Genomic DNA, 72089 nt, shown 5'->3' on the forward strand with positions numbered 1-72089 from the left:
CAATGAGGCCCTGAAATAAAATCTCTATCGTTAGATCTTGTTAGATCAACGATCATCATTTTCTCACTTTCTAAATATGCACAAAGAATAACTAAAGTGAGAAAGCAATAGAATGACACGTGTCCTAGGAACCATGCAGTCAATTTTTTAACCATCGCATGATCACAGGTGGTCAGATAAGCTCTGAGTTTCAAGTTGAGAGTGTGTGAAAGGGTAATCATAGACAGTTAAGGTCAGATGGTTGTTGCCTCATCGCAAGGAGTTAGGAGTGATCCAGGGTTAAGGTATGAGGCATCAATATTTGGTCTTCAAACCATCACAGGGTTAAATGTTGAGTTAAAATCTTAAGTTGTGAGGGTGTGAAAAGCAATCAGGCTAGTTGGGTTAAGTCATGGTAGCTTCACAGAGTTTCAGTGACAGTTAAGATTTGAGTTTGCGAGACTGCGAGTAAGGAGAATGTTACTGTTAAAGGTGGTGACCGCAATGTCACATTATTCAGACAAGTTTTGTGTTTAAGGGTTGCAAAGGGGCGACAAAGGTAAAGATAAAGGGCATTGCAACATTGTAGGAAAAGGAAATGCTAGGTTTTAAACTGATGCGAAGATGCGAGCAGTCAGCTCAATGGTCATCATTGGGTCATAGTGGTTAGTGAATTGAAATGATAGATAGTTTCAAAGCAACAATAAAGTATAAAATGAAGAAGTCACCATTTTGCATGGCCATGCAGTCAATGAAGAAAAGGAGTTGCGAAGTAGTAAACAAGAGCATTGCGAGTCAACATGTCAGTTTGGAAAAGTAGGTGAGATGGCAAAACATCTTAAAGAATTATGAGGTCATGTGGCAAGGTTGACTGTTGAATGATGACACAACTAACTTGGCGCTATTATGAACACAAAATCAAGCAGCTCATTGATGGAAAATAGGTCCTTTGATCGCTTGCAACCACCCTTTTTGGTGTTCTCCATGCCTGATAAATGCAAATTTCATTCCTCCACTACCATGGTAATCCATCTACCAACCAGAGTAGTTATGGCCACTATTTTTGTGTCTTTGAGGCCCAAGTTTCATACAAAGATCATATTTTTTTGCATATGGATGTGCACCTGATCAAATCTTCCTGGGATCAATAATAATTATTCTTTGCAACTTGAAGACAGTAGTTGAGACTTAGATTTTCAGTTGAAGTCTTCTCAGTTATGCTTAAGCTATAAAGGCAAATTTTGTTACTCTTCTGAGGAGTCATTTGGTCTCTCTCTAATTCTATAGCACTTGTATTCTATACTTTGCTACTATAATTTCCTTTGCCTCTGAGTGAATGTATTTCTCTATTGTACCTCTTTCTTCCATTAATACATGTGAAAAACCTTCTTGCCTTTTGTTAATGTATTACTTCCATTCTTCAACTTGTATGTTGTATCTATCTTGCTTTTGAATGATATAGAGTGAAGTTCCTTCCTTATAACATTCTATGGTTTCTGATCTACATGTGATTGTTGAGTTAAAGCAAAGATTGAATCTATGTACTTTGGGATTATATTGATGAATTGTGTAGTTTCTAGGTAGAGATAAGACTGAACATACTATTTGGTGTATCACCCTTCTAGATTAGATTAGGTAGTTCAATTTTCATGCATTTCTTTCTCTCTTTCCTCTCAAGGAGTAGTTAGATGCGTCCTAATAGTGAGGAAGTTGGCCTTCTTTAGAGACTCAAACTCATTATTCAAGTCCCACAACTTGGAGATTGTTTCCATGTTTCACAAGGTTGCCTTTAGGCCAAAATTCATGCAAGGGTGCAAAATTTTGTGACAATAGATTCTTCTTCAACATCAATAGGCTTCTCATGATTATATTTTGTATGACCTTTCATTTTGTCATCCCTCTTTTAATTATATTTCCTTTCTCTAGTCCTTTTATTTCCTATTGCTTTATGTATTCAAATGGAGAGGTGAACGATTCAATACAACAAAATATCAATTTACTACTCCTTGATAAAACGATTGCTTTCCCACTCATTTGAAAAAAAAATCATATTCCTTCGCAAAAAAAGTCAATTTCATAATCAAATACTTACTTCACATATGATTAATTGATTTTGATTTTGAAAAAAAAAAATTAGTATCATTTATTTGAGGCTCTAGCAACATGTCACTCACTTGACCACTCACACGAGAGCCTAACTTGTACGTTGACTTGTCTGAGTCCTACTTAGACAAGTCATTTGATGTGGCAACCAAGTCCCCAAGTTTTGCAAAATTGCAGAACTTTCAACTTCTGCAGTTATTTTTTCTATTTAATTTTTTTTGTTAAATAATAAATACTCTTTTATAGAACTCAGAACCACAAATCTGGACATATAATTTTTGTAGTATTTCGACTAGAAAAAGTTTGTTAAATTTACTAAATATTGGAAAAAGGTAGATTGAGTTTTTTAGAAGATGTTGATTCAAAAAAAAAGTAAATCATATTAAAAAAAATCTAAAACTTATATGGAACACTAGAGGAGGCACTCCTCTTCAAGAGTGTATAATCATTTTTTTGTTTGGTATAGTTTTAACAGGGGAAAGAATGTGAGAGATAAAATTTGTTGATTTTAGGTAAGTTCAACTTTAAATAGTTATAACAAACTAAATATATATCAGAAATAATTATTTATTTCACTAGCTATACATATCATCCAAAATATATTTTGAACTTAGAGAAAAAAAAACATTTTTTACATATAGTTTTTAGGTAGGAGCTAAACTCTCTCATTTGCGAAAAAAATTAGCAAACAAAAATAGACTTTGGAAAAAAAATGTCAATTCTTGGCTAATTTTTTAAAAATAAATTATACACATAAACTTTCAAGTTTCTACACATTTCATCAATTTAAAACATCTTCAAAAACCCAACAAAAGTATCACTTTTATGTCATCGAAGTTGAACAATTTTGGTGTTGTTTGTTACAATAAAGCAATAACTTAATTATTAAGTCATCTTGACTTGAATACTAAGTTACCTTATTGAACTCTCTTAAGGTATCACTTTATCCGTTAATGACATTTAATAATTTATTGTTATTATTAAATGATTGGTTTTTAAGGTTACCAAATCGCCTATATTATGATTGATCATTGTATATTTTATTAATTTGTTTGATATGATAATATGATCTTTCATATTTTTAGAGCTCAAACCCTTGCTTTGTTATTTCATTCTTTTTGATGACACATTATCTTTGCATGCAGGTGATCTTGGCTTATGAAGTTGGATTGACAACTTCTACATAATATCAAAGTGTTGACCTGCTACAACTTTTTCTAGTTTTCCAATATTTTACGTAACAAGGTTTTGCTAAATTGGATCACAAAATTTTATTGATTTTTATTGAAATAGGAAGTCACCTTTTTTTTGCTCACTTTAAGCCCAAGCAAACCTCACCATTCAGTTGACAACAACTAAAAACCCTTATTTTCACATAAAATTTGTCCAATTTGGATAAAGTTGACCCTTATGCAATTTATTTTACCTGAAAGTCATATGACCTTACACATATCCCAAGACAAAAATTTAAATAAAAAATAAAAATATTGGTGACTAGCTTTTTTCGATGACTTTTTTCAGCAACTGATTTTTTCTAGTGACTTTTTCCAACAATTGGATACATTTTATAGAAGCCAAATTTTTTTTCCTACCAACTAGCAATTTTTTCTGGCGACATTTTTTGGCAAACTATTTTTTTAAAAATATTGATGACCATATGACCATCAAATTTAAACCTGCAAACTATTGACATTACTAGTGCATCAATGCTACATCAACAACCCTTCAAGTCCCTTTTGGGCCCTTTTAGAGCACCCTTTGGTTCTTTGGCCATAACTTGGGCATATAGAGGCAGTTTTTGACAAATATTATATAGTCAAAAAACTATTCCAAGCTCTATCCATTTTTGGAGGTTTGAGTATCTGATTTTGCCTTTTTGATTGGTTTTTTCACTATCACAGTTAGAACTTCTATTTTGCACTCTAGGAGACACAACTTGAGCATTTAGACTCTATTTTTTGAAAACTTTACATCATTGGAAAGTTTATTCTATACTTTTTCCACTAACATGGGTCTTTGTTCCAGATCATTATCCAAATATGCTATATTTAGTTTTTAATATTTTTTTCACTCTAGTGAATATCTTGGATGTTTTAGGTCTGGGGATCATTTTCGTTGTGTGGGATGATTCTCTTTGGTTGTTCTTTCTGTTTACAAAACTTTTATCTTTTCTGATCTATGTAGACATATTTTGTAAGTATTTTTATACAAATATATTGAGATGAAATGTCACTATGCCTTGTATATTTGGGATCTACCACATCTTATGCCTTATTATACATACACTACTTATAAAGTGCCATGAGGGATTGGTGTTGACCTTTGTTTGTCATCTACCTTTGTCAATTGAGCGTTTCCATGATATTAGCCTCATGATATATGTCAAGAGAGTGATCATCTCGTGACACTATTATGTACTTTGTCTACATCTTGATGTTTCTAGTTCTTTGACATGTAATTCTTGTTGGCCATCCTTTTCAGTTGCATGTCACCTCTCCCTTGTCTGCATTATGGGGCGGGGGGTGTTACTATTGGTTCTAATACTTCCTTGGTTCATTGTAGTGATCTGTGTATACAATATTTATTCCTATGTACTAAGAAGATGTAGTGATTCAACACCTATACATTTTGGGGAGATGGATCATTTACCATATGGACACTCTTTCATTTCTATTTTGGAGGTAACTTTCCATCTTTAATTGATCAACACTTTAGACTTTGGTGGTTTATGCATTTATGTCTTTAAATTTAGATATGTTCCTTTATTTGCCTTCTGCTTCAAGTACTTTCATTTGTGGGTACTTGTGTAGATTATAGTCTTCCCATCCTGGTCATGTTCTAGTTCAACGGAGGTTCTTCATATTAGTAGTTACTTTTCAAAAACATTTTGCAACATCTTCATGCTTCAGCAGTATTCTTCATGATCATTTTTTATTCCTATTTTCTAGGACATTCTCTACTTTGGGGGTTTCTTCAATCCTTTACTAGTTTTCCAACATTAGTTTTTCCTATGTGATTTTCTCTAGTTCTCCACTTTACATAGATTTGGTTGTGATTGGCTACAACAAGCCATGTTGTTAGGACCCAAGTTTGTTTTCAACATTGTAGTTTCCTTGCTTTTCTTGCATTATTTGTAGCTAAATTGTAACTCATCTTAAGGGGGGTGTTAGAATAAAGCAATAACTTAATTATTAAGTCATCTTGACTTGAACATTAAGTTACCTTTACTTCTATCTTAAGATATAACTTTATTCATTATTGCCATATAATAATTATCTTAATTATTAAATGATTGCTATTTAGATTTTCTTATTTTAGGTTACCATATTTCTTATATTAGGATTGATCATTGTATCTGTTTAATTCATTTGGTTTGATATATAGTGTTTCATATTTTCAGGGCCCAAATCCTTGCTTTGTTATTCCATTCTTCTCGGTGACACGTTATCTTTGCATTCAGGTGATCTTGACTTTATGAAGTTAGTTTGACAACTTCTACACTAATGACCTTTTCCTTTATATAAGTGTGACAACTGATTTTGCTTTTGCTGTATATATATATATATATATATATATATATATATATATATATATATATATATATATATATGTATGTATGTATGTATGTATGTATGTATGTATGTATGTATGTATGTATGTATGTATGTATGTATGTATGTATGTATGTATGTATGTATGTATGTATGTATGTATGTATGTATGTATGTATGTATTCACTGTAAATACATTTATAATCCACAAAAAAACATTAGAGATAAGAAATTTCTTTATGAATTATCTTCCTTTACTCAATTATGTATAGTGTTTCATAGACATGAGTTTTGAGTGAGCCAATTTGAGATCATCACTCAAATGGCTATGGTTGATAAGAGCAATATCACATCCCAACTTTTCTAAAAGTTTTGAAAACCTAAAATCCTCAGTAGGATCAACAATTCATCAAACAAAATTGATGCACAAGTGACAACAACATCCAAAGGTGTGGTTCCTTTGTCGTTAGTTTTAAGCCTTCACATAATTTTACACCTCTACCTAAATATTTTCATAATGTAATTTTGAATTTGATTCATGCTAATATTTTAACACTTCCTCCCATTAAGCCAATTGATCTTTCAAAATAATCCAACAAAAACTTTGATCCCAAAGCTTTTTTCGAATATCATGATCAACATAGTCATGACTGAGAAGTGTTTCCATCTAAAATCTATTATGCAAGACCTAATTAATTCTAATTTTGTATTTGTTAAGGATGTTGATGATAAGGAAATAAATAAATCTACCCTCCCAACCAGAACTTGCATATCTGTATAAACCTCTCACCCTCTCATTCTATCAATACCATTGAGTCTACCTATTTCTTACCTTCTACCACCAATGTTATTGATCCTCCTACTATTGTGAGCTATGAAGGTGACTATAAAAAGGTCAAAAATGGTGTAAAATTTATTAATCAATATGAACCTAAACTGAAACTAGCAACCAAGCTTGCATTATATTTGATCATAAGGAGATTATTAGAACTCTTTTCGGTCTTCTTTACATTATTGTGAAGATTAATAGTCATCCCTCTCATAGAGTCCTTATATATTATCCTTGTATCAGTGAGTAATATAATTTAAGAACATATTTAGACTAGACACCTCTAGCAAGATTGTTGTGACAAATCAGATGTGGTGATTAAAAGTTTCAATGATTTCACTTGTCTTACCCATGGCTCTATTACCTTCCCTGCATAACTTGGTAAGAAATATTTAGGTGTCACCTTTATTGTCATCCCAACTTCTAATCATTTTCAATTTAGATTTGGCCTGACTTGGATTACTTCCATGAAAAATCTAGTCTCTCTTATCCATAAGTGTTTAAAATTCCCTCGTGATGGATAAATCATCACAATTAACCATAAGCTCTATCAACCTTTAACTACTTGTGGCAACTTTGACCTTGATTTCATTTGGTCTAGTACAACTTAACTAATTAATCTTCACAAAGATAATTTATTTTTTATCTTATCAATAATTTAAAGGAAAAAAGATCTGCAAACTTAGCATTCTTAAGGTTATTCTGTCTCCTCACCCTAGACCTAGACTCATTCCTTACCTCCTATTTATGCTTTAGCTTCACCTCCTCCATCTTGAAAATGCCCTATAACCTCTATCTCATAACCTAGTATGGTTCCTTCCATTCCTAAAGAAGAAAAGGACCCTATGTTGATTGATCCTAAACCAATTCAAATTTAAAAAAATCAAATATATATTTTTAGCTCATGATTGTCACTATAGAAATCATGCTAGGAACCATAAGATTTCTTCCTAAAATATCTCCCCCCCCCCCCCTCCCAAGAGACAAAGTGATGCCTTGATTGCCTTTCATCAACCTATGTGAGTCCTAGTAGAGAAAATTAATGTTAAAAATATGAAATTACATAAACATGACAATTCTATTTCCATCCAATATTCTCTTGTGATTAATTTAGATAAAGAAGATACCCTTGATGATGATTTAAATGTTTAATACAAATGATGTTCATGCTATTCTTATTAATATTAACCATGATTTGATTTCTATATTCGAAAAACAAATATCTCTTTCTCCTAGTGAAAAACAAAGTGACTTGACATTAGATCATGATCCTCATTTAGAACTTGATAGCTCCATTTATCATCCTCAAAATTTCTCCTCTCGTGTGTTTCCTACCTTCCCTAAATAATATAAAATGAGATGGGGTCTAATCAATATGACTGACTCATTTTTTACGATGCATTTTTTTTTGTGTGTGTATTGTTTACCATGTGGTATTTCCCTAATTATGCATTGATTTTTATATGATTTATTTATATTTCTTTAAATAAACCTTATTTCTTTGTTACACAAGGCGATGGAGGAATTGATTTATTGTGATGTTCCTCTATTTGTATCTCACTTCTTCTATATGTCCTACATGAGTTATTGTTTATAAATGTGCATTTCTGTTATTTGATTGGGGATGAAACAAAGTGATAGCTACTGTTCTTGTTGATTTGTGGAAAGTTGGCCCAAAAATAATTATTTGTATCTCTTATATATTCTTCTTTTATTGTGTTTGTAGTTTTTCTACCTTTGGGAAAGGATGCCAAATCTTTTTAATATAATTCTTGACATGTATGAGTTATCATATGATCATATTGACCTTATAGTAAGTAGATCTCTTTTGTGATCTCTTTGTCACGTATTTAATTTCCCTTCATTTGTATTTTTTCAGGGGCATCTCATAGTGGAAATGTCTCTTGTGAGTGCATGTATGCTCTGTTAAATCCATTACACCTGCTAAGGTATTTGAGATAATTTAAATATGGGGGCATACACTATGCTCCTTATTTTACATTTTCCACACACAAACAAATTATTCAATGCAATCTCTTAAATAGATGGCTAAGAAGATAATGCTTTCCTTAGGCTTATCCTCTTGTTTTATTATCAAACCTTGTGAATTACTTAGTGGGTCCTTAGACTAATCCTTCTTTTTAAGATCCTTTTAGAGACTATTCTTTCCCTGGGACTAATCTTTTTCATTAAATCCCTAAACCTTGATAATACTTTGCTTAAGGATTGATTCTCTTTTGATAGATTTCCTATTGGACTATTCTTTGTTCGGTTATCCTTTTTTTATGGGTTGATTGGCATCTCATAATTTGTTAGACTATTAATTCAATGTTTTGCATTAATACTTTTTCTTTGCATGACCCATAATATAATAAAACTTAGTAGGTTAGTTGATCATCTCTCTCAAGCTTTGCCTCTTCTATCTTGGTTTTGGATTTGACGAGGACATATTTCACGTTGGGGCTTGGGGTCTCCTTGTCTCCTTGACCTTGATATGATTTTAATAGTGCTTTAATCTTTATCATGAGCATAAGGAATTCTAATGCTCTTGCTAAAGTGAGGGCTAAATATATCATCCTGAAACATTAACACCCATAAATAGATGCTCAATTAGGTCCCATTTTAGTGTTCTCGATATTTCATGCTTGTTGTGCTTGATCCAACACCTCATCTCCACCAAATTTGACATATTTTCCTCCTTCTTGACTCTCCATTAAAATTTTAGCTTGTTCTCTTAAGTATAACATGCCTTGGGTGATGTATACATGGGAACAAAACATCATGGGTGATCTATACCCCAAGATTTTGATCCAAATTCAAATGGGTGGCATGTTTCAATGTTTTAATGTAAAATTAGATCATATATCGACCTCATCCATTTTTTGAATCCTAAAATTTTGTGAGAGGTATATACGTGACCTATCTCTCCTCATTTGGACATACATTATCATCAACAAGAAGGAATTCAATAATCAAGACCAAAATTTTATACACGCTCTCAAGATTTGTAACCATTTCAAGCATCCAATGCATCTTTAAATGTAATCATCTCCATTATAGCAAGCTTGTCTCCCATTACAACCAAGTGGAAGAGTTCTTAATTAGGAAAGCAGATCCTTAACCATCTAGATGCATTCTTTCTTCCAAACAAGTGTTCATTAAGCATAACAACATTGAAGATCTATGATGAGTATTAATAGATCTATACATTTGTAAAGACACCCTTGATTCATTTCTATATGCTAAGTTTCAATAACTAAAATTTAAGCAATAAACAAGCATCTTCATAAATATGTGTGAACTCAATATCCATTTATGAATGTATATACATTTGCAAGATATATTTTACATTTACCTTTACATTTACATACTTTGCTTTCATACAATTTCAAGGTTGATTCCGCAATAGGGCTTTGACCAAGGAAAACCCCTTTCCCCATATTTTCCTCATTTTCATGTGCAAGAACATATGAGAAATCTTTTGGGACTTAATTTAGAAAGTATAGGATTTGATAGACTATAGGTGAAAGTTTTAGACAAAAGTACTAGGTATACAATGAGATGGGTGATATGTTCTTGGATGCAAAATTCCCAGGGCGATCTATACTATGTAACAAGGTTTAGATTGAAACCACATGACAAAATTGGGATCTAGTTACTATCTAAGTCACTGCATGTTCTTGCCTATTTTCTAACAGTTTGTGTTTTCTATAACTTTTCATATTTGCTCATTAGCCTTCTATCTTGCACCATCCTACCATATCCCCTCAAATCCAATTATCACAATACATTATCACGAAGGATCATTGCACTAAATTAGTGCTTTAGTCCAACTTGAGACTATTTACCTTCGGTCGCGCATTAGGAAAAGTTGGACTACCCCTACCCCCTATCTATTTCACTTTCTGCTTTTCCTTTTTGTACACATATCAATATTGATGTTGCATTGATTGGAAGAGGTTAGGAAGTCTCTGCTAAAGACCATCATAATTATTTCCATACTCAAGATGGTGGGTGAATGATGTATATCATGTAGCCTTTGGTCTAAGCTATATCTTAAGAAGTACATTTGTCTCTTAGCCAAGAAGTGCTTGTCGAAGACCATCCTAATTATTTCTATAGTCAATATGGTAGGTGAATGACATATAAAATGTAGACTTTGGTCTAAGATATATCATAGGAACAACAATTGTCTCTTAGTGCCTTTGAGCCTAATAGGAGTAACCATGCTTGTAGAATATGCTAAACACCTATCTTGAGTTCTATTTATAGCCAAATCATCACTAAGTCGGGCTAGCTTGTAGAGATCATTCATTGAATGAACCATCAATGGGCCAATATTTTCTATGGATTTGTGTTGATTAGACATATACTTATTTTAACCTCATCTCACATCTTTAAAAAATCCACCATCTATTCTATAAATGATAGAATCGATGCTATATCTATTAACACTACTACATTTTGATAGGAATTGATGTCATTTGTCCTTATAAGTAATTTTAGGATTTGATCTCTATGTTGTTTGATTAAATGTTAAAGTAACATGTCAGAGGTTTTCCATCATTATTCCATAACACCATTTTCCCGATGCCAAGAGAGGTCACACTCATCATAGTTACAAAGATCTACCCTTAATTGATTTAAGACACTATCACCACATTATTGCCTCATTAAGGTGACATTCTACTAGAGTTTTCTCAATTGATGTTAACAACTTTAAATTCTCTCTTGTTGACAACTTCAATGCCCAGATCCTATTTTCCCATAAACATTAGCATTTGCTGCCACATTGGCCATGTGGTTAGCATTTCAGTTGCTTCCTTATATATATGGATGATAGCAAACTTCTCAAAAAAATCTAGTAGTTCCATGACTCCTTCAAGTAGTGCATCGACTCTTGAATTGGGGTTAAACCAAATCTTATCACATTTACCATAATTGAAGAATCCCCATCTATTTCTAACTTAGTTATTTCAAGTTCCTCACATAACAACAATCCTTTTATAAGTGCTTTGGATTGAACGATATTATTAGTTATCTTTTTTTAATGGAGTAGCCATCCTAACCCCCACCAGGCCATCTCAAAAGTGGACAATGCACCTTACTCTTAAGGATCCTAGATTGCCATGAGAGGCCCCCTCAATTTTAACTATGTTGTGGAGGTTTCTATAAAAACTATTGTCTCTCATCTTGACTCACCACTCCACCAATACCAATGAATAATAACCTTAAGACCAAAGCATCTAGTATCCCCATTCATAAATTGTGTCCACTTTGACTATCCCATTTTCCCTTCATTTTAGTGTCACAATAGGTGAATTTTGTCCTCTTTGACTATTTTTGAACACGTTACTATAAATACATATTTACAGATATATTATAGACGACATACTCAAAATTATTTAAAAAATACTTTGACCAAAGTATACTTTGTACAATTTGTAATTAAATCGAAAGATAGATTGATTTATTATGTACACCACATCAAAAGGTGCAATTCATACATGTCAATCAACCAAGCTGGAAACGATTGATTCATTACTGTCGTGTGTCGAGTCTAATCTGAAGCCCCCACACGAAGAAAATGATTCATTTCCTTATAGTGGGTAAAAGCTACTCTGAATACATTGCAAGTGCCCTGCAAGTGCTCCTCGAAAAGCATCTAAAGTTTGCTTTGCCTTTGCTTTGACCTTTTTAAGCTAAAGCGGAGGAACTCGGCAGGTTATTCAGAACACCAAGACACAGATATCTATGGCAGAAAATCATGGGACTCTGACTTAGATCTCTGCGCTGCTCTTATCTTTCTTAGCTCGAGGAAACAAAAATGGCGAGAGCTCTGGGAGGGGTTGGAGCGTGGGCCGAGGAAGCCGAGCGTGAAGAAGCAGAACAGAAAAAACAGCAGGCAGAAGCAGAAGCCTTGCGGGAAAAACAAAAAGCGGAAGCAGAAGCTGCTGCAGCAGCCGGTAAATCGAGGAGAAAAAATAACCCAACATTGAGCAATTCTGAGTTACCAACAAGGCAGTATGTTGGGCCTGGGGCCGGGGTTCGATACCGGGCCCTCCCAGATGCCAGGGTTTTTCCGTCTGCTGACAGAAACAGGGTCACTAATCAGGCTTTTAGTGGAAGGGCTGTGGCAGGGTTCGATCCCAAGTCTCAGGACTTTGACAGAAAGCGGGAGCCGGTGCTTGCTCTGGCATCCCGTGCCGATCAGGTGGACGACTGGGGTTCTGTGAAAAGAGCCACAGCTGTCGCTTCAAGCAGCGAGCGCCGCGGTATTCCGCCACAAGACGGAAAGCGGAGCGTGGAATGTGCTACCCTTCCTGCGCCCGAGGAGACTAGAGTGGCGGAGTTAGTGCAGAAACCCGGGTTGGATAGGGCTAGAAGTGACCCGTTTGCAGGCGCCCGGCCGCGGGAGCAAGTTCTTGCAGAGAAGGAGAAAGAGGGGTTGCTTTCCAAAGATAAGGTAATCGAGAACGAGAAAATGGACGCTGGAGGTAGCGGTGCAGCAAAGACTAGTAATGTCGTCGAGGAAGATGTTCTGGGGGAAGAAAAAAGTAGGAGCTCAACGTCAAGCAGGCCCCCAACTCCTAGAGGTCCAGAGCTCGAGCCCCAGGGCGCTGTGCGGAAGAAGAAAGCGAATCCATTTGGTGAAGCAACGTTGCCCAGAGAAGTTCTGCTGGAGCAGAGAGGTGTAGACTATCGTAAAAAAGACTTGGAGTTGGAGCGCCGGCCTGTTGTCAGGTACAACCCGTCCTTGCGTTGCTAGATTATTTACTTATATACCCATAATTGCAAATCAAATGGATGTTTGCTTCCTGTAGTGAAACTCAAAAGAATTTTTCATTCTTTCTTGGAGCGAAACTCTAATGAATTTTTCATTCATTCTTGGAGCGAACTCAAATGACTTTTTTTTCCTGGAATTAAACTCAAATGAAATTAGCTTTCTTGAAATGAAACTCAAATGGAAAGTTCTTCCGTTTTTGGAATGAAACTCAAATGATCAGTATTTTCTTTCTGAAAGGTCTCAATTTTCTGCCAAGTTCGTTGAAATTGGGTTTTCTGGGTTTAGGAAAATTGGCAAGGTTTGGTTTTCCTTGAGCCTGGTCATGAGATCAAATCACGTCTGCAAATGTTGAGTGGTGTTTAAGTTAAATGGAATGAAATCTCCTCGTGTGGTTAACTCAGAATTGTCAAAGCTGAGCGAGGTTCAATTTAAATGAAACGAGACCTTCTTGTGGCTTCTCACAAGGGAGATCTCATACATCAGATTGGCATCTGACTTGATCGTGACCTAAAAGGCAGCCTCTAACTTTTTGTATTATGAAAAAGGTAGGGCCGAAGCGGGGTTCACTCCAGCTCTTGCTAAGTCCATGGCAGTTGGCCTCTATGCTTGGTTGGCATGGCTGACACATTGATTGTTATTGTGCTTATTTCATGAATTGTATAAATGAACATTGACTTGTCACCTTTGTTTCAAGCATTAGATTTTAATCGATGATTAAAGCTCTAAGTGAATTTGTCACCTCTTTAGGTGTAGAATTTGTAAATGAGACGTGGTCTGCTATTAGTGTTCCGTATATATAATATTTGGATGCCATTGAATGACTGCAATGGTGCACTGGGTCATGAAGATGGAAGGTTCAATGACATGTTGATCATATATCGATGAGATGATCTTAGGTTCCATTTAAGTGGGGAAATTAACCCATTTGAGACACTTCTGGTGGACATGGTGTCTGATTTGGTTCAAAGCAATTTTTATGACCATAGACATTGATAATAATCTTTATATCTTCCAGTAGAATATAGAGGTTGGCCTATTCTATTCATGAATGTTTGATTCAACAGGTCTCAATGTACTTCCCACAAAGCCACTGATGTCTTTTTCTTTTGCGACACTCAGGCCAGCCTTTTAAACACTTAATTTATTCACATGAAATCAGAGAAATTGCTTATTGCCTCTCATTTTGTCATAGTTTGTCAACTAGTTATTACGCCTTTATACTGTGTGGAGAATAAATCATTTCCGTATTGAAACATCAATATTTAAAAAAATGCATTCTACATAATTAGAACTATGAGAAGCCTTTTTGATTTTCAAAGATGATCATTACTCATGTCTAATTTAATTTATTGATTAATAACCCATAGCAATTGCCAATAGTTTGTGTAAAGTTTCCGCAAATTCTATGTGATCAAACTGAAACAATACCTTCTCCAATGCTTGCTGAAGATTATCTTTGTACAGACTTGTATAAGAGATGTCAATAATTAAATTATTATTCTGAAATCTTTTATATTTCTAGAAGTGTTCGAATAGGGAAGACTTTCTTAAAGGAGCAGACTTGATATTATTTGTGTGTCCTTTAACTACAACCACACCCTTCATAAATACCTTACCCAAAGGGCATGTCCTTTGAAGGGACATGACCCTATCTAGGTCAACCCATAAACTCCTCCTCATAATCAGCGCCTAAAGGATGTAATGACTTGTAAACAATATTAACTAGGATTAGTTAAGGTTTAACACTTGAACAATTAAAACCTAAAGGAGACGCCGATCATGCCAACTAAAGGAGTAATATAAATCTAGGCTTTCATAAGGCATCAAGAGAATGCTAAGGTCTGTGTGATTTGCACAGTTGGATCAGTATGTTGATCAGAGTTACGGATTTAACACTCCCTCTTAACTTGATAACATACTAAGAGATAACATATTTAGCAACATCAATTAAGATGAATAAGCATAGATTGATACCCTATATCTATCTGAATCTTTCTTAGCATGTGGTATCATTGAACACATGATACTATGTCATATTACTAAACCTGTGATATGACATATCACTAATACTAGTGATAACAGTATTGCAAGGAATGCAATATACAGGATAAATACGGAGAATAATTAAATTCTTCATTTATCCAAGTTGTGACTCATAGGTACTGGTATATTCCTATATTACAACATGATCCTGAGTTAAGATCTACCGGAACACAGGATAAACTCCGAAGAATAATAAAATTCTTCCTTTATCCAAATTGTGACTTATAGGCATAACAATGTCTAAATCACAATGTGATCTTGAACTCATCTAGATCTTACAGTAGATCTCTACTGTTTAGCACATTATCTAAGAGATCGTCATCTCTCATAATGTTTTTTATACGAGTGTTCATTATCTTAGAGATTGTCACCTCTAAAATAATGAATACAAATGGTGGAGCCCATAACAGTCAATAGCCTAACAATAAAATTATTTTATTAATAATTTAAAGAATACAAATGAATTACAATACAACCATACCAAGTCTTTTCTTGAAGTGATCTACTTCACTTGAGAGAGAGGTTTGGTGAGAATATCTGTTGTTTGATCTGTAGTGCAAATGTATTCTAATTTTACAATATTCTTGTCTACCATATATCTTACATAATGGTAAGGAATTTCGATATGTTTAGACCTGTCGTGAAAAACTGGATTCACAGAAAGCTTGATTGAACTCTGATTATCACAATGAATAATCGTAGGATTCATGGCTTAACCAAATAATCCCACGAGTAACTTTCTAAGCCAAACTGCTTTCCGAGAGGCCATCACTGCTGCAATGTATTCGGCTTCTGTGGAACTTTGTGCTACTGAAGACTGCTTTCTGCATATCCATGATATCATCGCTGAGCCTAAACTGAAACAACATCCCATCCTGAAGTGCTTTTCCTGTCAGTAACACTTCAAGCCCCATCTGAGTCTGGTATCCATGTAGATCCAATTCAACCTTCTCATACTTTGAGCCCAAGGTTAAGAGTGCCTTGTAAGTATCTCATGATGTGTTTGACTGCAACTAGGTGAATCTCCTTTGGCTCACACATAAACTGACTTAATGCATTAACAACATAGCAAATGTTAGGTCTTGTATTTACCGAGTACATAAGGGATCCAATCATCTGTTCGTAAAGAGTAGAATCTATGGAAGGTGATTTTGTTGCCGCTTTCTTAAGTTTATGTAAATTAGTCTCCATGGGAGAAGACATAGGCCTACAGTTCCACATTCCAAATCTCTTCAAGATGTCTAATGTATACTTTCCTTGATTGAGTATGATGTTGTTAGAATTCTGCCATACTTCCAATCCTAGGAAGTAATGAAGGAGTCCTAAATCTTTCATCTCAAATTCTTTGATTAGATCTTTCTTGCATTGATCTATGAGATGATCATCACCTGTTATTAGTAAATCATCAACATACAGTATCAAAATTACCATATCATCTTTATCCCTTTTATAATATAGATTTGGATTAGCTTCATTCTTGGAGAGTCCTAAGCCGGTGAGATACTTATCAATTCTTTCATACTATGCCCTTGGAGCTTGTTTAAGCCCATAGAGGGCTTTCTTGAGCTTGCAAACAAAAAATTTAGGGTTATGAGATTCAAATCCTTTAGGTTGCTCCAAATATACCTCTTCTGTAATCTTTCCATTCAGAAATGCTGTTTTTATATCCATCTGATGTACTTTCCATCCCTTCAATGCTATAATAGCTAGAATTGCTCTTACGGAGGTGTATCTGGCAACAAGAGCAAAGGTTTCTTCATAATCAATCTTTTCTTTTTGAGAGAATTTTCTGGCTACGAATCTGACTTTATATTTTTCAATGCTACCGTTAGCAGCATGCTTGATTTTAAATATCCACTTGGAAGAAACAATAGATTTTCCTTCAGGTCTTGGAACAATTTCCCAAACATCATTCTTCTTAATAGATTGGTATTCTTTTGTCATGGCATCCTTCCAAGCTGTATGTTTAATATCTAAAACATTGGTTGGTTTTGATTTAGATAAATTATTCATGTTGTTGCATAACTAGAAAATCTTTTGGTTCTTTTGCTTTCTTTGAATGTTTTAGATAGTGCAGCAAAGTCTTGTGCTTCCTCTACTATCTTAATGGCCCAAAGTGGTCTTTTCTTAGAATTTTTGGTTTCTTCAAGATTTAGGTTTTGAATTTCATCTTCAATTTCTTCAGTGTTCTCCCTCTGAGGCTCAGATTCAATATTTCCTTCAGAACTAGGTAAGGGAGAGGGTTGAGCTCTTTTGAATGCTAAATTTTCTTCAAAAATTACATCCCTACTAAGTTCAATATTTTATCTGACCAGGTATGAAAATCCTATATGCCTTAGATGTTTCACTATACTTAACAAAAATACCTTGCCTCCCAGAGAGTTCTAACTTAGTTCTCTTTTCTTTTGGAACATGTATATATACTGGACACCCAAAAATCCTAAGATGACTTATATTAGGTTTAACCTTAGTAAAAACTTCTTTAGGAGTTTTATCTCTAAGGTAGGAGTGAGGACTTCTGTTTTGAATATAGACAGCAGTACAAGAGGCTTCTGCCCAAAGATAATATTCTAGAGTTTGTTCAAATATCATAGCTCTTGCAGCTTCTATAATTTTCCCATTCTTCATTTCTGCTACCCCGTTTTGTTGTGAGTTATAAGGAACGGTATGCTCTCTCTTAATTCCTTTTTTCCTTTACAAAGCTCTTTAAACAAATCTGAGATATATTCCCCTCCATTATCAATCCGAAGAGTTTTAATTTTATTCCCTATTAGTTTTCAGTTAAGGTTTTAAATTCTTTAAATCTTTTAAGGAGTTCTTTTGATTCTTTACATTTTAAGAAGTAAATCCAAGTTTTTCTAGAGAAGTCATCTATAAACAGTGTATAGTACCAGAATCCTCCAAGAGAAGGAACAAACCTAGGTCCACATAAATCTGAGTGGATTAATTCCAAAACATTGTCAGTTTTTCTATTGCTATCATGAAATGGACTTTTGGTGTTCTTAGCTAGAGTGCATCCTTTGCATATGCTTGAGTGATCTTTATTCAGTTTAGGTAAACCAATAACCATCTTTTCCATAGTTGATAAGGTTCTGAAATTTAGATATCCTAAGCTTCTGTGCCATATTTCGTTTATATTAGCAGCTTCATGAATTAAGGATTGAATAGGTCGACTAGGTTCTAAATTTAATTCTCAATTTTGCTTTCTTAAATGAGGAGTTCTTAGCCTAGGTCATTACTTTACCGTCTATGAATACGACATTATGTCCATCATCTTCAAGTGCTGTAACCGAGATTAGATTCCTTTTTATTCCTGGTACATAGAGTACTCCTTTGAGAAGAAGAGAACTATCCAACTTTAGTTTCAAGGTGCAATTTCCAATTCCTTTGATGGAATGTGCTGAATTATCACCGACGGTGACTTCGCCATTAACTTATTTTGATATAGAGTCTAGTGCTTTTTTGTATCCTGTAATATGTCGGGATGATCCACTATCGATCACCCATGCCTTGCTTGATACTTCATTTGATAGTGCCAAATACAATACATGATTCTCAGGATCATAGTTATCTTCTTTAGTAATGTTTGTATAATTTACTTGCTATTTAGAATTCTCAGGGCAATTAGATCCGTAGTGTACAAATTTTTCGCATTTTTCACATTTTACTTTGGATAGATCTTCCTTAGGTTTGTCATTCCTTTGATTACCCTTTTCTTCTTGAAATGTTTTTTCTTACCTTTATAGGAATTTGTGTTGAGAACATGAAGTTCTTCGTCTTCAATTTTCAACTTTCCCCCTTTCTTAAGTTTTCTGGATTCTTCCTGAAGACAATCTCCCTTAAGTCTGTTGAAGTCAGGAAGATTGTCTCTAGCACTTACTCCTTGTGCAAATGTTTTCCCTGAATCTGGTAATCCATCTATAGCCATCAGTGTTAATTCTTTGTTATCAATTATGGTTCCTATACTTTCAAGTTCATCTCTTAGACTAGCAACCCTTAGGACGTAAGAATTCTTCGATTCTCCCTTCTTTATTTGTATATGATTTAGTTGCCTTTTTAGTGCAAGGACTCTAATTGCATTGTTAACCTCATATGCATTCATCATATTGAATGTTGTTTGATGTTTTGTTAGCATGGGTACTATTCCATTTTTTACTCCATCTAATATGATCTGCATGGCTTTCCTGTTTCCTTTACTCTAGATAGTTTTATTAGGTTCAATATTAGGTAGTTTGGATGCTTTATCAACACACTGTTTCGCATCATTTTCTTTGAGAATCATCATGATTCTGAATTTCCAAGCATCGAAGTGTTCTTTCCCATCAAACCTGTCCTCGGGTTTGATTATGTATGCCATTGAAGATAGGAGAATGTTGCTAGATATACTCAGTCTTGATTGTTTAATTTGTAGAGCCTAGGTTCGACTACCAGAGCTCTGATACCATGTAAAGTTTCTGCAAATTCTGTGTGATCAAACTGAAACAATACCTTCTCCAATGCTTGCTGAAGATTATCTTTGTATAAACTTGTATAAGAGATGTCAATAATGAAATTATGTGATGTCCCCTTCTAGCTAGAGACATCACTTTAGCTGGTGATTAGCCTATTAGAGACCCTTGTAGGCTAATAAGATTGGATAGAGGGTCACCTTGGTGTGGAGATCCTCCAAGGACTAGAGCAGAGTACTCTTCTGGGTGGAGAGCTTGCTGAAGATTATCTTTGTATAGACTTGTATAAGAGATGTCAATAATGAAATTATGTGATGTCCCCTTCTAGCTAGAGACATCACTTTAGCTGGTGATTAGCCTATCAGAGACCCTTGTAGGCTAATAAGATTGGATAGAGGGTCACCTTGGTGTGGAGATCCTCCAAGGACTAGAGCAGAGTACTCTTCTGGGTTGCCAGAGTTTGTTTATGATGAGTTTTGCTTTGAGTTTGGCTTGGTTAGGCTATTTTTAGCAGTTTTGGAGTTATAAAGATAGACCCTTGCTATTTTTAGAAAAGGGGTATGGTCATATGCAGTTTTATCATGTTAGCTCCCAGTCCAAACGACATTCAAAAATGTTGAGTAATAATGGAGATATTAATGTTTATTTAGTTAAAATAAACATTATTGGTTTTGAGCCTATATTGTTAAGTTATAATATATAACTTAAGTGAGGGTCATGATATCATAAAAGGGGCCATTGTTTCAATTAATTGTGGGTCCAAGCTTATGGAAAAATTAAAAGGGATTTTCTAAGTTTTAATGTAATAACATTTTTTATGTTATTATTATATCTTTTATCCCACATTGAGCGTGGAAACTCATTCTGGAGTTGAGGAGTCCTTATAAACAATCTTTGTCTTCCTTCAAGAGGAGGTAATGAGAATTGCTTAAAAACTTTGCCTTGTGAAATTTCTTGAAGTTGTGGCAACAAGGGTTTCTACAAGTTTGAGAAGAATTCAGACTGTGGAGGACGTAGTATCTTCAGAGTTGATGCAATTTGAGGGTGTGAAATATCACTTGAATTTTGCCTGTGAGTTGACTTCATTCTGGAGTCAATATTGTGTTTAGTAGGAAAGAATTGGATGAATCTGTTACAGGTTGGAAGGGGTTATAACAGCAGCTACAGTGCTGTGAACAGTACAGCGCTACAGTGAATTAAAAATCAGAGATTTAATATTGCGGTTTTTGATAGGTGCTGCCCAAGGAGGAAGCAACCAGCAGCGTGGTTGCGTATTGGAGACAAAAATCAGGTTTTTTTCAACTATTAATGATGATGTTTTTAATGTATTCATCCAGCAATAAGTATTGTACAAACATTAGGAGCCATCTGAATAAATGAATTTGATTAGCATTATAATCAGATTTGAGTTATAATTTGAGGTAGATTAGTTTTCAATATTTGTATTTTCTTTTCATCAACTCAAAAACCCAAAAACAGCTTAAAACATTCAAAAACAAACCAAAAACAATTATTACACCCAGGGAAACAAACAGTGATCAGCGTAGAGCCTATTTGGGGTTCCTACAAATTATTATTTTGAAATCTTTTATATTTCTGGAAGTGTTCGAATAGGGCAGACTTGCTTAAAGGAGCAGACTTGATATTATTTGTGTGTCCTTTAACTACAACCAGACCCTTCATAAATACCTTACCCAAAGGGCATGTCCCTTGAAGGGACATGACCCTATCTAGGTTGGCCCATAAGCTCCTTCTCATAATCGGTGCCTAAAGGATGTAATGACTTGTAAACAGTATTAACTAGGATTAGTTAATACTAGAGGAGATGCCGATCATGCCAACTAAAGGAGTAATATAAATCTAGGCTTTCATAAGGCATCAAGAGAATGCTAAGGTCTGTGCGATCTGCACAGTCAGATCAGTATGTTGATCAGAGTTACGGATTTAACAGTTTGTGAATACTTATGATTACTTTATGCCACATTGATACTACCAAACATTTCATATTCGAAAACTGCTTTCTATCTAATTAGAATTCTGAGAATGGAGCGGAGTTTCTTGTGTAGTTAACACGTTCCCAAATTAGGTACCCGCAATGAGTTTCATACTAACAAAACAGTAGCACATTTTTATTTCTCAAATTTGATTTACAGCTTTGCTCTTAGTCATACGTAGTCTAACAGTCCTGTGAGGACAAATTCTTACATAAAGATTAAATAGTGATAGCATGTGACTGAACAGCCTCAATTCCAATCACCATTTGATAAGGCTCGGAAGACTCCTAGATTTCCCCAGATTTGTTCTTTTTATTTGTAGAGAACAGTCATAAGACACTAAACATAAATAACCTTGCCATCCCCAGCCCTGTGTTACTTCATAGTAAATTCTGAACTTTTGAAATTGTCATTACTAATGGCTCATCTTTCTAACGACTAAGCATGATCTTGGATCATTTCCCGCTGAGCCAAAGTCGGACCCACTTTATAGGCTTTTATCAGTATCCAAGTCAGCAGGATCATTTAATCAATGCCAAACAAATAAGAAACAATCAGATGATACCAGCTCATCCAGGAATGGGAATTGACACAATTAATCTTATCATTTTTAACGTGACTACCCAGATAAGGGTAAGATGTAAAAGTTATGGGCCCATGACTCCTTGTTACTACAGACAGTAACTTTCTGGCTGTGGCTGGCAAGACAGTAAGCAAAAGAACATTTGAAAATAAACTGCTGGTTGGAAGGTGAATGTCACTGGAATTTCGAGTGCTTTACTCACAATTTCAGTTTTTTCAGACAAGTGATAAAACTAGACAAAATTCATGGCCACAAGAGAATCCAAAAGCAGCCAGTCTCAGGAAAACATTGCTTAAAGTATACCATGACCAGCAGCGGGTTGCTGTAACAGGATTAAGGATTACATAATCCTTGAGGAACTAACAATGTTGATGTTTCAGGAGAACCGAAGTGATAACTCCTCTAAGGAGCATACTGCAAAACAGGATATCTACCATAAGATGGGCACCTATAGATCTTGTGTGAAGAAAATGTTGAGACAATCAGGTTGGGCAAAAAAATTGGTGTGGACAATATTTTGAGAAACCTTCCATTTACATTGTATCACATGTCGAAGTAATTATCTAAAATCCAAAGTTGCATGGACATGAATACAGATACAAATACGAGTATGCTATCATATTTGGGTACAACCATTTTGTAAGACTCACGATATGGATACAGCTGGATATCAAATAAATAAAAACACACATTTTTAACACATGTTTCCAATTTTTTAGAGTCAGAGGAGATTTCATTACTTCAAAAGCGATATAGACACGTGAACGTTACTAAATAATTATAAGTTAGTTTTACAGTTTACAATATGCAAGTGTTGTAGAGTTGCATTGGAAGATAACCCCACAAAATGGATTGCTGAAATAGAAAATCATTTCATTTGTCTTTCTCATTGGGTGTAGGTTTTGTTTGTACCAAAATAAATAAATAGTTGCATAATGAAGTTTATAAAACTAAATTTGGAAGATCTACAATTTTATTAAAAAATTAAATCACTTAGTATTTGGCATGGTTCAAAAATCAAGGTTTTTTTGGGCACTCATGGGTAAAATATTTGACTTGTATCCAGGCTGTATCAGATACATAACCAAATCGGATAGGGGATACATGCACTCGAGGAGGGATAGAGTAGCTTCCGGCTACTCCATCTAAATCACCTCAACTTGAGCCCAATCAAAAGGACAAAAACTAGCACCTTAAATTCACAGTACCATAGACTATAGTAGGCTTAACTACTTTGACAAAAAAGTTCATCCTGTAAGGGATATATTGGACTTAAAGCACTGGTACTAAAACACACAGTGAGGTGTATTCTTTTTAAACGTTAAATTCTTGAGTAGCAGCGAGATAGATCTGTTGCCATCTACGACTCTCCAGTTACGAGCTGCTGCAGAAGTTTTATTTTGTTGTTCATTATGTTTCACACTTGCTTATGTTCATGCGTTGTAAATATGACATCAAAAGTTCAAGCTCGACGTCGGGTTCCATCTCGTTCTTATTTCTGAGTGTTTTTGCTTACTTGGACTCCACGTGTATTTTTTAGGTGTCATCTCTGCTGGGCTTACGTGGTCTCCGCATGGTTGCATAGTTGGCATCCTCTTTACTGGCATCATCATTTCTCTCTGCTGTTTTGTTTCATGGCAAGTGTGTATTAAATGTTTGCTTTATTATGAACGGTGGTTTTCTTTCCTCCATTGGTTCATGCTCTCAACAGTACTTATTGTTAGTGTCAGTTCATTATGATGGTTTGTTCGACACTTGCAAGAGCTCGATGGTATTGTTGTGCTTGTCCTATGTGTTGGTTGCTTCAGCGTTTCATTGTGAGGAAGAATTACTTTTGTTCTTCTAAGAGTATTTAGGTGCGTAAGAAAGTTCGTTTTGTTGTGAGGAGTTTATTATTTCAGCAGCAAAATTGTTCTGTTGTTTTCTTCTGAGCCTGGATTATTGCGTGCTGTTTCTATCCTCACTGTAATATGCAGAGATAGTAATATTTATCTCAATTGGCAAGATACATTTAATGTTTATTTGATAGCAGAGTTTATTTTGATCAATATTTGATCAACTATTATATGAACTTCTGAGTATATTGTATGCAGTATCATTTCTGAGAATTGATCATTTTGGTTGACAATAAGTTGGCGTGAATCTGTAAGAGGAATACTTTTGTGGGATTGAACTCTATCTAAATAAAGGCTTCATTTTTGGTGTGCTGTGTTGTTTCTCTCGGTGAGGAGGGTTTTTCCAAGGATAACTTATTATCTGTTTGTTTTGAATTTTGCATTTCATTTTCATTTCAATTATATACTTCTGGTTGTAATTTCAACAGTAAAGTCAAGACTGAGAGGTAGGCTATAAGGAGAGAGGACTCGTAATTTGAACTCATGATAAGAATGATAAGTGGTTATCTCCATAGGACTTCCTTTGTTGAAGAAATGACACTTGAAGGAGATGCATGTTGGTCTGGAAGACCATGAGCTAATTTATATGGATTATAATTTATATCATAGAGGTAGTAATGTATGGCTTATTGTGAGGAGTTTTTATATTAATAATATTTAGCTATAATAGCCATTTTAAGTTGTTTAATTAGTTTTTAGTGATTTTCTGTTGTGTATGTCGTATTTAGAATCTTTTCCTTTTTATCTTTAGTTCTTGATCGTTTCCACTTGTTAGCGAACAGATTTGTTCTTCAAAAATAGATAAATGAATTGACTTCAAATTACATGGAGGAAGAACAAAGTGCTCTAGCACTTGGATTGATAACCTTCCTCTGAATTGAGAGGTACAACTCCCTCTTTATAAGATGTGCAATGAATTAGAATGTTAATTTGCTTTTTACTAGAAAGCAATAAAGGCACTAACATCTACTGATAACCATGAAGTAGATGTGAAGAGATTTAAATACATAATTAAGATGAATATGAGAAACAGATACAAAGCCCACTCCCTCACACTCAGACGGTGAAGAAACAGAAAGAAAGGGTGCTGATCCTTTTCAACAGCTAACTTAATCTGAATTCAAAGCTTCAACATTAAATACATATGTAACCTGACACAACCAAATGACATTGAAAGATAAACATAACGAGACACATATCATAATGATCTAAAAGAAATATCAACAAATTCACAGATTCAGAAATATCTCCTTTATTTCTTCAAATGCCAAAATTGTGAGTTCACAGACCCCTCTCCTTTACATCAAATGCCAAAAAAGAAGAATGCAATCCTTTCTTTCTGAAGACCTTTACGTACATAGTTTTACCGGATGGTTATTCAGTTCAGTAACTGGATCCTGAGATTTAATTAGCTGCTCTATTATTTTAACATCACAAAAACTCTCGCATCCCTCTTGATTGCTATTCGTTCCCGTAATTATTTCCTTTTCCCCTATCGAGATTTGATGATTAATTAAATCCATATTAAAACTTACAAACTTTATGATTGGGTAATAGAAATAATTTTCTCAACTTTGAGACTGTTACTTGGGACAAGTGTCAATATTGAACGATCTTTGCAGAGGGTTATAATTTAAGAAAATATCCACTGTTCGACAGTTATAACCTTCCTTATTACTGGAAATTGACATGGCTTTTTATGAACAATTATAATGTCTAATTAATGACTGTAATAATGTCCCTTTTTGATACTTATCTCTCCTTGTGATATTGCTATCAGGATTTAACTGTGTGATTTTTGAGTCAAACTCATTGACCCATGTTTCAAAATGCCCCAGATGAGACTTTTTGTTAAATCCTAATAACTTGATTATATCAATGTTCTGATATTCCCGATTAGACAGATCTGATATGCATATAAGTTCCCTTATTCTGCCTCACGATAAATACTTCTCACTATAATGAGCAGCGTTTTACTAGGTATAGTTATATGCCTCTTAAATAACTATTGTAGTTGATTACTAATTAACTATTAGTTATTTGATAAAGGCCGCCGATTTGTTATGGAAAAGGATTGTTTTATGGAGGGCCAACCAAGGGGTGTGTCTTATGGAAAGACAAGACCCTTGGTTAATGTATAAAATAGGAACAAGATTGTGGATAGAAGACATGATATTATCAAAGTCTGCTCTTCTAGCAATCTGCTCCTTGATGATTTAGATCAGAGATAAAATATAATTTCCAGAATTCATTGCAGACTTCCTGAACAATAACATTCAGCCCAGATTTGAAGTAGATTGATTTTCAGCAAGACTCAAATTATTATTTCAGTATTGGTTGATCGGAATGTGTAGAAAGTTTACATGGTATCAGAGCTCTGGTAGTCGAACCTAGACTCTGCAAATTGACAATCAGATTTAAAATATCTAGCAACATCCTTCTACCTTCAATGGCCAGCGCAATCAGACCCAAAGACATGTTTGATGGAAAAGAACACTTTGTTGCTTGGAAATTCAAAATTATGATTATTCTTGAAGAAAATGATGTGAAATAGTTTGTTGATAAAGAATCCAAGCAACTTGATGCTGACCCTCATAAAACTATCTGGAATAAAGGAAACAAAAAAACTATCCAAATCATATTAGATGGCGTTAAAAATGAAATAGTACCTATGCTAATGAAACATATGACAACGTTTAATATGATGAGTGCATTATTAAATGCATATGAGGTTAACAATGCGACTAGAACCCTTGCACTAAAAGGACAACTAAATCATACACAAATAAAGAAGGGAGAATTTATGAATTCTTACTTCCTAAGGGTGGCTAGTCTAAGAGATGAACTTGCAAGTATAGGGACCATAATTGAAGAGAAAAAGCTAACACTTATGGCTATAGATGGGTTATCGGATTCATGGGAAACATTCTCACAAGGAGTAAGTGCTAGAGACAATCTTCCAGACTTCAGTAGACTTAAAGGAGATTGCCTTAAAGAAGAATATAGGAAACTTAAGAAAGGAGGAAAATTGAAAACTAAAGATGAAGAACCTCATGTTCTCAACACAAATTCTTATAAAGGTAAGAAGAACCACTTCAAGAAGAAGAAGGGTAATCAAAGAAATGACAAACCTAAGAGAGATTTATCTAAAATAAAATGCTTCAAATGTGAAAAATTTGGACGCTATAGATCCAATTGCCTCGAGAATACAAAGCAACAAGTAAACTATACAAACATTACTAGGAAAGAAGAAAACTGTGATCCTAAGAAACGTGTATTTATTCTGCACTATCAAGCGAAGCACATGGGTAATTGATAGTGGATCATCTTGACACATTACAAGATACAAAGAAGTACTAGACTCAATATCAGAAGAAGTTAATGATGAAGTTACCATAGGTGATAATTCCACTCACTTTGTCAAAGGAATTGGGAACTACATCTTGAAATTGAAGTTGGGTATTTCTCTCCATCTCAAAAGAGTACTCTACGTACCAGGAATAAAGAGGAATCCAATCTCTGTTACAACATTGATGATGGACATAATGTTGCATTCATGGACGGTAAAGTAATGCCCTGGTCTAAGAACTCCTTGTTTAAGAAATCAAAGTTGATTGGTCAAAGAAAGGGATACTTGTATGAATTAAACATAGAACCTATTCAAGCCTTAATTCATGACGCTGTTGATATAAACGAAATGTGGCATAAAAGGTTAGGACATCTAAACTTCAAAGCCTTATCGACTATGGATAAGATGGTTATTGGTTTACCTAAGTTGAATAAAGATCATTCAAGCATATGCAAAAGATGCGCTTTGGGTAAGAACACCAAAAGTCCATTTCAAGATAGCACTAGAAACACTAACAATGTTTTTGAATTAGTCCACTTAGATTTATGTGGACCTATGTTTGTTCCTTCTCTTGGAGGATTTTGGTACTATATACTTTTTAGAGATGATTTCTCTAGGAAAATATGGATTTACTTCTTAAAATGTAAAGAATAAGAAGAAATCCTTAAGAGATTTAAAGAATTAAAAAGCTTAATTGAAACCCTATCAGCACACAAAATTAAAACTCTTAGGACTGATAATGGAGGGGAATATACTTCAGATTTGTTTAAAGGTTTTTGTAAAGAAGTAGGAATTAAAAGGGAGTATACTGTTCCTTATAACCCGCAACAAAATGGGGTAGCAAAAAGGAAGAATAGAACAATTATAGATGCATCAAGAGCTATGATATTTGATCAAAATTTAGAATATTATCTTTGGGCAGAAGTCTCATGTATTGTTGTCTATATTCAAAACAAAAGTCCTCACTCCCACCTTAGAGATAAAACTCTTGAAGAAGTCTTTTGTAAGGTTAAACCAAATATAAGCCATCTTAGGATATTTGGGTACCCAGTATACATACATGTTCCAAAAAAAAAGAGAACTAAGTTAGAACCCTCCGGGAGGAAATGTATTTTTGTTGGGTATAGTGAAACATTTAAGGCATTTAGAGATTTCATACCTGGTCAGAAAAACATTGAACTTAGTAGGAATGTAATATTTGAAGAAGATTTAGCTTTCAAAAGAGCCCCTAGTTCTGAAGATCTTACACATATACGGTTATACCTAATTCTGAAGAAAATCATGAATCTGAGTTTCAGAGGGAGAACATTGAAGAAATTGAAGATGAAATTCAAAATCTTAATCTTGAGGAAACTCAAAATCCTAAGAAAAGACCACTTTGGGCTATTAAGACTGTAGAGGAAGCACAAGACTTCGCTACACCATCTGGAACCTTCAGAGAAAGCAAAAGACTCAAAAGATTTTCTAGTTATGCAGCAAACATGAGTGATTTTTCTAAATCAAAACCAACCAATGTTTTAGATGCTATTAAACATACAACTTGGAAGGATGCTATGATAGAGGAATACCAATTCATTATTAAGAATGATGTTTGGGAAATTGTTCCAAGACCTGAAGGAAAATTTGTTGTTTCTTCTATAAGTGAATATTTAAAATCAAGCATGGTGCTGATGGTAGCGTTGAAAAATATAAAACCAGATTTGTAGCTAGAGGATTCTCAGGAGGGAATTGATTATGAAGAAACCTTTGCTCCAGTTGCCAGATACACCTATGCAAGAGCAGTCCTAGCTATTGCAGCATCGAAGGGATGGAAAGTACATCAGAAGAATGTGAAAACAACATTTCTGAGTGGAAAGATTACAGAAGAGGTATATTTGGAACAACCTGAAGGATTTGAAACTCATAAGCCTAAAGTCTTTGTTTGCAGGCTCACGAAAGCTCTCTATGGGCTTAAACAGGCTCCAAGGGCATGATATGAAAGAATTGATAAGTATCTTTCCAGTTTAGGATTCTCCAAGAATGAAGTTGATCCAAATCTCTATTATAAAAATGATAAAGATGATATGATAATTTTGATACTATATGTTGATGATTTGCTAATAACAGGTGATGATCATCTTATAGATCATTGCTAGAAATATTTATTTAGAGAATTTGAAATGAAAGATTTAGGACTCCTTCATTACTTTCTAGGACTGGAAGTATGGCAGAACTTTGACAGCATCATACTTAATCAAGGAAAGTATACATTAGACATCTTGAAGAGATTTGGAATGTGCAATTGCAGACCTATGTCTTCTCCTATGGAGACTAATCTACACAAACTTAAGGAAGTAGCAGCAGAATCACCTTCCATAGATTTTACTCTTTACAGACAAATGATTGGGTCTCTTATGTACTTGGTAAATACAAGACCTGATATTTGCTATGTTGTTCATGCCTTAAGTTAGTTTATGTGTGAGCCAAAGTAGATTCACCTAGTTGCAGTCAAACACATTATGAGATACTTACAAGACACTCTTAACCTTGGGCTCAAGTATGAGAAAGTCAACTTGGACTTACATGGGTTCACAGACTCAGATTGGGCTGGAAGTGTTACTGATAGGAAAAACACTTCAGGATGCTGTTTCAATTTAGGCTCAGTGATGATATCTTGGATATGCAGAAAGCAGGCATCAATAGCACAGAGTTCCATAGAAGCTGAATACATTGCGGCAACAATGGGCTCTCGGGAAGCAATTGGCTTAGAAAGTTACTTGTGGGATTATTTGGTCAACCCATGAATCCTACTATTATTCATTGTGATAATCATAGTTCCATCAAGCTTTCTATGAATCCAGTTTTTCATGATAGGTCCAAGCATATTGAAATTCCTTACCATTATGTAAGAGATATGGTAGATAGGAATATTGTAAAATTAAAATACAATTGCACTGCAGATTAGACAACATATATTCTTACCAAACCTCTCTCTCTCGTGAAGATAGATCACTTTGGGAAAAGACTTGTTATGGTTGAATTATAATACATTTGTATTCTTTAATTATTAATGAAATAATTTTGAGTTAAAATTATTATTGTCAGGCTATTGACTGTTATGGGCTTCACCATTTGTATTGATTATCTAAGAGGTGACGATCTTTGAGATAATGAACACTTGTATAAAAGACATTATGAGAGATGACAATCTCTAAGATAATGTACTGAACAATAGAGAACCACTGTCGGATATGGATGAGTTCAAGATCACATTGTGATGTATACATTTCTATGCCTATGAGTCACAACATGGATAAAGGAAGAATTTAATCATTCTCCGCATTTTATTTGTGTTCTGGTAGATCTTAACTCAGGATCATATTGTGATATAGGGCTGCCAGTACCTATGAGTCACAACTTGGATAAAGGAAGAATTTAATCATTCTTTGGATTTTATCTTGTGTATTGCATTACATGTAATACTGTTATCACAAGTGTTAGTGATAATCTATATTACAAGCTTAGTAATATAACAAAGTATCATGTGTACCATGATACTACATGCATGGAAGAATTAGATAGATATAGAGTACAATTCTAAGCTTAAACAATGTTGCTAGATATGTTTCTCTCATTTATATTATCAAGTTAAGAGGGAGTGTTAAATCCTAATAACTTGATTATATCAATGTTCTGATATTCCCGATTAGACAGATCTGATATGAATATAAGTTCCCTTATACTGCCTCATGATAAATACTTCTCACAGTAATGATCGACGTTTTACTAGGTATACTTATATGCCTCTTAAATAACTATTTTAGTTGATTACTAATTAACTATTAGTTATTTGATAAGGCCACCGATTTGTAATGGCAAAGGATTGTTTCATGGAGGGCCGACCTAGAAGGGGTGTGTCTTATGGAAAGACAAGGCCCTTGGTTAATGTATTCAAAGTCTGCTCTTCTAGCAATCTGCTCCTTAACGATTTAGATCAGAGATAAAATATAATTTCCAGAATTCATTGCAGACTTCCTGAACAATAACATTCAGCCCAAATTTGAAGTAGATTGATTTTCAGCAAGACTAAAATTATTATTTCAGTATTGGTTGATCAGAATTTGTAGAAACTTTACATTTTTAACCAAACCTGTTCACTACATCTTGACATATAAAAAATTATTACCTTCTGAGATATACTGTTTTTCCATGTAGGATGGCAACTATTTCCACAATATGGAACTTTAAATATTGATTTCTCCCTATTCTGTCAAGACCGAGTCCTCATGTCTCACCAATGTGTGCCTTCAGCATTTTGTCAAGCATTTTGTGGTCATCCTACATGCTTGATCAAGATTGAGGTGTCTGTCTTGAATAGAAATCGAGGGCAATATAGAAGAGTCAGGAAAATTATTAAGTCCTGAATATCCACGATCTTTCCTTCAAAAATGTTTTTGTTTTTACAACATCTCTCATGTTGCATCCATCTCTGTGCTCAAACTGCAAAACACTGTTACATTGAATAATAGATCATGCCCCTGCACAATCTTACCAATTTATTTCTCATTACTATAGCATGCTAATTCCACAGTGAGCCCTAAGCATGATTTTCCTGTAATGCCGGATTTCTACTTTTATTAACATGCCATTCATATTGTTAGCCTGGTCTGATACATATTAATAAAATGTTTGATGTAAACTAGAACTTTAGATTCATAACATCAGCATTTTCTAATTTTCGATCTCATACTGGCATTCGTTCTTGTTCCTTCACTTTACTATTTTTGATGCCCTCTTATTTCATCTTTTCTGGTCGACAGTCCTATACTGTGCATCCTCTGCAATCATTAATTTGAAATATTTTATTTGAGAACAATATTATATAATTGGTCTGAACCAGTTATTACTAGATGTTTATATTGACTATGAAAGGTAGAGATTTGATTTCAACGGGCCTGATGATATTTATATTGCTGTATTGAAACTCTTGAGACCTCTCTGAGCATTATGGCTTGATACTTGATAGTCACCAAATTGTCCAGCCCAAATTCCGAAACCCTAAATCCCCAAATTAGGTGCCTCCCTTAAGACCTGTGCATTTAGCCTTGGTTGAATACATTCTCATTATCCTCATCAATCCACTGTGAGGTACACGTGATCACTGCCAACTTTGGGCTCATTTTTAATAGCCGAAGCAAAATTTTGATCAATACTTAGCTGCAACATGTACTGCTTTGTTCTTTGAATTAGTTCTTCCTCATTTGATTTTAATGAGTCTTCACTGAACCTATCTCTTCACTTGGTCACCAACATGAACACTGTTTGATAAACAAATATGTTGACATCAGTGACAAAACACTAATGTCAAATATAACCAGCAATGATTCCACTCTCAAACAATCTCTCCAATGATCATAATCACGACATGTTTAGTCCTATGTACCTTGGGGATCCATCCCCTACGTCGCATCGTCAACTTAAAAATGATGAAATTATGAAAAATGGCAAATGCCTTGAAAAATTGTGTAGTGTCAAAGGCTTTTAATTTGGGTTTGGTGGTGGGGTCTTCACCTTTCAACCTCACTAGGATAAGGTGATTGGGAGTGCACTTAAGGCATTGCCCGTAGACCACGCAATGGTTGATGCCCCCAAACCCTTGCACGGGGCACTAGCCTCTAACCCCATTGGGAGCACTACCCTTAACCTTGCATACAACTTCATATGGTTAATAAAAAAGATTGTGCTTATCTTTCAATGATTAGAGAAGTTGATTGCCATGGACAATGTCATGTGACTTTAGGAGTAATAGATTTCAAAGTATCACTGGATATCAGCTGCATGTTTGGATGTTGATCCTAAAGATGCGACATAGGTTGATGAAGACACGCAAGAGGGATTGTTGGGTTCATAGGGTGAGGCAGCCCCTCATAGTGGTAGTGACTCATTTGAAGACACCGATTTTGATGTAGAATTAGTAAGTGCTGACTAGGGGCAGCAAAATATGTTTATGTTTTTGTCATTTCTTTGTTGTGATATTGCTATCAGGGTACAACTGTGTAGGATTTTGAGTCAAACTCATTGACTCATGTTTGATGAGTAGTGGTTCACACAAACCCATCCCTCATGAGAATGAATGGAACACTTAGCACTCATTGTATCTAGGTGATGCTCACAGAGGTGAAGCACTGGGACTTCCCAAGAGGTTGCCCATCCTTGTACTACCCCAGATCGAGCGCGCTTAACAATGGAGTTTCCTCCATGGTTAAACCCGCTTTGCTTGTAACCCCATTTGCAAAACCTTCACCAAGTGTTGTGCCTTATGAACCATTCATTAAAAAGCTCATAAAGCTTATCAATTGATAAGTGGGAGCTATTTTCCACAACTAGTCAAATTGTGATATTGCTATCAGGATTCAACTGTGTAGTTTTTTGAGTCAAACTCATTGACTCATGTTTCATGAGTAGTGGTTCACATGAAACCCATCTCTCATGAGAATGAATGGAACACTTAGCACTCATTGGATCTAGGTGATGTTCACATAGGTGAAGCATCGAGACTTCCTAGGAGGTCACCCGTCCAATGAGTGCTAAGTGTTTCATTCATTCTCATGAGAGATGGATTTGTGTGAACCACTACTCATGAAACATGAGCCAGGGAATTTGGCTCAAAAAACTATATAGTTGAATCCTGATAGCAATATCACAATTTGACTAGCTGTGGAAAATATCTCCTACTTATCAATTGATGAGCCTAAGGGTCTTTCTAATGAATGGTTCATAGGGCACAACACTTGGTGAAGGTTTTGCAAATGGGGTTGCAAGCATAGTGGGTTTAACCATGGAGGAAACTCTATAGTTTAGTGCGCTCGAGCTGGAGTAGTACTAGGATGGGTGACCTCTGGGGAAGTCCCAGTACTTCACCTAGATCCAATGAGTGCTAAGTGTTCCATTCATTCTCATGAGGGATGATTTTGTGTGAAACACTACTCGTGAAACATGAGTCAATGAGTTTGACTCAAAAAACTATACAGTTGTTTTTTGAGAGAATGAGTTGTTTTTCCACTAACATGCATGTTATCATGGAATTTTTGGGGTTCCTAGATTTTACTAAGGTTTTCTCTCCCTTACTTTTTGTTGCATGAGTAGGGTGTACTATCTAACTGGTTCACATCTTGGTCCTACTTAATTAAATTTACTCAGATCACTTTTAGGTCATTAGCATCTTGTGTCTCATTTCATTTGATTGTGACACTTGCAATTGTCCTATGTTCTACTATCATTTACCTTGCTCATATAAGAAAGTTGCTTGTACATTATGTAGGCCATTGTATGCCCGTGTATCTTATCTACATTTTATGATCTGGCATTAATTTATTTTTGATCTCCTGTAGAAGGTATATTTGGTTTTGTAGGTGATCTTGACTTCTCGAGTCTATTGTGTGGTCTCATATGGAATTAGAGCTTTAGATCTGCAAGCCCCTTTTTAGTTAAGAAGTATTTTGGTGGGTGCATTTTGGTACAGAGTGGACTTCACCATTGACCATAGAAGGCCAAAATCTGTACATGAACATATAAGGTTTTGAATTTGGGAAAGTGACTACAAAAAAATCTATACAATTGTGTGGATTTGTTCAATCCATATGGTTGTACAGTACATATTTGCTGCTGGGATTTTTTTATTTTTACTTGTTGCAGGTATGATTGTCAGTATAGGGCTGATATCATTTGCGTGGTGATCGAGTAGTTTATTGTAACTAAAAAAATGTTTTGTTTTGATTAGCATGTGGTTTTGCACAAAGCCACAACCTCTAGGCACCAAATGCTAGAAACTAGTGTAGGCATTATATGACCTCAAACTTGCTTTGGCTAGGTTGTAGTGGTGCCGACCTAATAGTGGCCATGCCTCCTTTTCTTATTGCTCCATAGAAGTTATCTTTGATAATGCAGAGTTTTGTCATGGTACTGGGTTTCAACGATCTTATAGGCACCAAAAATTTGATTTTGAACAGCGCACATGGAACAAGCTATCTTATCTTAAATTTTACTACAAGTGTCATCTTTTAATTTGGACATATGGACACTTGAGCAGTTTCAAAGGCACAAATCACGAGATTTATTCTTTCATTACTCTTTTGGGAGTGGAATTGTTTTGCATGCACCATTGGATTTATTTTATTTGAAGGGGAAAATGTTTTGGTGATTTTGGATTGTCTTCGGCGGTATACACAGTCTTTCTCTCCTGTGGGGGGACATTGATTGTCTATTTTTGATGGATTTAGTACGTGGGGGGTCATTTTAAGTTCTCTTCCATCACTGCATCATTTGTATATTTGAATTTGCTTTCACATTTTCTCTCTTTTGGAGAGGGATTTTTTCTGATGGGGTTTTCTCTTTTACTCTATTTGTGAGAAATTTGGTACAGGCGTGCCTAACAAGGCCTTGCTACAGGGACCCATCTTTTCATGTTTGCAATTGTTTGTTTTTCCCAGAACTGTAGGAGGGAGGGGGGTTAGTGGGTGTACTGGTTCGCATGTAGGTCTTAGGACATTTAGGTCATTTTTTTTTGTCTCAGGTCATCATTGTCACTAGTGATGATCTGAGAATGTCTTATCTTTCTCCTTTCCTTTATAAGCAGAATTCTTCTTGTACGTTATGCAGGCCATTGTTTGCCATTGCATTCTGTATGCATTATGTAATCTAGTATTTGTTTTTTGCTCTTCTTTAGTGGAAGGTTGTTCTGTGGTTTTGTAGGTGGTCCTGGCTGCTTCAGTTTATTGTGCAAGTCTTAATCTTTTAGCTTCCGGATCTTCCCTTTTGAGGGTTTTTATTTTATGCAAATAGTTCCTTTTGCAATATCTGCCAATTTGGCCACATATATGGCAGGACTGACATTAATGGGAGGTTCACAGTTCATAGCCTGTTTTATTTACACCTGGTTTTCTGATTTCAAAGGCGCTGCCTTTAGGAGGGGCTTGTGCAGATCAATTTCTTACAGATACAAACATATGCTGAATGATTTTTTTAAACAGTTCATGTGCCTTTTTCTACTTTGATATTTTGTATGCATGTTTGAGTAATTTCCCTCTATTTATATTGATGAATCTGGAATGGTTTGCTAATAAAGCAAACAATATTCCCAGGAGGGGAACTGATAATACTCAATGCTGCTATAAACTGAGAGAAATTATTGAAAATCTGAATTTTAATCACCCAAATCAATTACTCTTTAGTTACCTCCAATCCTCCTGCAATTGCTTCACTCTTCCTCTTCGACAAACTTGACAGGGTGCCCTGAAATAGTTCAGAGATGCTCAACATGTAGAGGCTCCAGCAAATGGAAATTGTTGATGAGGGCACTTGAGCTCTTTAAATTCAAATTCATGTTGTTTCTGATGGACTTGTACATTGGATCCGAGCTTGTGTAGGTCTGTGCAAGGTGAGAGAGTGTGAATTTGGCAAGGGTGAGGGGATGAGAGAGACCGGGGAGGTTCCAAGTTCATAGCCTGTTTTATTTGCACCTGCTTTTCTGATTTCAAAGGCGCTGCCTTTAGGAGGGGCTTGTACAGATCAATTTCTTACAGATGCAAACATATGCTGAATGATCTTGTTAACCCGTGGCCCTAGCAATGCAAAAACATTTTTCAATAGTCATGCCAACATTGGTGAATGCATGCTTCTTACAAACACTTTTGGAGGGCCCATCTATTCTAATGTAAATGAGCACCTAGAGTTTAGCTTGAAGCGTTCTGCCCAACACTAATACATGGTTGTGGTTGTCCCAGAGAAATATTTTCTTAACAGAAGAATTTCTTATTGACTGTGATGCAAAATTCTCAGGGAAGAAGGTGCAGGTTATATAAGCTTTCAACTATGATATTGTTACAACCATCTGTTCAGATAATTGACTTAGACCAATAACTTCACAAAGACTGTTCTTTAATGTATATCTCTGTGTTATTTTTGACATCTTGAACTGAAACAATTGTATCTTAGTTTGTTGCTCAAGGATTTGTGGAAGTAAGAGACATTGGTCAAGATACTTAATATTCAGCTATGTCTATTGTTGCATAAACTTATTTATGTGAAATTTGGCTTTTAATGTGGTTATGTAAATATTGTGATTTCACATAGGAATCAGCTAGATTGTATTTTTGAAGTTTCAGCTATTTATAACTCAATGCATAAACAAGCTCATTACGGAATGGCAAAGCCATTTCTTGTTCATCAGAAATGCGGCGAATAAGCATTACTTTGTCAGCATTAACATTTTTTTGGCTAGTGTAAGTGATAATATTCAAACATTTTGTGTATGCCAATCTCTTTATATCATGATGTGTGTCTGAAGAAACTGCAAAGGAAATTGATGTGAAGCAATTTGCTTTGTAAACCAAACAAAGATTTTCACCCTTTTCAAGAAACATACTGATTATCAAGATAGCTGAAACAGTAACATTTGGCTCTTCAGGGTTTTCTGTTTAGACCAATGTCCTGCAATCTATGAGACAATTTTTTCCATCAGAGTTCTATGCAAACAGTAAGTTATTTTATTAGTTCTCAATACTTCAGTGGTATGTAACAAGCAAATGCTGGTCCTCTATTTTTGTTGTGCGCTATGTAGTACTACTGCACTACAAGAATTCTAGTCCAAACCACAGTAGTGCAGTAGTACTAAAATTTTGTTGTTTGCTATATTCTTATTGCATAGATGCATGAAAACAAAATAGTGGATTGAAAAGTATTTACAATGACTCCATAGAGTAATGTATAATATCCCATGTTGCCTATTTTGAGTTTGAATGTTGAATATGACCATGCAATTTAGAAAGATCGACATGAATCTTTTTGATTAGTTTTGGTTTAAAAAAAGATCACCTTTTTCTTTCCTTTTATTTCTTTATTTCTTTATCTCTTTTATTTTTTTATTTTTCTGATAGCCTGTCAATATATGTTAAATGAGCTTCTGAGTTGACCAAACAAATACTTGGCTCCTTAAGAGCAACAACTTATAAATTAGTACTAGAAGCTAAACAGTGGAAGACCAAGAAACGCAACTCAGATTTCCACCTTGGATGTTGTTTTGGGGATTTGAATTCAGGACTCCAAAATTAGAACCCAACACTTTAACTACAAGATATCAACTATACGGATCTCTTAAAAAAGGTATAGTCATATTATTTAAATATAAACTGAAAAAAGTTCAGAAAATAATAATTAAAGATTTAAAAGATGTACCCCTAATCAACGGACGTATTTAATTTTATGACACAATAAAGTTACTTATGTTATACAATAAGTGGACGTTAGAGCAGGATCCCAAGGTTAATATGATTTATAATATGTGGAATCTTGAGCAAGCCACCAAGATAGATACCATTTTATCTCTCTAATCATCAGTTACATAGAAACAATAATTTTCTATGTTATTAAAGATGGCGTTTATCATTCATAGGACAACTTTTGAAGCTCACAAGTTTATCGGCCAATAGATACAAACTTTTTTACCCTTGTAATTTGCTCCAAATCATATTTTTGCAATTACAATTTACTAAGCCTAGTAATATGCTTTATATCTGTACCATATAGATTTATCGTTAAATGGATGTAGAACATATTTTTTAGGGGACATCTTTTGAAGCTTACAAGTTTATTGCCCAATTGATACAAACTTTTTCACCCTTGTAATATGCTCCATATCATATTTTTGCAATTGAAATTTACTAAGTCTAGTAATATGCTTTATATTTGTACCATGTAGATTTATATTAAATGGATGTAGAACATAATGTTTAGAGGACATCTTTTGAAGCTCACAAGTTTATTGCCCAATTGATACAATCTTTTTCACCCTTCTAATATGCTCCATATCATATTTTTGCAATTGAAATTTATCATGAAATGGATGTAGAACATAATGTTTAGATGCCATGGCATAAATATAATAGTAAATTAGGATTTTTGGTTCTCCCCAGAAATTTATGGAATGGCATTGTTCAACAATATTTCGTAGAAACATTCCTGATGGTTAGAAAATCATTTGATAGCATTGGCCTTTTAGCATAGTTACCAGGAGACAGGTCCTGGTACTGATACTGGTGTGGTAGATGCAGGCAGCTAGTATGCCAGTTGAGAAAAATGGATGCTTGGAGACCGAAGAGTTTAAAAAATTACAAAAAGTAGTAGTTGGAAGTGCGCAATTACTGAATAGATGCCAATGAAAACAAAAAATATTAATATTAATATTTGAGAATCATTATCGTGACATTAACAATTCTAACTTCAAACTGTATAAATTAATAACAGTTCAAAACCAAAATAGTCTTAAGAGTATTATCTCAAGTTGTCAAGTATAGTACCAATTGAAATGTTGAGAGGTAGTCAAACAAAAATCAAATACCATAAATGACAATCATGTTTCTGGAACAAGCTCAACTCTTGCATTAATTTATATTATTAATGTCTAGATCCTTTGTTAGGATGCTCTCCAAATACTCATAACTCTCAAGCTTCATCTACATATGATAGAATTGGGTGTCAAATCATTAAGGCTGTTTTCTTCAACAATTTCATTCTCCAAGGCTGCAGCTGCACTCATTCGGTGGAACAGGTTTCTTTTTTGTTGAAGAACCTTGTGTCCAAGGTCTGTACGAGTGAGAAAGTGAATTATGCTATGAATTTAGATCAGTTTCTCTGCATCATCAACCTTAATCTGTTCCTTTTCAATGAATTTATAGAATCATAGGCACTCGGATTCTTCTTGAAAGGAGAGCTAGTTATTTGCAACAGCAATCCTATTACAAATGATCGCAAAGTTTGCACTTCACCTCCATGGTCTCACCACCATTCTATTTGGTCGTTTGTCATACTCATATTATTTTTTTTTTAAAAGAGGGGTAAACACTTTGACCTGGAGCTATGAACCAGTGAGGCCACAAACGGGGGACCTCATCCCCATTAGATTTGAATCTTGATGGCAAGGATAACAACTCAACAACTTAACCATCACAACATGCCACTATTGGCCATACTCATATTATAAACAGCTTCTACAGTAGAATATTCATCTTGTCCACATGAAAAATTACTCCATTCAGTCTTGATAGTGAAAGCATCTTATTACCAGCTGCAAATCCTTTTTACCACAGCAGAAAGCCCCTTTACCATCTCTCTCAATCTTCATACAAGTTGGAACATCTGCCCAGAAATGATTATCAAGGGCCATCTACCCCAACTTGTAGTGGTTGATGTAGATTGTGTCCAAGTTTACCATGCATCACTATCTACTGTGTAACACAAATCCCCTTAAACCATATCTTGGTAGTCAAGAAGTATTTATTAAGAAGCAAACACGTATGGGCAAGTTTGATAGGTACTGCCTTGACAATCTATTTGATAAATGGCATGTGTCACAATAATTGCATATGCAAAATGTTATTTTCCATTCATTATCAATCAGCTATGAAGTGCGCACTGAAACTCACCAATGTTTTCAAGTGGATCATCTAGTGAATGTTCAAAATATAGGTCTATATTTTATTATTTTGGCTACATTAACAAAATCTGTTGCTTCACATCAGCGATAGCATTTGTAGCAACTTGGACTATGTGTAATGCATCCACCTCAATGTTGTCATATGGCCGATTTTTAAAAATTGTGCAGTTTGTTCATGCACCAAACTATCTATTTCCCACAAACAATAAGGGCCTTGGTACAAGTTACCATGATTTAGAGAGGTGGATTATTTTGAGTATTTGTCCTGCTGCCCATCCCAATGTTGCACCATTTTGTAGATCACACACCATCAGTGCAATTTGTTGCACTTTGTTTTTTCCTTTGTTTGTCAAAGTTCTGCAAATCTCCACAGACCGAGGGGATTATATTGTGTTGGTCCATTGTTTTAAAGCATGTAGCTTAGGTCTGACATTACTGTGATCAGCATATATATATATATATATATATATGTACAACAGTATGATGCACATACTGTTATACATATATGCATACATACTTGCTGTATGTAAACAATGCACAGTTGAAACCAATAATATATATTTTTTGAGATCATTTAAGGCATGATTGAAACATATTTTGATTCCTTAGGTATTTAGATCTCTTTTAATCTACACTTTATATTGGGCCGCAGATCTTAATGATTGGTATTACATTGTTTTACTTGTGTTAAGTTCGTAACAAATTGTGAATGATTAGTTACTTCCAAATAGGTGTAAGGATGAATGTCCATGTCTCTGAATACCATGTCTCCATCGGAGACATGACCATTCATCCCCACACCCTTTCACTCAATATATATACCTGATCTGCCCAAGTAAACAAGGCATCGAAATCAATTAATGTAAGCATATCAAAGGATTGAAGGACATTCGGAGTTCAAGAATATTATTTTATCTCTGTTATTTCTGCACTAACATCTACAGATTTTGGAACGAATCAGTCCATTGTCAATAGTGTTCATACCTGCAATAAAATTGTGCATCAGTTTGCCATCAAATTTGAAATCTGATAAGAAACTTTACATGGTATCAGAGCCTTGTTAAGGAGAGATCTCATTAACTTTAAGAGATCAGATTTCACATTAAATTGCAGTCTATCTTTTCTCTACAAGATGACAAACATGTTAAGATTCGAACACCACCTTGCAAGTGCTGATAACTTAGAATCTTGGAAACTTCGTATAATGATGTTTTAAAAGTAAACAAATTGGAATCTTTTGTAAGAGAAGATAAGGAAGAACCTAAAGATGATCCAGAGTAAACATTATGGATCGAGAATAATGAGAAGGGCACGAAGATAATTGTGGATGCTGTTTGACATCATATAGTGCCTATTGTGGCAAAACATGCAATAGCATATTGCATGTTTCGAGCTCTTGAAAATGCATCCATAATAAATAACACTGATATAAAACTTGCTCTTAAAAGACAGACAAATAATATCAGCATGAATAAAGGAGACACTGTAAATGCTTTCTTCATGAGAATCACAAATTTGAGAGATCAATTATCAACAGTCAGTTATGAGATTGACAACCAAGAATTATCCCTAATAGCGTAGGAGGACTTCCAAATTCTTGGGAATCTTTTTTACAAGGTATAAGTGCTAGATCTAAAATCCCAAAACTAGATCGATTAAGATCTGATTGTCTTCAAGAAGAATCAAGATTAATGATTAAAGGAAAACATAAAACCTTAGATGAAGACGTTCAAGTTCTTAACACAAACTCTCATAAGAAGGAAAAGAAGAAGAAGAACAAAAGGAAAATAAACTTTCATGGAAAATGACAGTCTAAACAGAAGAAAGACTTGTCCAAAATTCAATGTTTCTTATGTGATCTATATGGACATTAAGCGATAAATTGTCTTAATTGATCTAAACCTCAAGCGTCATTTGCCAAATCTGATAAATCAAACGAAGGTCATGAATCTGAGAAATATGCCTTCTATTCAGCATTGTCCAGTCAAATAGCAACCAAATCGAACACTTGGATGGTTGACAACGGATCTTCAAGACACATCATTGGATATCAAGATAACCTAGAAAGCATGCAAATAGAAACAGATGAAGAAGTTACAATTGGTGATGATTCTGCACATTCCGTAAAAGGGATTGGGACCTGCACCATCAAATTGAAATTTGGAAATTCTATTCGGCTTTTTGGAATCCTTTATGTACCAAGTATTAAAAGGAATTTAATATCCATTTCTGCACTTGAAGATGATGGTTATAGAATTGCATTCATGGAAGGTAAGGTACTAGCTTGGCCTAAGAATTCAACAATAAAGAAGGCTTTAAGAATGGGAGTATGGCAAGGACTATTATATGAGCTATGCACTAAGACAAACTTTGCACTTGTGCATGAGACTTCAGATTCGAATGAAATATTGCATAGAAGATTAGGTCATATCAACTTTCGTGCCCTAACATCTATGGAGAAGTTGATAACCAGAATGCCCAAATTAAATCATATTCACAATGAATCCTACAAAGGTTGTGCCTAAGGAAAAAACACTAAAAAGTCATTCCCTCGTAGTTTGAGCAAAACTAAAGATATATTGGAACTAGTGCACTCTGACCTATGTGGACCAATGCCTTTACCATCTATAGGAGGGTTCCTGTACTATGTGATATTTGCTGATGATTCTTCAAGGAAGACATGGATATATTTCCTCAAGTGCAAAGAATCTGAAGAGATTCTTTCTAAGTTTAAAGAATTCAAAATAGTCACTGAAAACTCCTTTGGAAAGTAAATTAAAGTTCTGAGAACAGATAATGGGAAATAGTACACTTATGAAATATTTAAAGAGTTCTGCAAACTTGCCAGGATTAAGAGGGAGTTCACATTCCCCTACAATCCTAAACAAAATAGAGTTGCTGAAAGGAAAAACAGAACTATTGTAGAAGCTGCTAGGGCTATGATTTTTGATCAAAACTTGAGCATGTCATTTTGGGCTGAAGCATCTAATACAATAGTCTATATTCAAAATAGATGTCCTCACTCATATTTGGACAATAATACCCCTAAAGAAACATTTTCATGAAAGAAACCTGACGTTTGTCACTTAAGGATATTTGGATGTCCTGTGTATGTTCATGTACCTAAGGAGAAAAGGACAAAGTTAGAACCTACTAGAAGAAAAGGAATTCTTATTGGTTTTTAGTGAAATAGAAAAAAGATACAAAGCCTACATTCCTAGACAGAAACAAATAAAAGTCAACAGAGATGCCATTTTTGAACAAGATATTGCTTTCAAAAGAGCCAAAACTTCTGATGAACTAGATACATTTGACTTATCTCAAGAAGAGGCTCTTGCTCTTGAGATTTAGAGGGAGTACCCTGAAGAGACTTCAATTGAAATTGAGATCCTTCCTGAGACTCAAGAAGAGAGTCTTGATTATTCTAAAAGGCCACTTTGGGCAAGGAAAATTATATAGTTCCTAGAGCTAAGAGAAAATATGTTGTTTCTTCAAAATGGCTCTTCAAAGTTAAGTATGCTGTAGATGGTAGCATTGAAAAACATAAAGCTTGTTTTGTGGCTAGAGGTTTTTCTCAAAAGGAAGGAATCAACTTTGAAGAAACTTTCACACCAGTTGCTAGGTATACCTGAGTTAGAGTTGTAATAGCCATTGCAGTAGCCAAAGGTTGGAAAATCCATCAAATGGATGTAAAAACTGCTTTTCTAAATAAAAAATTGAGGGAAAAGTATACTTGGAACAACTAGAAGGATTTGTGACTCATGATGTTGCCTCTTATGTATGTGAATTGAAGAAGGCTCTATATGAACTCAAACAAGCCCCCCGAGCCTGGTATGAAAGGATTGACAAATAGCTTTTAAGTCTTGGATTCACCAAGAATGTGGCTGATCCAAATCTTTACTTTAAGGTAACTAAAGGTGATATGCTAATTCTAATTCTTTATGTTGATGACCTTCTAATTATAAGGGAAGAACATCTCATTAATTAGTATAAGAAAGACTTGGCTTTTGAATTTGAAATGAAGGACTTAGAAATTCTTCATTACTTCCTTGGTTTGGAAGTGTGTTAGAAGTCTAAGAATATCTTTTTGCATCAAAAGAAGTATACGATTGATATTCTAAAAAGATTTGGAGTGTGGGACTGTCAACCTATGTCAACACCTATGGAAACCAACTTGCACAAGCTAAAGGAAGCAAGTGTTGAATCTAGACTAATTGATCCCACTTTATACAGACAAATAATTGGGTCCTTTATGTATCTTGTAAATACTCGACTTGATATTTGCTATGCTGTGAATGCATTTGTAACATCCTCTTTATCCGGGTCCTAATAAATAACTAACATATCAAAGAAATATAGTTATAACTTCATTTTCATAGGAAGACAGTTATATCAGTTATGTTCATGTGAATGAGATTAACAGTTACAATTACTTAAATAGAAAACTCATAACTAACATCTGAAAATACCATCAATAAATTTACTATGAAAATTAAAATCTACATACCATGCAATTTGAACCAAAAATCAATGTAGGGATGTTTATGCAATCACCCAAGTTAGTCCACAAATACCACTATATCAAAATCAAATGATAGTTACCAATAAATTACCACTATATGAATTAGGGCATCACATACCACAACATCAATTAGGACTTCTATCATCATCGAATCATTTAGGGCATCACATACCTTAGTGTTAATTAGGGCATCAATTACCATTGAATTGTTTAAGACATTAGATACCACTGTATCATTTGGGGCGTCAATACCACTGTATCACTTAGGGCTTCAGATACCACTGTATCATTTAGGGCATCAATTTCCATTGGACCATTTAGGGCATCAGATACCACTGTATCATTAGGGCTTCAGATACCACTATTATTCCTTCTTTTCTGATTTGCTTGATTGTGGCAATAACATAAGATTATAAAATATGCTCATAATCATTATTCTTATAAATGAAAGACTGAAATAACAATCCGTCAAATAGATCTATCTCTCGCAAATAAATATATTCCACATTCAGTTAGAAGATCAATCGATCTAACCGGTTGCCAATTATATTGATGATAAGAGTTGCTTTCTTTTAAAGAAATAATGGTAACAATGATATAACTCAATTAATCTTACCTTCTACTTGAACATACATCATCAAAGTAAAAATACCTATTTCTGACAAACGTTTGATTGCATAACTTATCTTTATTTGATGTACCTCCAACATCTTGTGGAGAGGGGAAACATTGTCAGGGGCTTAACCACCCAACTTCGGACCATAACTTATCTCCACACAATCTTTAATGAGAAAGACCCTTCCTACTCAGAATAGGCATGAAACATCTTGTCATACACTGAGCATCCTAATATCTAATCACACCACTTGACTTGACAATAGGAGAATACAATAAATATGATCATGCATGAGCTATTAAATGATTCTTTTAAAAAAATGATAAACATTGTTATGTCATGACTGATTCTGTTTCATGTTATTGCAGATTTCTTTCTCTCACCTCTTCACCCTTTTCCTTGGCTATATAGTTGGGTGAGTCCCAGGTGTTGGAATCTCAGAGCAAATGGCTTTGTCAATTTATTCATGAAGATTATATACATCCAACATTTCACAATCTGTAATTACATGATTATGTTCTTAAAAAAATAATTGCAGAAATAACTATCATCCGATTCCAAGGTCTATTGGCAAAAATAACTGACTGGTAAGCAACTCCCTAGAGTTATTTAGTTATAATTGAGGATAATCTACAGCTGCAAATATGGAAATTGATTTGTAAAAATATTGGAATAACGTTAATTGGAAATGATTATCACATGACTTGAAATAAAACCGGAACTGTCTGGAATCTTGCTAAACGATTTGTATCAGTTCTTCTCCGGATGCTTGCAGACGTAACCACCGCATTTAAGTACTAATTAAAACCTCAACAAGGAAAGAGCATATACAGCTAACTGTATTGGGATGGCATTGCTGTGAGATGAAAAGATCTCAAGACAAAAATAGCACAACAAGCATTCATTGAACACCTACAACAAACAATCATTCAAACAACACTGTACCAATGATAATCGCAGAGGAAATGTCCACAAAAAAACTTGAACAATGGCTCCCTCTCTTCGAACTAGAATAACACCTGGGTGATCACTTTCATAGTACAAAATCATGCTCGACAATCACAGAAAGCATGACAGGCAGCAGTTATCAAAGTGTCGTTACATAATAAAGAGTTCTAGTTCCTCAACCTCATAAATCAGCAACGCTAAGGACGAGACCCTCCACCTAGAAGAAGAGTTTCTTATCGAAACTTGAACAAAAGAGCCAAGAGCTGGCGATACATATGGAAGAACCATTCAACATAGAAAACTAAATGTTGAACGCTTGGAAAAAAAATAAAAAAGTTCAAGTGCTTGAACATATGGAAGTCGGGTGAATGAAAGAATAGATAGATATCTGCCTCACTCTTGACTTCAATTAAAAAGAAATAATGTGACTCCTTGGCTTCCGTAACATAAAGAATATCTTGGCTCTTCGAACGCCAATTAAAAATGCCAAGTGTTAAATCGGTTTTCAAACAAGAAAAAGAATAAAAAGATGGAAGAAGATTGAAGGTTATAATTCGAAAATTATTATGATTTATATTTATATACGTACATGTAAATATATTGGTGAGGTGGCATCATTTTATTATAATAAAATAATACGATGGTGTCACTTTATTTTTATATCTGTGTATGTTCATAGATATATTATAATAATAAGATAAAAGATCATTTAAAATCCTTTGATGTACATATTATATTAAATTATTTTATGTTTTAAATTATTTGTTTAATAGCTCATGCAGTTCCATCGATTGTACTCTGATGTTCAGAGTCCTCTACCCATTTGCCCAGAGGTGGTGATGCTCCTGTGCCTAATTCTTTTCTGACAATGCTTCCACCCCTTTGATGTGCTTCCTACAAGAAATTCTCCGTAGTTAAATCATATTAGGCCCAATCAAGTTATTTAATCATAAATAATCATAACGGCTAACCACCTTTTCAATTTCATGAACATGTGATAAATAATCAACTAGCATGTTATCTTCGCATTATAACGATTAACCATTTTACCATTTCGCAGGATTATAACAAATTTAACTGCCAACTGACTTCATGTGAACCTTAACGGCTATATTTTAAATTAGGTCAAAAATTGGGATGTAACAGCATTAAGTGAGTTCATGTGTGAACCTCCTGAGATTCATCTTGTTGCTTTGAAGCATATATTAAGCTATCTCCAAGGGACTATTGGGTATGAACTTAAATATGAGAATACCAACTTGGAGTTACATGGATATACTGATTCTGATTGGGCCGGAAGTGTAAAAGACCCAAAGAGCACATTAGGATGTTTTTTCAGCTTAGGATCAGCCATGATCTCTTGGATCTGCAGAAAGCAAGCTTCAGTTGCTTAGAGTTCTACTGAGGCAGAGTATATTGCAACAACAATGGGAGCTATAGAAGTAGTGTGGCTTCAAAAGTTGCTTTCTAACTTGTTTTGTGAGCCTATGAAACCTACCAATATTCACTATGATAACCAAAGTTGTATCAAGTTCTCTGTGAATCCGGTATTTCATGATAGATCCAAGCATATAGAAATTCCTTATCACTACGTAAGAGACATGGTGGAAAGAAGAGCTATTTAGTTGGAATATATTAATACAAGTGATCAAATAGCTGACATTCTCACCAAGGCTCTTCCTAAAGTGAAGGTTGATCGTTTTAGAAAGAAACTTGGTTTGGTTGAAATGTAAGTTTAAGAGATTGAGTCTCAACTTTGCAAATTTGTATGATTTTAATAAAGATGTTTAAAGTGTAAACTCTTTTATCATATGTGTGACTCTATGACTCATGGGCCTGCCCTATGTACATTATTAAAAGGCGACAATCTTTAATATTGAAATGTTGATTCTAATAATATAAGGTGACAACTTTATAGTTATTAGATTACTATCATGATGAATATCACATAATTTGATATTCATGGAAAAAATCATGATACTTAAAATAACATGTTGATGGATATCATGTGACTTGATAACTGTTGAAGATCAATATGTTAAAACTCATGGTGGATATTATGTGACATAATATGTATGGATATACCATGATCTTTTATGGTAAATATCATGAGACTTGATATCTGTGTACACACCATAACTGGAAAGAAAATCATGAGACTTGATTTTCTTAAATATATCTAGAGGATATTACTTTTCAAATAAAACTTATATATATGCACTTTGTCTTCCCTAGCTAAGAGGGAGTGTTAAAGCATGTAGCTTCGGTCTGACATTACTGTGATCAGCATATATATATATATATATATATATATATGTACAATAGTATGATGCACATACTGTTATACATATATGCATACATACTTGCTGTATGCAAACAATGCACAATTGAAACCGATGATATATATTTTTTGAGATCATTTAAGGCATGATTGAAACATATTCTGATTCCTTAGGTATTTAGACTCTTTCGATCTACACTTTATATCGGGCCGCAGATCTTAATGATTGGTATTACATTGTTTTACTTGTGTTAAGTTCGTAACAAATCATGAATGATTAGTTACTTCCGAATAGGTGTAAGGATGAATGTCCATGTCTCCATTCGGAGACATGATCATTCATCCCCACACCCTTTCACTCAATATATATACCCGATCTGCCTGAGTAAACAAGGCATCGAAATCAATTAATGCAAGCATATCAAAGGATCGAAGGACATTCTGAGTTCAAGAATATTATTTTATTTCTGTTATTTCTGCACTAACTTATACAAATTCTTGAGCGAATCAGTCCATTGTCAACAGTGTTCATACCTGCAATAAAATTGTGCATCAGTCTGCCATCGAATTTGAAATCTGGTAAGAAACTTTACACATTGCTTGTTAGCTCAGATCGTCTCCTCATGATAAGGATAGCACTAACATTAAATGATATTCCATTTGTATAAAAGAAGTATATGATTGTCAGATCAATCTCAACCATGCACATCAAAGATATTTACAATGTGGTCTTGTGCTGAGAGACTGTTTGTTTGCAGTGAATTACATTTTAATGCATGATAGCTGAAACCCTCTCACTATACTCCAAATCGGGAGCCTTAATCACTGAGCCATAAATAACTTAGAGTATGGTGACTTCCACGAATAGACACTTAGTAAAAAAGGAAAAGCATAAAATGCATATGAAAATAGTGGCTTCAAGGTGAAAAGAAAGGCACATCCCTTACAAAGGTGTGATTGAGAGGGGAAAACTAAAAGTTAGACCATTCAATTGGACTCCTCCCATAAGATCTTTGCTGTGGGAGAATTGTAACCTGGAAAGAGAGTCCATGGAAGTACTTGTTTAAGAACTGCTACCTTCCTTTCGCAGCTTCTTATCAATATTTTCATTACAGTCAAGCCAAATGTTTCCTTATAGGCCTCACTGTTGAATCCTCGCCAGAATGGAGGTACACGCAAAGTTTCAACGTCTTTCATCTGGCACTATCTCCATTAATAATCAAATCATTTTAGAAGAACTGATCCTGAAATCTGTAAGTGCATTAGTCACTGGGTGCATCAAAATTGTGTAAGGACCTTGAATAGCTGTAACATGAAAGGCTGAAAGTGATGTTTACCAGATAGGCATCTCCTATGGGTTTCTTCACATACTTATTTAACTATTGAGTTCCTGCTAACACTCCATGCCATCCACAAAAAGTTTAATTTCGTCAAATGCCATGTTATCATTTTCAATGATCTATGGGACCTGCAAACGGTAGAGAAAAATAAGCTAACAGATATTTGGAAGATAAAAATTAATATGAAAGTACAATCATGGCATTCAAGTAAAGACTTAAGACCAACTTAAATTATCATAAAAGCTGTCTAAAATGGTGCGCAGTTGTGGAGAGTCATGATAGGACTCTTTTGACCAATATGAGGAATTTTAGGTGGGCAAAAAATTGTTTGGGATATAGAAGAGCTTTAAATTGATGAGATACAACCTTTTCTCTAGAATTTTCTCTAGAGAAAAGTGTTCAAATAATTGACTGACACCATCATGATTAGGATTCTACCGTGACTAGGTTGAAACTGCACTGCCCTTGCTTGATGTTTTACTGTGCTAAAGCTAATGCTCATTAATATAATGGACACTCATGATGGCGTTGCAATTGTGGTGATCAAGTTTTGATTATTACACTTCTCATTACTGTACCGTAACCAATATGTGATGTAATATGATGCATTATTCGAAGAAATACAGTAGTACATTTTTCCTTTGAGGCCTATATGAGGGAGTAGAGGGAACATTGTGAATTATAAGACCATTCTGTTGAGCTCACAAAATGAAATGTTATCCTTGCCTTAAATTTGACTCAATTTACTGAATTTTTTTCTTCCAAGTCATTCTAATGTAAGATAAAAAAATCTGGGAGATGGTGGTTTTCCCTTAGTTTTTATAATCAGTGATGCAACAACTTTTTCTTATTATTCAAAAAAGGGGTAAATGCCACCCTTGAACAGATGTAAGAATGCTTTTTGGTATTTTCTTGACAGATACTTGTTCTTCTTCTGAATTTAGTTATGCAATGTTCCAATCTCTTGAATACACATGCAAGCACTGTTGGAAGTTGGAAAAGTCTATTTTGTGGCAGATTTGAATTCTCAGATTCAACAAATCCGGTGCAAATTATACTTTCTGATATGCTGAATTCAGATCAGTATTATTGTATTTTCAATTGGTGTTCATTAATTCTTTCCAGCATATTCTACTCAATAGGAATTGCCATAAATGCAAATACTTTGAGTATGGGTTTCTAGAGAAAGGAGAAGGTTATCTTCTTTACAATCAATGCACAATTAGAAGCGCTTCTCTCTCTCTCTCTCTCTCTCATACTTGAAAGTTGGAACAAATATTGATCTGCAACTTCCTCTCACAGTACTTTTGCTAAATTGGAACTAGTTGATTTATAAATGGTGGGTGAACTCTTCTCTTTACATGTTAATGTTCCAATTTATGTTCTGGAGGATTACGTTTGAACCCTAAGCTAGCTGATACGCATTGAGTTTTTTTGTTGAACATTTTACGATCAACCTCCAAGCCATGTTACTGGAAAGTTTATTCTTCTCTTGAAAAGCTCCCAGTATTAATATTGGAAAGTTATCTTTGCGTAGGTATACCTTTAATATATTATTATGGAATTTCTTTAATGTTTTCAAGGGAGAGCATAATGCATATATTACATATTGTGTGAAAAATAATAATGTAGGAATAATTTGTTCAAGTACATATCAGGATCCCACATTTTCCCTGTTTTCTGATTGAACATTAGCCTGGAATGGATGAAAAATTACACTCGCGTTTTGCATTTTGTTGAGTTTTAGTTTTAATCTGGCTGCCCACCATTTGCGTTTAATCATTATAGGAGTTTTCTGAAATCTTTAGATTTAATTTTATAAAAGAACAGTGGAAGAAACTGCAGATAAATGCAGTCTGTCCTGTTATTATTACCTTTAGTTGGATGTGTTTATGACAGCAATGACGACAAACATTTTAGATCTACGTGTCTTCTTATTGTGAGTTAATATTATTTTTGGCAGGCCTGAGTCGGAAAAGGAAAGAGAACTGAAGGAAGAGATCAGAGAACTTCAAAAATTGGTTAAAAATGCTGTTGAGGGGGACCGTGTTGGATCTGGTCAGGTATTGGATAAGGAACACACAGATAACTTATGGGCTCAACTTAATCAGAAGGACAGCGAGCTGCAAGAGTTGACATTGCATCTGGATGATATGGTACGTTTCCCACAGAAACATGTTGACCGACCTAATTCTCGATCTGGACGTTCTGACCATTCCGGTAAGCTGTTTTCTGGACCTGAGCGGCCAGATATTTCAAGAGGATATAATCCTGAAAGGTTAGGTTCATTGACACTGAGTGGAGATACAACAGGAGAACATGATAGGGGGAGATCAAGTTTAAGCTCCAGAAACAGAGACGTGTCACGGCGTTTTGAACCAGAGAGACGTGGGGGCATGGTTAAAGTTTATGATCGTAGAAGCTCAGCAGTTGACAGGCCCAGTTCTCGATCAGGGTCTGGGGATTTTCCTGGAGGCTATGATGTGAACAAGCAAGGCTTTCATTCAGATCATGTTGGATTTCCTGCAGCCTCGGATTCTGGTTGGCCAGGTCCTCGACCAGGGTATGACGATTTTTTTCAAGGAAATGGCTCTGAAAGAGGGCGATCTTACACTGAGCCTTTTTATGTCAATAGAGGATACCCTCCCGAAAGAATAGATTCTCGTTCTGGGCACAATAATACTTCACGAGGGTATGATTCTGAAAGGCCGAATTCAGGTTCCTGGCAGAGTAATCCACGGGGGTATGGACCTGAAAGGCCTGGATCAGGCTCCTGGCACGATGATACCAGAGCTCACGAGTCTCAAGGACCAGGCACAGGCTCCAGGCAAGGCGATACTCGATGGCATGAGCCTGCAGGGCCAAGACCTAATTCAAGGAGAAGTGATACCCACAGAGGCTTAGTTTTCGAGAGAGAAACTTCCTTACCAGCAAAGGAGAAACATTTTAGAGGAGGCTCTGACTTTGATAGACCCGGTACTTTTGCTGGTTACAATGAAGGGAAGAGGAATGTCTTTGATAGACTAGGTCCTATGCCTGCGCAGAGAGAAACACCACGGCGTAACATTTTAGAACGCCTAGGTGGAAGGCCTACTTCTGTGGATGCACATCAAGATCCTGATGCAATCGACTGGCCAGTTGGTAATGATGACAGTAGAAGGCTTCAGGAGGGTCAGAGCTCTTACGCTGCTCATGAGTCTGAAACAATGGAGCCTTGGCAAGCACAAGAAGACAACAGAAGAAGTTATGATTCTAACCGAGGCTCAGAAAGAAGCAGAAACGATCAATTTATACACTACGGTGGCAACTATGGCAACGACTTCCCCAGAAGGAGAAATTATAGGCAACAAGAATATGATCGAAGGGGAAATTATACTTCGCAGGATAAGTTTATTAGTCAAGGTAGAGGTGTTCGTGTTAATCATCGGTAGGGGAATTACATGCTTTAGCACCACACTCTGTAGTAAATACCTCTGTATTGTAGTGATCTTTCCTGAATGTCTATATCCTTTCTCTCTTTTCTGGAAGATGCCATATAATTTTTGATCCAAGGGGGGTTTCTTCCTGGTGAGGTTTAGTCACCATCTTTCCAAGTTATGTATGGGATAATGCTAATGATTGCACTTCCGTGGAGAATTTCACCGATGCCCAAAACTTTTGAAGTCCATACGTCTGTTGCTGCTTTTGTAATGCAACACACATCTTGTATACAGATGGTTTTACTTGAAGCTTTACTGGGGTTTCCTTCATTGTTTCTTAATTTCTATCAAGTTTTCTTAAACATGCTTGATGAAGAAATTGTGGGGAGTTTGACGAATCTCAAAGTTACTGAGTACAAGTTATATATATTTCTAAACAAGCTTTCTAGCCTTTGCGAGATTCATTTGGGGCTATATATTGAGATACTTTATACTATTTGCAGTCAGTATTACCATGTAAGAAACAGTTTGATAAATATATCGTGACTCTATAGGTGTTTTGTTCATACCAATTAGATATGTGACACGACCCAAGGAAAATATGATCGATAATCATAGTAGTATAAATTATAAAATTGATTAGAATGAACAGGATTAGATGCAATCAGAGTTTATACAAATAGAAATTGCATGTAGAGTGTAGCCATTGGGCAGTCTATATCCCTTTTATTTTTCAAGATTATGATTATGGTATTCTACGTCCCTTTCTTTTCCCAGATTAATACGAAGCAAGAGATTCTAGAACTAAAACTGGAAATATCTATATTTATTATTTACATGTGTCCGGTTTCGTAGTCGTCCTATTCTTTCTGCTTTTCCCGGGAGATTTTGAGCTCAAAGCGACTCACAACTGGTGAAGATAGAACTTGTTCAATTCATTTCATTCTCTCGAAATATTATCACATTGGGATATTGAGGATTATTTTTCAGTGGTCAATGTGCTTTAGGCACTTATTGATGTTGTAGACGATTACTGTCTCTGTTCTAAAGCTGTGACCTTGCTCTGACGGTAATACTCTTGCTGTTCAGGTGGTTTAGGTTATATTTATTCTATCACAGTTCCCGGAGATTCTTGATGTAGCATAAATCATTCAAATATTGAAAAAATAGTTAGAAAAAATGTATTTGTAATTTTCGAGAGAATGAAATGAATTGAACAAGTTCTATATTTCAAGGAAAAATAAAACTATATTTACTCTCAGCAATTAATCAAATAAAATTTATAAATAATTTTATCCTTCTAAATAATGTTTGCATATTCATGCTATTTAAATATTGTTTTGTTAAAAATAGATTTTTACCATTTTTCTTTAGAATGTGAAGATGGTGTATTAGTTTAATCTTTAGATCAAAAATTAAAATCTCTAATAATAAGGAAGTATCAATAATAATAAGTATTTAACCCAAGTACCAAAAAGAATAAACTATTCCAAAAGAAATCCAAATTTACCAATAGTAATAATAAATTCTAAATTAAAGAAACTAATTTTTTTGTGTAGAATGTTAACTTGTTCTTCCACAAATATTCTACCAACTTTCCTATTACTAACTTAACTTTCCTTTTTAATTTTTGCATTAAGATGATGACTAAGATAAATTAAATATATGTCTATCGATGATAAAACATTAAAACATAATTTTTTTTAGAAGGATCATTTTAGATAAAAGAAGAATTACTAAGTATAACGACGATGGATATCATGTAATTGCAAATATATAAAGTAACGAAATTACAAATGAAACTTTGGCAAACTAGTAAAATAAAGTGCACAATAAAATTTAAAACTTAAAAATTACAGTGCTTGATTGCATCAATCTTGCATATTTGAAGTAAACATTAATAATGAAATGTGAAGTTAAAATTTATATTATATGCAAAATTTTATAATGATATATATTTAAAATGAAAAGAGGGTGGAGTGAGCCTTCTAATCATCACCAAATGTCTAATCATTAGAAATGTTAAATTTTACGTGCTCAATATTCTCCCTGTTTCTTGTATGCTGAGAATTTTGTGGTTAATGAGATACATACAACCTCAAGCTTATATACTTTCTTAGAAGTAAGATTGTTATCATTTTAGTAAGATATTTATTTCAAAGGGAGTGGATGGAGCTATAAATAGACCAATTTTTTTGAGTAACAAAAATAAAATAAAATAATTGAAATTAAAATTTATATTATATTCAGATCTTCATAATGATGATTATAATGACAAATGTTCAAAATAAAAAAAAGAGTCAAGTGAGGCTACTATCTACTTTCAAACTTCTCATCATTGAAACTTTTGTATTCCACTAGCTTAAGCTCTCCCAAATTAGTACGAATGGGGGCCTATCTATGTGACATCATCATCAACTTGTACTAGCTCTTTTAACTCTACATTTCATTGCAATGTTGAACTTTCCTTATATGTTGATGAGATAAAAGGTGACATATATAAGTAGTTGCTCTACCCTCTTAGAGCTAAGCTTGTTTCTTTTAAGGGAGTGAATGGAGTTATAAGTAGGCCAATCCTCTCAACAACAAAATTATTGAAAACAATGATAAAACGTACAATGAAAATATGACACCCAAATAAATAGATTACTTAAAATTGTAGATGGAAATAGATAGTAAAATAAGTGCAAACTATAACTCAAAAATTACATGGAGAAACTGTTGTGTTCACTCTTGTGCGCCTTTGATCCACTTTTGTTTGTATGTCTTGCTCATACACATCACTCACACATGCACATACACACAAAAATATTTGTTCGGCTCTGTATCCATTTAAATAGCATTTCTTGCTTTACCATTTTTCACGATCATCGTAGATCTTAGGGTTTACAATCAAGATCAATAGGATTCATTGTATCTGTCCATCTTCTTGATCATCGTCTAGAAACTTCTCAGGAATCCATCTGTTAGGTCTTTACCTAATCCTCGCCTTGAATTTAATGATCCAATTCGTCAATCTTATCTTCGACATGGTTTACATCGCCCAAGAAATCAACCATGTCGACTTGATCTCATGATTTCCTTGAATTCATTCTCATACTGTTAGTCAACAATATCTAAATTCTAACACTCAGTCATCACTGAATTACTTGGTTGCTGTAAATCTTTCTAGCTTGATATCAACTATCTCGCTCGCCTGATGCTAATGCTTGGTCAACACTAGATTTACTCGACACTAATTGTAGCTTGGTTGACACTAGCATTACTCGACATTCCTTAGCCTTTTTCTCTATTGCTCGGCTCGACTTAGCTTTCTTGATATAAACAATCACTTTGCTTTATCAAAGTCTATCTAATCAAATGTCCATTGTAACTCAACCTTTCCTCTAGGTGCTATTGTTATGAGCACCTTCTCAAATCCTCTTCATCAATCAAAATATATATGACATCTAGATTAGGTAGAAATATGTCTTATCAATAGATTTGACATCAATGACAAAACAACAATTGTTCCAATTGTAAGTTTCCAACAATAGGTGACACTATTAAAATGAAGGAATGAAATACTTCAAATGAATTGCAAAATTCGATAATAATCCTAAGACAATGAAGGATTAAGGAGTAATTAGTGAAGAATAAGTGTCTACAATATGATACAAAGTTATCAATTACATTTAAAAAGTTACAAAAGTAGAACTATCATGTCTAAATAGGGTGCTACACCAATTATCCTTGGCTAAAACTAAATTCCCTTGAAAAAATTACAAACTCTTCAAAAGTAACATGCACCCTTGAATAATTAATTTTAGATATATAAATTAAATTTCAAGCTAAACTAGGAATGTGAAATACTTCTTTAAGGGTTTTAACCTTTCCACCATCGAGATTTAATTTTACACCCCTTGGGCTACACATATTCACATGCTATTATGTTTGAGGAAAAAATATCACCTATCATATGATGAATATGTTGAAATTGTTCCTTAGCAGTTATCTTGTGGTAGGATCCACATGAATCTATTAACAAAGAACCATCATAGCACATGCTAAAATAAATAATAAAAACATAAGTAACTTCATCATCAAAGGATTTATTTGTGGAGGAATAACCATTTGTATTCTTACATTTTTTTTGAGACGATCCTTATCACCACAATTCTTTCACCTCAATCCACGCATACTAGGTGTTTTCGACATTCCCTTGGACTTAAAATGATTCTTGTCATTTTATTTTCCTATCCTTTCTCCTTATATCTATCTTGTATGTGCGATGCATCTTTAGATCCCTTTGAAGTCCTACTCCTCATTTCCTTTGAAGTATAGTGGCTAGAAGGACATCCAAGTTTGAATCATTTGAGAATGAACCAATTTGATTAGAAAAACAAAATTATCCTAAGATTTAGGTGGTGAACATAATAATAGAACACATTTATCTTGCTTACAAATTTGTACATTAATTGACTGCACCTGACTCCAGAGTAGATCAAATGAATTCAAGAGTTTTGCAATTGAGTCTTCATTTATTTTAGGAGACTATAAATTTCTTGTTAGAAATAACTTGTTAATGACTCTTAGTTGGTGAATCTCTACTATTCTAGATAATAATTTATATGCAATAGTGCCATTTGATACGTTAATAGAGAAAATTCACATAAACACAAATGAATAGTTACAATATTGCTATTAGGATTTAATTGTGTAATTTTTTAGTCAAAATCAGACCCTTATTTCATGAGTATCAGTTAGCATGAGCCCATCTCTCATGAGAATGAATGTAACACTTAGCACTCATTGGACCTAGGTGATGCTCACAGGGCTAAAGCACCAATACTTCCCAGGAGGTCACCCTCCATCTCGAGCACACTTAACTATATAGTTTCCTCCACGGTTAAACCCACTCTGCTTGGAATCCCATTTGCAAAACCTTCATTAAGTGTTGTTCTTTATGAATCATTCATTAGAAAGCCCTTAATCTCATCAATTGATAAAGGTCTTTCTAATGAATGATTCATAAAGCACAACACTTGCTGAAGGTTTTGCATATGAGATTTCAAGAAAAGTGAGTTTAACCATGGAGGAAATTCTGTAGTTAAGCACACTCAAGCTAGAGTAATACTGGGATGGGTGACCTCCTGGGAAGTCCTGGTGCTTCACTTCTATGAACATCATCTAGATCTAATGAATACTAAGTGTTCCATTCATTCTCGTGAGAGTCGTGAGAGTTGGGTTCATGCTAATCACTACTCATGAAATATGGGTCAATGAGTTTGACTCAAAAATCACATAGTTAAATCCTAATAGCAATATCACAATTTGACTTGCTAATGAAAATATCTCCTATTGACAAATGAGTAATGTATCTTTGGCATCAAATTTGGCAAGCTCCTATGTTTTATTGCATCAAGGTGCATCATTGAAATTTATTCATGGATATATCTCCTCCCAAGACACTATGACAATTTCGCTCTCTACAAGGGAAGTTGCAATAAGCTAGAAGATTCATCTCACATCTAGTAGATAAATGTTAGCCATTCACACATTTGTTGAAAATGGATCAAAGTTTTAGATGGGATCTTATTTTTCAGTGCAACTTCAAGCAGATCAAACAATATTTGGCTAACTCACCTATCCTGGTTCTGCTAGTTGCCAGGAGACCATTGATATTATACATAATAGCCACCCCAACAATATTAGGCAAGCTTCTAGCACAAATTAATGACAAATGGAAAGAAAGGGCTATTTACTACATTAGTCACACTCTAGTTGGTTATGAGCTTAATTACATGCCTATGGAGAAGGCTTGTTTAATGATGATTTTTGCTACTAGAAGCTCCACCATTACATGCTGAGTCATACTGCACAACTTATCTCCAAGATTGATCCTTTGAAATACATGTTATCACACATAGTACTCACATGCCATCTAGAAAAATGGATCATGCTTCTTAGTGAATTCAACATCCAATATATCAATAGAAAGACAATCAAAGACAAGCTATATTAGATCATTTGGTTGATGCACCCTTAGTCATTGATCATCCTCTCATTATGGAATTTTGAGATGAATATCTATGCATGATGGAGGAAAAACCATTATAGAAGCTATACTATGATGGATCTTATACATCCCATGGTTCTGAAGCTGACATATTGTTGGTCACCCCTCAAGGTGACTACATTCCTAAGTCCTTCAAACTTTAGTTCTAGTGCACAAACAAAATACCCAAGTATGAAGCTCTCATTGTAGGGCTCAAGATAGCAGTTGAATAGAACATTACAAAGCTACAGGTCTTTGGAGACTCACAACTAATTATCAAGCAAGTCCTTGATGAGTACCAGAAAAAAGATGATAAACTCTAACCTTACAAAGAATCGGTTGAATAGTTAAAACAAAATTTCACTTAGATCCAATTCACACACATACCAAGGTTACAAAACAAGGTTGCAGATGCCATGGCTACTATATATTCACTCTTGGACATTCCTCAAGAAGCTACACAGTATGAGTTCTTAGTCAAGTAGCTACATGAGCCTGTATATGAGGACAATGAATCAATACAGGTATGTGTCTTGGTTGCTCCTTAATCCTCGTGGTACCGCAAAATTTAGGCTTATCCAAAAAATGGTATCCTATCTCCTCTCCTCATAAGAACCCAACATCAAAACCTCATTCACAGAGCATCCCACTACACTATTGTAGCTAACACACTATATCATTGAGGTTATCCTGACACTCACTCTCAGTGTTTAGACCAAAATGAGACCGCAATGGCTCTTAAAGAGGGACATGTCAAACTTTGTGGTGCTCACACGAGCAGTATAGTCTTAGCTAAAAAAATACTTAGAGCTAGATATTATTGGCCTACTATAGAACATGATGCTTGTGAGTTTGTCAAAAGGTGTCTATCTTGTCAACAACATGCCAATTTAATACAGGCTCCAACTCAAAATCTTCAAGCCATTGCACTGCCATGGTTGTTTGCATGCTAGGGGTTTGACCTTGTTGGTGTTATTGCACCTGTATCTTTAGAAAGCTACAAATGGATCATCATTACTACACATTACTTCACCAAGTGCGTTGAGGAAATCTCATTTGTCATTGGCATAGGAGTTCAAGTTTCCAAAGTCATCCTCTATCATATTATATGTTGCTTCGGTATCCCTGCTACCATTTTCACAAATCACAGAGGTAACTTTGAAAATCTCAAAATGGAAGAGTTGTGCTCCTCCTTCCACATTCATCACCATTTTTCCAACTCATATTTTCCACAAGGTATTGTTCAGGCCGAGGTAGCTAACAAAATCCTACTCAAAATCCTTAAGAAAGTTGTCAATGATTCCAGCTGTGATTGGCATTTACAAATAAACCCTGCCCTTTGGGATTATCACACCTCATTCTGTACATCCACAGGCATAACCCCATACTCCTTGGTCTATGGTGCCAAATTCATCCTGCCCATTGAAGTTGAACTCCCATCCTTATGCATCTCTTTGCGAGGATAAATGTCAAATGAAGATTACAAAGTAGCTAGATTCACACAACTAGATCTACTTGATGAAAAAAGGCAACAGACCTATGACCATCTCATCATCTATCAGAATTGCCTGAAGTGCAACTATCACCATCACTATCTCCATCCCTAGGCTTGGAAGACAAATCTAAGTAGTGTATTATATCACAACACTTCCCATGTATATCATATCCATGTACCCTACCACATGTTTCATATCACATGTATCATATCAAGTTGTATCCCAACTCTTGTATCATATCCATGTATCATACCCCTTGTAAAACAATATACCATATCTTATTTCTCACTATATCCTCATCCTAAGCTTTTTCACATTGTACTGTATCAGATCACATCCATTATCTCCTCATCTTGAGCTTTTCCCATTGTATGTGAAACTGCTAACCTATCGTGCTAAATGCCCCATTAATCTCGGCTTTTATATAGTAGTCCTTGTACATATCTTAGTCAATTTGTTAAACATCTCATTCTCAGTCCTTCCTAGTCTAAGTCCCTTTGTATACACTAGTGTTCTATTTCAGGTCAGTTTTTATCTGGTCCTTGATCAAGTTTCTACTAAAAAGGTAAAATTTTGAACCCTCTAGCAAGATTCCTTGTCATAAAAAAAGTTGCCCTAAGAAAGTTATCATTGCCAAATTCGCTATAGCCCCAAATACTACCAATAGGTCCTTGCAAGATGCATCCTTCCTCATGTTTGATCTTGGTCCATCAGTATCCAATCCTACCAATCTCTTTGGAAAAAGGTTACTTTTTATGGTTTTCTTTCTTTTGATATTGGATTTCACTTTTTAGTTCTTAAAATATCTTTTCCAAGCAATTTGGCTATTCCCTCCTCAATGTTGCCATGATCTTCTATATCATGGTGTGCTACAAATGGGGCAATTAGAGCACAAGGTCTTGATTAGGTCTTTTTTGTTCGTGAGTTAGTCAGATGTGACCCTTGCATGTTCCAAAAATATCATCATTTTTTATCACATGGTGTAATTGGGAAATATCATTTGCTTGTGAATTACCCAGTATTGTTTCCACTTTGATTCCTTCGGGATTCATATGTGATGCCATGGCAATCCTCGCGTGCTTGTTTCACATTAATCCTATGTAATATTGGTGAATAGGCCTTTATGTTCTTGGTAACCTTGGCATATCCCCAATATTCCTATATCAAACTAAGTGCTCAAACTATATGGTGACATTTCTTTATGAAGTACCCCACCCTCAAGTTTCAAGCATATATTTATCCCCCCATTACCTTTATTTTCTTAAAAGAAAATCTCTCTCATCTCACTCTACCACATTCTTCCTACCTATCTTACAGTTTCTATTCTCGAAGCATCCCTAATTCCCTTATTTTCCTATCCCCATTCCACCTCACCACAAAGGTCCAATCTAACACACTATCACCTTTTCCTTTCTCCCCAATCTCTGAGCCCATAAACTCTCCTTGGATCCCCTATCTCAACCTTTGTTCAAAGTTGTGCACATTATTTTACCCCTCCATCTAAGGCCATGGTCGACCAATGATATGTGACAAATCCATTTCACCCATCTCCCTACTCCCATATTCACTTCCTTATCATTATACTTGCATTCACATCACATCCATTGATTAGTTACCTCATTATCATAGCCTCTTTAGGTTTAGTTATCATTTGCATCATCATTATTTTTAGATTCCTTTTAGTTATTCATTTACATTATCATAGTCTTCTTAGATCCATTTCAAGTTATCATTTGCATCATCATAGTCTTTTTAGATTCCCTTAGGTTCATTTGCATTATCATAGCTTTTTAGATTCCCTTAGGTTCATTTCAGTTATCATTTTGCATCATCATAGTTTAAAAAAAATAAATTAGGTTCATTTTCATTGTCATTGTCTTCTTAGGTTCATTTCAGTTATCATTTGCATCATCATAGTTTTTTGATTATTTTTAGGTTCATTTTCATCATCATAGTATTCTTAGGCTCATTTTAGTTATCATCTTGCATCATCATAGTTTTATATTTCTTCCAATTATCATTTGCATCATCACAATCTATCTAGATTCATTTTATCCATTGTATCTATAGTACATTTTAGGTGTCCTCTACATTCTTTTTGGATCCATTTTTCATTATCATTCTTTGCATTTTATATCTCATAACCAACATCACATCTCGCATCAAAAATGTTAGTAACATCATGCATCTCATATATCTCATAACCAACATCACAACCTACATCATACACATTAGTAATATCATGCATCTCATGTATCTCATAACCAACATCACATCCTGCATCGCACATGTCAGTAACATCATGCATGCCATCCATCTCATATAAAACAATACATCCTGTATAAAACATGTTAGTCGACCTCATACATATATCCACATGCATCTCATAAAAGCATACAACACAATAAAATCCTATAAGCATAGTACTCATTACACACATATCCCACTACAAGGAATGCTCATCATCTATATATCATATCCTCCAAAGAATAGAGAATACATCACCCAACCCTGAAAAAAATACAAAAATGTCCATCATAGTCCAATATAGTGTCCATCTAGTGCATATAGAAATACAAGTACATACAGGTCTATGCCCACAAAAATACATCTCTATCCAAAAAATATCCTGAAAATCACAAAACTACAACATATTATTGCTCATCCACATCCTTGTCCATCGCCTCCTCTCCGTGGGACTCATAGGGATCCCTCTCTACACCCTGTGCTATTGCTACTACTACTGGTGGCCTCATCCTCTCTCCTCCTCCTATCCCCGAGCTCTCCTCCTCATTCCTCCTCCCCACTGTCCCCCTCTCCCATCTCTAGCTCTACCCTGATCTATGGCTCTTCCTTATCCCTTGAGATCCACCAGTCCTCTAAGATCCCCCAGTGCTCCACCCACTCTCCCCACCACCCTGCATACCTGTGTGTACGCATAATATACTCGACCACATCAGACACCTATAATGCTCAATCTAATCCACTAGCATGACTATATGGTATTTCCCCCTATAAAAACCAACCCTCTCTCGTAGATCCTCCACCTCCCCCCTTAGTCACCTCAACTCCTCCAACCCTTCACCCACCACCATCTACACCCTTAGAGTTACCACCTCCACCACCATCATGTCTCTCTCCTCTTGCAATGTATCCACCCTCTCTTGGAGTCTATCCCTCTTTGAATCCATCACCTCCAACCTCCCCTCCAACCAATTTGACTCCAACCACAGTCCTCCCAGCTCAATCTCTTCTTTTTCAAGCTATCTTTGGGCAGTCTCCCACTCCCTCCAGAAATAATCTCACTTATCTCTGAGTTGGTCCCTCTCCCATTGTGTGTCCCACAGCAGTTGGCTCATCACATTGTGTGCCTACTGTAGGGAGGTGTATCTTCTTGCCAGTCCACTATCCTCTCCTCTAGTAGATGACCCTCCTCCTCCTCCTCCTCCAACTGACCCCTGGGCCCCCTATCCTCCCTCCTCCTTCCCCCTCTCCTCCTCTCCCTCTTTTTGTCTCCTCTATGGCACCTCTCCTACACCACAACCTTCGCCCTCTATCTTAGGCCCCTCGCCTCATATCTCCCTCTCCTCACCACTTGAGTGATCTCCCCTACCACCATCACTGCCCTGGTAACCTGTGCTCTCCCCACTAGCCTTAAGCACTGAAACTAATCACTATAAGCTAGTGTAGACCTAGCATTTGTTGGCTTGCCGAACCATTCCCAATCTTGGGGCACCATATCCTGCCATGCTTGAAAAAGTCCCTCTCTCTATAGGGGTGGCCCAAATAGAGTCACTAAATCCCTCATCACTCTTTGGTACCAAACAGGATCTCCTGGCACATCCTACGACCATCCGAACTATCATAGCACCCTGTCTAGCCGATACTGCTTGACTATATAATCCCAATGACTAAAAACAAAACACAACAATATCATGTAAGGAAGCTACTGCCTCTGCTTTTCCCATGGCCCGAGACATATGTAGGGCCATTTTTTCACTACCTGAATCTCGTCTATCCATACTCTCCAATAATCCACCTCCTTTGTGTAGTGGTAGGTCAATGGATCTCCCTAGCTATATACCATAGGCTCCTTTGGTTGCATGTCCCTCCATCCAATTGGTCTTAACACAACAATGTGCTCCCACATCCACACCTATAGTAGGGTTAGAAAGCCCACACTCCTCTCCTGGTGGCACCTTGCACCCTAATATACAATTTGATATAAATCTCTATAGAGCTGTACAAGCATCAATGAGCCCCATGCAACTGGGACTCCCTCATCTATGATCCAGATGATTGTAGGAATCAATGCCAGTATAACTCCTATGCTACCAGTACCTGGGGAAATGTACTGGCCACTCGATCCAAGTGCTCATCTAATGCAAATTGACCCCTCTAGATCTAGAACTAGACCCTAGGTCCCACCAGTCGCTGCACCACCCTCTCTCTCGAGACTGCTCTCATGACTATTACTATCATGCCTTGCACTAGCAACCAGAAGATCCTATAGACATCCTCTGAGGTGATGATCATTTCACTTGTTAGCATATGAAATGTCCTTGTCTTACTATACCGGTGCTCACACAACGTTGTCACCATCACCATGTATGTATGAGTATATGACAGCCTTGCCAAATATCCCATCTTGATAGCATCGATCCTCTCCCAATCGACTGGTGTGAACTACTTCCTAGCAAGCAGTACTGTGATGCATCACTCTCATGACACTAGTGTATCTAGTGACCACTGCATCCAAAAAACCAAAGTTATATCAATGCTATTTTCCATTAACCCTTTCTTCTTATCTTTCCTAACCTCCCTTTACCCATCTCGCTACCCTTTGACTGCATTCTTGCAAGTGGGGTTTATGTTCCCATGACCTATCCCTATCCTCATGTTCCCACAATTATAGATTATAGTAGAAACACATCTTCCATTTTTACCCCTGGTCAAACTTCCCCCATTCCCATGTTGACTTTACCCTAACCTACCCTTACCCTACAGGATTACATTCTCGCTAATGGAAACACTTTCCCGCTTCCAAATCTGCTATCCCACATAATCTGTAAGCCATATTTTACCCTTTACCATTAGCTCTATTGTGGGATTGAAATCCTACTGATCCCTAGCACGATCCCGCACCTGTGCTTGTGAGAACACATTTTTTATTTTTTAGGAACACTATAAAATGAAACAACAAAATTCAAAGAGCAAAGTTTTAGTGCTTATTGAATGGTTTGGTGTCTGCCATGTTTGCATGTGCCGTACCATGTTCTCTTGATGCTTTGATCGTCCCTACACAACCATCACATCATCTAAATTAGAGTCCACTAATGGGAATATCGTGCTATAAATATGAGAGTAGTTAGTCCTTTCTTGCCTTCATAGACCCTCGTATAGGCCCTCTGTGGTGCCCTACTTCCCTTTTTGACCCCTCTATCCCCCCTTTTCCTCTAGCCAAGTTATTTTTGCAATTTAATTGCAATTTTAACACCCTTTTAGTCCCTCCACGTCCTTTTGCTCACCTTGGCTTGTTGTACCTTTTCAAGAAGTCATCAAGCCTCATCTTCTCTCCCTACCACCTTCTTGAGGGGCATCACACATTCTAGTCTCTCCTCTTTCTATTCAAGACTTGGGCAAGTTCGTTGCTTTAAAAATCTTCTTCGTGTCATTTAATTAGAACTTCTTTGAAATAGTATTATCCCAAAACTATGTCAAAGAGGGGCAACATGTAGACACTTAAATTTGATTACATCACTAAGTAATCTTATTTAGTCATCTTCTAGGATATTATTGATTAAATATTAAATATTAAATTAATTAATCATCATCCCTTAGTTAATTAATTTATTTAATTAACTATAGTCCAATTGATAAAATCAAAATGACAACCAAAAGTCAAATTATCAATTAAATCCCTACTCCTCTATCAAATTAAACAATTGCACTATACCTATTTAATTTAATCCCACATCCCCTTTTATTAAATAAATCATTTAATATATCAATTCCCAACCTCTAACCATTTCGAAACCCTACCATTATCCAAATATATAATCCATTCACCCACGTTAATCCTACTTAGCCAACTAATTAACCTATCTCATTAATGCCAACCCACTTACATCCTAATCCCCTTCTAAGCTAAGCCTAATCCCCCTCCGAAACATGTGCACAACTTTAAACAAGGGTTAAGACTTCCTAACCCAAGCCAAAGTCAAAGTCCTATTCCATACTTCTTACATTCCTATCTAAGGACGTTAAGGCTCTTACATGCCTTAAAGGCTCTTAAAGGCCTCTTAGATCCCTCTTCCAAACTCCTCCCTCATAACTCCCTTTGACCCTCTTCCCCCATCCAATCCCCTTGTGACACTTCTCACAAGGCTAGGGATTTAAAGAAGCACAATCCATGTGCTTCCCCTTCCTTGCATCCTAGCCCTCCCTCATCCTTTTTCCATCCTTGCATCCTAGCCATCCATCTCACCACCCCTTAGCCTATAAATTAGACCCTTCCACTCTCACAAAATAACACACTTCCCTTGCACACTTATAATTCTGTTTTGAGAGCTCACAAACTATCAAAATACCATCTATAATGGAAAAATCCCTCCATTCTCCCATTGTTAAACCCTTCACTCACCCTCATGATCAATTATAATCCATCACTTGAAGCTTGAAGCATGTTTGAGCACATATCCACCATCATTTTGGACATATCGAAGTATTATGGTCACACTTGAGGAGCTCACCACACTTCATTTGCATTCCTCTGCCATGTTTCCTTCATCCTCTCATAAAGTTTGTTGTTTTTCTTTAATTTTTAATGTTAGATTAATTTTAATGTTCTTTATATACCAAGATTTCATAGCATACAATTGTTACAAATTCCAAAAGTTTGGACATAGAGCATATGAATGCAGATAAAAAATAAAACCGTATTGGACAAATAAAAGACAAAATGATGCACCTAAGACAGTTTGTACTAAATGTAATAAGTTTGGACATTCAAGAAAAAATTGTAGGACGTGAGTACTGACATCAAATTATTATCACATCAAAGGTAAAGGCAAAGTGGATATTGAACAAACAAGGAAAGAGATGAATAAAACCTAGAAGAATAAGGTGGAAGAAGAAAACAACGAAACAAATGGAGTTAAGATCATCCAATCCAATGGAGGAGGTGATCACACCATCTCAAACTGATAAAGAAAGGTATGTAAGGAACTATATATTTAATGATCTATCTTACATCAATTCCTAACATAAAATGTGCAAAAAGTTTATATCTGCATGAGAAAAGATGCGCTAGAACAAATTTATGAAAAAACCATGGTACAAAAGAATCTTTTATGAAATGAGTGCCAAAGATCAGTAAAATTTGTCTATGTTGACCAAGAATTGCAATATGGACCGAGTACTTTAGAGACAAATTGATGTATAGGCCAAGTTAGATGGAATTGATTGATTTTTATAATGAAGATTGAGTTCAAACACATAATTTAGACCAAGACAACTTGATTCCACCTAACAGAGAACACACCTTTAATAGAGACCCCAATTCAAGAAAATGAGAGTATATATTAAAAATTTAAAGGTATTCTACACACCTTGCATTTAGATTTTGAGAGCACATAGCAATTTGCAAAAGTGATTTAAAGGCAAAAGATTGATCGAGTGAAGATTTAAGTTGTGTGGAGTTGTTCAGAGAACAAAAGTTCAAAAATCTAACGAGGAAATATGGCATCTTCATCATCTGCAACAAAGAATCAAGGAGCAAAGGTAAGTAATGTTCAATTGGTGAAGAATGACACATGTCCTCCACCAAAATTTTGTGTTATTCTTGAGATTGCTATGAAAGGAAATCCAATGGGTGTGTTATCGTCGATACCACCTAATGTCATTATGATCCATGATGTACAACATTGTTACATGTGTAAAATTGGAGAAGTTAGTGATTATGAGATTCGTGAGGCATATGAGAAGTTATGCGATGAAAGAGTATTAAAGGATGAATTCAAAATTGTTGAAAGGAAAGGATTACCTCATTCCCTAGACTTTCTGAGGATTTTCAAGATTGAATGGATTAAGGAAATGCTAAGAAGAATCCATGATATGAAGTTGTGGCTAGAAAATGGACCTATTGAGATCACAAAGAAAATAATTCACAAGGTTAATAGGTATCCAACGTTGGATAAGAAGAAGACTATGTGTTGTTTGAGCCAAGAAGAAATTGAGGCTAACAAAAAAGTCAAATGGAATGGATGAGGGATGTCTATTTCTACTATCACAAATCCAGTGATTGAGTTCACAGTGAGTCATTTCTCATAAATTTTATCAGTCAAGTAGACTGAACAGTGTGCCCTTTATGAAAATCAACCAAGTGTGGAAGATTGTTATGAAGGATCATGAATATGATCTTGCAGAGTTACAAAGATCACAGTTGACAAAGAACTTGATATCAATAAGGAAGGAAAAGAAATCATTGTGCAAGTTTGGATCATTGATTATGTGAATTTTCTTTTATGTTCATAATTATTTTCCTACTATTGTAAATATTGTTTGGGAGAAAGGTAAACTTGTCACAAGACAAATAAGTGAATATACATCTCAGTTGGGAGCAAATTTTGTGAATATCATCGACATGTATTTTGAGGAGTTCAAACAAAAGATGAGAAAAAGGATGAGGATCCCAACAACATTAGTAATAAAACATTACAATGATGTATGCTTTCTAGTAGACACAGATAATACATTTTTTCAAGAAGTCAATCCTAGGAAATCATGGCTTAAACCATTTGATTATGAAGTTGATAGTGACAATGTAAGTGCGAATATTGATCCACTACTTAGAGAAGAAATTGATGCAGAAGAAGAACCTTTTGGGAGATATGAAGAAGCTCAGGAAAGAATCACAATTTATATCAAAATAGATTCGAAAGAGAAGAGGAGAAATAAAATTGATTGAAGACTTGGAAGAGAAGCTAGGAACCCAAAGAAAAGGAAAATAACCTTTGAAGCTTACACAAGGTCTTGGTGAAGATGAAGATAAAGTCAGTGGTGATGAGGAAGAGGAAGAAGGAGAAGGAGATTAGGGTAAAGAACTAGTAGTGGTTACTCCACCAGTGAAGAAAGCTAAAACTATAAAAATCACAAAGCCTAAAGCAAAGGAGGTTAGAAAGAAGTCAGCAGTGACACCCTCTCTCCTCCTCTACTAACAAAGCTAAGAACTCTCCTCCTCTACTAACAAAGCTAAGAACTAGGGTAGAAACAACTAGTGCCAAGCCATCCAGAAAGAAAGGGATAGTCATTATTACCAAACTGAGTGGCTCTAGTACATAGAAGAAGAAAACAAAAACCATTGAGAGCTAGAAAAAAAGAAAGATAGTCAAGAAACAATAAATTAGAGAGGAAGATGCATAGAGGAACGAGTCAGATGAACCTAGACATCACTAAGTCACAATACCTACAAGATCAAAGAATATTGATGAGGTATGTGTCGACATTAGAAGCTCAATAGGATTATAAAGTTTTAGATTTGTAAAATATGATACATTGGATAATGATGACAAATCCAAAATAGAAGAAGCCATGATAGTTATGATGGCTAACAATAAATTGGCTCCTACTGAATTGGAAAAGAAGATTCCAATTGATTTGTATAGTATATTAGAAAGGATATGGCAACATGCATCAGACATAGAGAAACAAATAAGAGAAGACACTTTGGCCAAAATTATGCCTGAACTATCAAAATATCAAAAGTCAACATTTTTGTAAAAGCATAGGAACCAATTTGTTCCTAAGTTTAGAATTTTTATGATTCTTCAGAATAAGATTGAAGTTGTAGTAAAAAAATTGAACTATTATGGAAAAGTAATTTTGGCTTAACCACTAAAAGAGTTGAATAGAGAAATTAGTGGATACAGTGACCATTGAAGATGATCACAGTGATGAAGAAAGCTTAGGTGTGTCGAGCCCACTAGTAAGCATATCACCTATACATGCCACCACACCTGACACTCTAGTCAAAGACAAACCAAAGTCCTCAGATGCTAAAGGAGAAGAGCAAGAGGAAGAGCAACCAACCAAAGAAACTACGGTAGAAATTTCTACCACAGGTCAAGAAGAACCAAATGTTTTAGACTTCAAATTGAGGGAAACATGGAAATAGGAAAAGGAACATAGAATATAATGACAAATACTATAATTTTTATTTCAAGAGCTAAAGTCCAAGAAAGACTGAGTGGCGACACCTAATCACCCACTCCTACTAGAGTAGTTCCAAGAAACAACACTCAGAAGCAAAAAGAAGGAAAATAAATAAAGGATAGTTCTCCAGATATTACTACTAGTCTAGATGAAGTCATTGAGATGTGAAAATGGGATTTGGAAAATCTT

At 35.2% G+C, this 72089-nt stretch overlaps 1 protein-coding gene across 1 annotated transcript; it reads left to right on the plus strand.

The window, feature by feature from the left end:
- Positions 1 to 12047: 12047 nt before the first annotated feature.
- LOC149547949 (uncharacterized) lies at positions 12048 to 54721 on the plus strand. The gene is made up of 2 exons (XM_089791983.1): positions 12048 to 13206; positions 52700 to 54721. The coding sequence occupies exons 1-2, from the start codon at positions 12290 to 12292 to the stop codon at positions 54165 to 54167; spliced, it is 2385 nt and encodes a 794-aa protein (XP_089648109.1). The 5' UTR covers positions 12048 to 12289; the 3' UTR covers positions 54168 to 54721.
- Positions 54722 to 72089: the final 17368 nt, after the last annotated feature.

Source organism: Cupressus sempervirens, chromosome 7, assembly GCF_028749045.1.
Source record: "Cupressus sempervirens isolate cs-2001-9-10 chromosome 7, ASM2874904v1, whole genome shotgun sequence".
Lineage (NCBI taxonomy): Eukaryota > Viridiplantae > Streptophyta > Pinopsida > Cupressales > Cupressaceae > Cupressus > Cupressus sempervirens.

What these genes read in the sequence shown, in the direction of transcription:
- LOC149547949 (XM_089791983.1), top strand. Translation starts at nt 12,290, where the DNA reads ATGGCGAGAGCTCTGGGAGGGGTTGGAGCGTGGGCCGAGGAAGCCGAG. An exon ending in GAGCGCCGGCCTGTTGTCAG is followed by an intron (nt 13,207 to 52,699) that starts GTACAACCCGTC and finishes TATTTTTGGCAG; the next exon opens with GCCTGAGTCGGAAAAGGAAA.